Raw genomic sequence first — 72,089 nt, 5'->3', positions numbered from 1 at the left:
ATTAAGAGCAGTAGCAATCTTTGAGAACAATTAACTTGTTGAAGTGGGTTTAGGTTAGTTCACAGTACAGAATTCAGTAATTACACCTTTGGTAAAATCAATCCTTAACTGATACCGTTTCTTTTCAAATAACTACACTGAAGCGAATGGGATCCAAAACTGTGATGCAACTTCAATTCTCAATTTGCCTACCAAGAAACAAACATAAGGAAAATCTGAAAGGGATGAAATTGGATAATGAACTAGGCTGCTGAAGCAACGACAGGACAACGACTGTGAAATATGTTTTTTTTAAGTGTAACTGTACACATAGAAGGTAAACCCATGAAATATCCATTTTTTTTTGTTCTGACTGTATAATAATCTGATAGCCCATTTTTTTATGACAGTGAATGTGAATTTTGACAAAATAGACAGATATTATGGGACAATAGGGCTTATGATGTCACAGTATCATAGCTACCACACTGGTATATTCCTACCAAAATAGTAATGGTAAGAAGGAATAAAGTGGGCATATATCCAGGATGTCAGCCAATTACTTAGTTCTGTAATTTATCACAGTCAAGCCTAATTCTGTCTTCAGCTGTCACAATGAGATTCAACAATAGCCAGCAGCAAGATCTGTAACTGAATTATTTCCTCCTCATGCAGGGGGCTGAGGTCAATTGTAGCTGAGATCAAAAGCCATAACAGACCAAGAATTGAACCTGCATCTTTGATGGTCCATGGCAGTCATTAAAATAGTAAGCAAGTAAGGGGATCAAAGAGCAATTTTGCTGTTTAAACTCTTTCCTCTCCAATTTATAATGATATTGAAATATGTGCTTTGGTCTTGGAATATACATTGCCATATGTCACATTAAATGAATGGCTGTAAGTACAGTATGCTTATTAAAACCTTGCAGTATTGTCCCATAAGAATGAGATAAATGACTATCACAGTGAAATTGCTACATACAAATAAACTTGTTCAAAGATGTGTTGAGTTGTCCATTGCAAAAGCATTTGATTTTAATCAGTATATTAAATAGAAAATACATGGTTGAGCACATTTGACTACATGAAACTCTTGATGGTATCAATTAATCAAATATGTAATTGTGAACAAAAAAGTTTAATTTACATAAAATAAGTTTAATTTTAAAAAGTACTTATATGATTTTCAATATGATTTGTTAGTCTTTCAAAAAGAATCTACAGTGTATTATTTACATTGATGACTATTTTAAAGCTAAACATTTATTGTTCTTAGTTAGGCAAGTGATCATGGTCATAGACAACTGCCAGAAATGCTACTCCTAAAGTTCTGCATTTCTCTGTGTATGTACCTTACATGATGCCACTGTTTGATATTTGTATGATCATCCATGCAAATGGCACATGAATTGACTGTCTGAAGGAGAGACTGGAGAATGCATATATATGTGAAAGGCATGGACATCAAGTCCAAAATACAATGGAAAATCTATATCTCATCACCATGTGTTCGTCTGTTTTACTTCCTATGTATTTATCCATCCAGACATCTTTTGAATGTTCTAAATATACCAGCCTCCACTGCCTCTCCTGGAAGCTCATTCCATACATGTACAACCCTATGCTTGAAAAAGTTATTCTTTTGGTCCCTTTTAAATATTTCCCTCTCATGTTATACCTTCTAGTTTTAGAATTCCCTACTCTGGGGAAAAGACCTTGGCTATTCACCCTAACCATGCCTCTCATAATTTTATAAACTTCTATCAGATCACCCCTCAACCTCCGAGGCTCCAGGGAAAACAGCCCCAGCCTATTCAGCCTCTCTCTATAGTTCAAACCCTCCAAACCCTAGCATCATCCTTTTAAATCTTTTCTGAACCCTTTCAAGTTTCACAGCACCCTTCCTACAGGAGGGAGACCACAATAGAATGCACTGTTCTAAAAATGGCTGAACCAATGTGCTGTACAGCCAAAACATGACCTCACAACTTCTATACTCAATACTCTGACCAATAAAGGCAAGCATACTAAATGCCTTCTTCATTACCCTTTCAACCTGTGACTCCACTTTCATGGAACTATGAGCCTGCACCCCAAGAGCTGTTTATTTGGCCACGTTCCCCAGGACTTTACCATTAAGTGTATAGGTCCTGCTCTTATTTGCCTTTCCAAAATGTAGTACCTCCCATTTAGCTAAATTAAACTCCATCTGCCACTTCTTGGCCTATTCACCCATCTAATCAAGGTGCAATTGTATTCTGAGGTGATCTTCGTCACTGTCCACTACACATTCAATTTTGGTGTCACCTGCAAACTTACTAACTATACCACCTATGTTCACATCCAAATCATTTATATAAAATACAAAAAGCAGTGTAAGTTGTTGGAGGGGATTATCAGGGACCCAGCATTGATCTTTGCAGAGCACCGCTGGAGATAGGCCTCAAGTCTGAAAAGCAACTTTCCATGACCACCCCCTATCTCCTACCTTTGAGCTAATTTGTATCAAAATGCCTAGCTCTCCCTGTAGTCCATGTAAGCTAACCTTGCTAAACAGTCTATCATGTGAAACATTCTTCAACACCTTATTAAGGTCTCTATAGACAACATTCACCACTCTGTCTTCATCAATATTCTTTGTCATTTCTTCAAAAAACTCAATCAAGTTAATGAGGCAAGACTTCACATGAGCAAAGCCATATTGACTATCCCTTGTTGTTCTAAATATGTGTAAATCCTATCCCTCAGAATCCCCTCCAACAACTTACCTACCACTGATGTCAGGCTCGCTGGTCTATAGTCCCCCGGTTTTCCTTACCACCTTTCCTAAATAATGGTACCACATTGGCCAACCTCCAGTCTTCTGGCAAATGTGGGAAATTGTGAGATTGATTATCTTGTTCAGAGAAATAGAAAAGTAGAATATCATTTTTAAATAAGGTCACTGCAGAATGTCAGCAATAATTTAGTATGCAGGTTTAACAAGTACCTATGAATACAAATACATTATTAATCTTTATCACAAGTGGGATGGAATATAAAGGTAGCAAACTCCTGCTTCAAAAATGAGTTAGCACTCAGAGTACTGAGTACAGTTTTGGTCTCATTATCTAATGAGAGATACAGTGCTACAGTACATTATCAGTATTAAGAGAGGCATTATTGGTTATGATTTCTTGAAGTGTATTGTCTTCAAAACAAACAGATTTCCAATGTGCAATGTTTAGAGCTGGGCTGGCCATGGAGTAGTGGTAATTTCATTGAATTAGTAAAACTGGATGCCCAGGCCCAATGTTCTGCAGGTATTTGTTTTAATCCCACTAGGGCAGATGGTGAAATTTGAACTTAATAAAAATTATTCTCTCTATGACCATGATTTTGTTTTAAAAAATTCTGATTCAGGAATATTCTTTAGGAAGGAAATCTGCTGTCCCTATCTGCTCTGGCCTACATGTGACTACAAACACAACTTTTAACTGCCCTCTGGGCAGGAAATACTGGCCTAATCTTCAATTCCAACATCCCATGAATGAGTAGTAAAAAACAAATAAGTTACCATGATAGAATTGGTTGAGATGGAGTGAACACTATATATTCAAACAATTTGATTGTTTCTTCTTTTAACAGATATTTATTTGCAACAACATCCTTCAGTTTATCAAAGCACAAACATTAATTCAGCTATATAGAAGGATATAGATAAATCTTTAGAAATGTAGTATGCCAATTGAGTGTTATAATCATTACTACATGTTAAAAAGCTACATGAAGTTAGAATGACCTGGATCCTCCCCTTATCCTGCCTGTATTAAAATAATCTCAGAAAACTACTTCTCAACTTCCTACAAATCCTCCTGTATGTCTGCTAATTAACTACAAAGCTTCATTCTCATAAAGAAGTAAATTGTTCTGAAGTGCAAGTTGACAAATCTAACCACATATCTAATTTCTAATTTCTGCAATAATTGTTACTTACTATCATCACACCTTTGTTTCTAGATGTCACATAATATTTAATGATGCACTTTTCCATCAAATTTTCCTAATGTCCTATCATACACTTGAAACTACTAACACCATACATTATGCTTTCTTTATCTGTTAACTAATCTTTTGGTTCCAGCAATTTCTTTGTTTTGAGATCTGAGTTGTCTTCTTGCACCTTGTCTTGCACTTCTAGCATGTCAGTTAGAGTTTGCCTGGTTGATACATTCTTTTGCTTCAATGCCTATCTGTCACCTTCCTCCTGCTATCATAGCTGAATACTTTATGTTAGATTATGTGCCTTTGACAGGAGAAATTGAATTATCTTTTTAATCTTCATCAGAAAAATGTCTCCTCTTAACCTTCACGAGGAGATCCCCTCCGTCTAATAATTACAGCAAAGTCCCTTTGTTGTAGGAGCTACTGTCAATCACTAAAAGTGTCATGCTGAAGGACAACAAGGAAACAATTTGGTGTTAATCAAAGTAAGTGCACTCTATTGACTAGTACAAACATTTCCAGCTCAATCTGCAAAGAGCTGGAAGGAAAATCTCGGCTATTATTTCATGCACCGATAAAATATAATGTAAGGGTTTGGAGGCTTGCAACATGCCGTGATAGAGTAATCACTAGCATGGATCATAAACCTTCCTTATATTATTTTTCAGATTGTACTTAGCCAGTGCTAAGAAGTGAGTAACAATTTTTAGCATCTTGTCATCATTTATGCAATTGAATAGCATCCATCTCTTTCTCGCCTGCCTCATGTCAGATTCACTGCTCGCCAAAGTGCACTACAGATGCTTCAAAATCAAATGATGGTGGCCACAAAATCCTGCATGCCCCGAATGGGACACCCTGACTAATTGAGAGCTAAAGCAGACTTGTGTTGCAAACATGTAGATTAGATGGATCATGTTATCAATCAACCTGTCAAAATGATTTGGTTACAGTGTCTGGCAATTTTGTTCATATAAATCACAGTTAACACCCTTTCCTCAACCATCTTGAGCAAGCATGAGCTCAGATCCAGGAGAGAACCCTGCATTAGTGTCATTCAAAGAAAAAATGCCCACCCTCCAATTGTTGTGTTTTGATTTGATTTTGTTGGTGCAGATTTTGAAAATGCTAGGTAGCATTGTTTTCCAGACATAGAGCCCAAATGAAAAACTTTTGTGAGGTTTCTGCTCATAGTTGTAATGGCTGATCAGCCACAAGTATGCCAGCCAGTCTGTTTGCCACACAGATTTAAGAATATGGAAACAGGAGTAAGCCATTCAGTCTACTGAGACTGCACTGCCAATTAAGGTGATCATGGCTAATTATTCATTTCAGTGCTTCTTACCCTCACTATCTCCACAACCCTATATGTCAGCGGTAATCAGAAATCTATTAATCTCTATCTTAATCATTCACAAAGATTAAACTTCCATAGCCCTCTGGGTGGAGAGTTCCTAGATTTCACCACCTTGAGAGAACATTATATCTTTTCTAAGTCAGAAATGTAATCTCCTTAATTTTAAAATTGTTTCCTCCGTGTTGGGCTGAATGGCCTAATTATGTTCCTACATCTTATGGTCTTATGGCCTTGACGTCCAACCAAGAGAAATATCATACTTAATCTACCATGTCTATTTGTTATAGTATTTTGTAGGTTTGCAGATGAGGTGAAATCAAGGACTGTGGAGATTCAACCAACAATAAGAAATCGTTGGTCTGTGGATAACTTACCAATTACTATCAACAAAGGGTTTCTGCTTGCCAATAACTGTGTGATTGTCTCTTGGGTAGCTGAACAGTTTGGCACTTTGAACAAGATATTGAGAATCTATCAGCTCTCTACCGGCTCAGGAGCTGCATCTGTTCTTTGGAGAAAATAAAATTAAACCAGAAATAGCCCAGTCTTTTTTTCTTTCTGTAGTTGCTGTAAACAGTAACTTTGAATAATAAGTAGAAAACTGTTATAAGTATGAACTAGTTGTTCTGCACCTCCTGCAAACACATAAAAACATCTAGAGAAGGAAAATCAGTGTTTTGATCAGCACAAGAATAATTTAAGCAGAAGGGAGAGGTTACAATGCAGTTACAGATTAAATGAACAGTATTTACAGCCAATGGTTCACAATTACTTACCCATAGCTAGAGTAATTATGTGTAAAAAATTTATAATTCTTATGTATCAAAACTTGGTTCGTACTTTCTATCAACATCAAAAAGCACAAATTGAGAATTCTGAGCATTTTTAAGAAACAAACTTTTATGACAAATTTAAGAATAGCAGGACTTTATTTTCAGCCCACTATCCCAGTACGTGCAACAATTATTTGTAACAAATATCAAGATAAACAAATAAAAACACATGACACCTCCAAGATAACATGGATGAAATTTAGAATAGACTTCTTCTCCCTTACAGAAATTAAAGATCTAGTCACCATCAAATACTGATGTAAATACTGTGAATTAGTCTAACAATGTTCAATAATGGGAATCCAGAATGCCCAGATACACACCTCTGTCACTTTGATATTCTAGTCATTCTATTGTTTGATAATGGCCGTCAATTCCTGATTGAAGAATTTAGGCTCTTCATAGCTATTCACCACATCCATCTCCACATTATGTGCAATCAAATAGTAAGGCTGAGGAGACAGTGAAAATCACCAAAGAGATTTGAACAAAAGTATCACATAGACTTGTACATCGCACTTCATGAGTGGAGAAGCACACTTACTGAAGTAATGGAAAGTTATCCAGTATAAAGATAAATGTCATACTGCATCCAAACAACTCTCATAATAATAAAAAGTTACTGAAGCCAGAAGTAGTAACAAGCTTGAATAACAAAATCAAACGAAAATGCAGAAAGCCAAATTTCAATTTGCTAAACTTGCCAAAACATTGTCAGAGCTGAACATTGGAATCCCAGTCAGTGTGCAAACATTTAATGGTAACAACAAAAAAACAACTAGGGGCCTCTGTAAAGCAGTTGTCATATTGAATATAAATGGTGAGCATAAATGATCAGATAAACATTTCTGCAACCACAGGTACATACATACAACTAAAGGGGCTGTTCTTTCACTACTAGCAGTGGACAAGGAAGTGATGATTCCACTATTTGCACACAGAAGTTTACCATTCCTCAAGAAAGAAATGAACCAGCATAAACAATGCCATGGCAAGTGTATCGACTGCAGAGAAAGAGAGAGAAAGTGGGCTAGGAAGATGCTCTATTTACTGGTCCCTATTTCTTCTGTGTCCACTTATTAGCCAGTTTGGCTGAGTTGAGGTGGTCCTTAAGAGGCCATTAACTGCCCAGTGAGTGAGATGGACTCTCAATGTCTCCCCTCCCACTGGTAAAGATGCAACAGGCACAAGGATGGATGGATATGTGTTGTATACTGCACTCTTGGCATGATACCCAATTTTGCCATCACTGTCCCTCAAAAGAAACTACCCCTACATTCCACATGACAATTTGTCCACAGTGGGCCATATGATTCAATTTTCTATAAAAGTTCACTATAAAAGTTATCAATCAAGCAAATTATCTTTCTGAATTTGTGTTCCATGATTTCATCTGAGACACTTTTACTGCCATGAATTCCTTTCATGGGAGATGACTGCTTTGCTGAAGCAAGGAAGAGATGCAGGCACAACATGTGTTCAGCTATTCTAACTCTAAAAGTAAAGCATACTTTCAAATATAGATAGATGTAGGATACAGTTACAGAGCAGCCACAAATTAAATGGCTACTCATACAGAGGTGAAAATGTGTTGCCGGAAAAGCGCAGCAGGTCTGGCAGCATCCAAGGAGCAGGAGAATCGACGTTTCAGGCATAAGCCCTTCTTCAGGAAGGGCTCATGCCCGAAATATCGATTCTCCTGCTCCTTGGATGCTGCCTGACCTGCTGCGCTTTTCCAGCAACACATTTTCAGCTCTGATCTCCAGCATCTGCAGTCCTCACTTCTTCCTACCCATACAGAGGTGCTAATGTAAAGGAGCCACTGGCATTAGAAAATACACTGAATGCATTGTTTTTTTTATGGAACCTGGATTTCTGGATCAAGCAAATTTATTAGCCATATACTGAATCTAGAGATATTTGGCTCCCATCGAGTCATATATACTTAATCCTCAATTCATGTAAGCTAATTTTTATTCTCAAAATTCTAATAAATCTCTGTTAAAGTATGTGAACTTTTTGCTTCAAATTGAAGCTTAGTTGGAATTCTTCACTCATACTCTGTAACCGTTGAAATCAACATTCACATCCTCAATTATATTACTTTAGGATTGTTTCTGATTTAACTTAGATGGGTAATTCATCATCGAGAAAAAAAGAATTGAAAGTTTTCTTTTGATCATGTGCAGTTTCATCATTTGATATCAGATTCAAATATACAATTACACTGTGTTCACCAGGTTTCGTTGTTGCCTGAATAATCTCAGTAAAATATTGATCAATTAACTGAAATGGGTTGTACATCCACTTTCTTTATTTTAGTATTTCTTATCATCTAAATTTTCTTCTGTGGCGATAATTCTGTCCTCCAGATGATTTAGATGATAAGAAATACTAAAATAAAGAAAGTGGATGTACAACCCATTTCAGTTCATTGATCAATGTTTGATGGCGGACTTCACATTGAGTAATAAGATCTTCAATGATTTTTGAGAATTCCATCTGCCACACTGCATTCTGAGCTCTGGTCATTCACCTGCTGATCTCTAAGTATCTCTGATGTGTCCTTTGCAGGACCTCATTTCAAGGGGGTCGCTGAAATAGCTAGTCTTTCATCATGCACTAGTAAGTCCTCTATAATTACAGAGTGCTATCAGTGCTCAATGTACGTGTTCTCCATCAACTCATTGGACTTTTGATTTGGCCACTCTTCAACATGATACTGGCAAATGGCAACACATTCTCAACAGATCTTTTGTTCATGTTCAATTTGTTTGTGCCTATTTTGGCTTCAGACCATTAGTTCTTCTCAGACAAATGGATTTTTTCAAAAAGTCATTCACAGGGTGAAGGCTTGGCTGGGTAGGCCAGAATTTATTGCCCTTCCAATTGCCTGAGGGCACTTAAGAGTGACCCATATTGCTGTGAGACTGGAGTCACATGTAGGCCAGACCAAATAAGAATGGCAGTTTTCCTTTCTAGAGAACATTTGTGAATCAGATTTTTATTTTTGATGATTAACAATGGATTCATGATCATCATGAGAGTCTTAATTTCGATATCTCGATTATCCGAAGGACACAGGTGGGGAGTATTCCATTCGGTTAATCGAATTCCAGATAATCGAATGCCGGATAACATAGTTTAGCCAAGCATTGGACCTTGCGATCTTGTCAGATAATCCGATATTTGGATTATCAAAAGCCGGATAATCGATGTCCCTCTGTATATGTCTTATAGAATATAAGACTATTTCTCTTATATTGTCATAGTTAATTTCAATAAATTATTATTTCTTACCTTTACATCCTGCCATGCATCTAAGAAGCCCAATTATTCTTCTACTGTTTGATGCTGTATGGTTGTTTAAAATTGTTTGTTCCTGGACCAGTTCTTCTCTGAATGTCTTGTCTTTGAACAGTTTAGGCATAACTTAATCTCTCTTGAGCTGTTCCCTCTCCAGATAAACTTCTTTGCTACTTCAAGACATGCATGCAAACTCAATGGTGAACTTTCTTGATTGTGGATTATGTATACACTCTCTACCATCTTACATTCTTAGTGTTGCAGCATTGTCTGTAGCATAACTTTAATCTTGAGAGTTGTCTTACCTCGATCAAGTTGTTTCATTTCTGCAGGATGTAACTTCTGTTCCTTCAGCCATGGTAAATGATCTGTTAAGACAATAACACTTTCCCCTGTATCAAGCATATAATTAACCAAACTTTGACATAGCATTAACATAAGACCATAAGATCTCAAGACCATAAATAAACAAGAGCTGTCAAAAACAATTTGGTTATATTAACAATTTCCCTTGGCAATATTTTCAGTATATTTTCTAATACCAGTGGCTCTGCCACAACTACATCTCTGTATGTGTAATCATTTGATGTGTTGCTGTTCTGTAAAGGTATTTTACTTCTATCCATCTGTGACAATAACTTATACTTTTAATAGTTGAAGAATTCTGTGAGCCTTCCTTGTATTCCTGCACTGGCATGAACTTTTGTATCCGCTGCCTGGCTTACTCTTGCTATGTTATTCTCATAAATCTCTTCAGGGTTATTGGACTGTATAAACTGAATATCTCCCCTGTGATAAGATTATCTTTCTCTGCTCAAGGTTTCTCTGAGATTCCTGCTTTTTGCTTCTGACATAATCTGAAAAGTTTTGTCCAAGTGAAGTCTTATTTGGACTTTAATAACACTGACAAGGACTCATCAAAAATTTCACCAACAATTCTGTCTCTTAAAATTCTGATTTCAAAATACCACTGTTTGTTTTTCTCTAATCAATTAAAATCATTCATGACCTTAGTTGCTTGCTCCCCTTGAAGCTGAACTTTTCTTTTATGTCTTGTTCTTTCGAGAATTTTATTTGTTTCTCAGATTAAAGTGAATGTTGAAACTTGTGAAAATGTATCACTTTAACTCCTGGCTGCAGAGAGAATCCAACTCTTACATGTTATTCATAGTTAAAAATCACACAACACCAGGTTATAGTCCAACAGGTTTAATTGGAAGCACACTAGCTTTCGGAACGACGGTCCTTCATCAGGTGATAGTGGAGGGCTCGATCGTAACACAGAATTTATAGCAAAAATTTGCAGTGTGATGTAATTGAAATTATACATTGAAAAACTGATTGTCTGTTAAGCCTTTCATCTGTTAGAATACAGTGATAGTTTCACTTCTTTCATGTGTAAATCACAAAACCCTTTTTTTTAAAAGTTGCATTCTCGGGTTAGCTGTTAACAATGGTGATAGCTTGACAATATGTTGAAGGTGTTGGCCCCCTGTGTTCTCTGTCTATGCCATGATGTTTAGATTGATTCTATTCTAAAAAGTGAGATAACAGTTTTACATAAATTCATGCAGTTTTTGAGCTCAGAGTTCTACATGAATTTATGCAGTTTTTGAGCAAAGTGCAACGTAACTCTGCAAGTACAAATTCACCACACAAAATATATGTGTGCATGTGGGTCTTTGTCTGTCTGTGTGTGTGTGTCTGTCTGGGGTGGGGGTTGTGAGTGTGAGAAAGTGTGTGTGTGTGTGTGTGTGGTGAGTGCAGAGTGTCTGAAGTCTGTGAGGCGGTGCATGTGAGAGTGTGGGAATGTGTGTGTCTATAAGGGTGTGTGTGGGTGCCTGTGTGCGCTTCTGTGTGTGCCTGTGTCCGTGTGTATGTGAGAGTGTGTAGGTGTAGGAATATCTGTGTGTGTATGTATAGTGCAATGGTGGTCACCTGTAATGTGACATGAACCCAAGGTCCCGGTTGAGGCCCTACCTATGGGTACTGAACTTAGCTATCAGCCTCTGCTCGGCCACTTTCCTCTGCTGCCTGTCCCGAAGTCCACCTTGGAGGATGGTCACCCGAGGGTCTGAGGCTGAATGTCCTGGACCACAATAACCTGGTGTTGTGTGATTTTTAACTTTGTACACCCCAGTCCAACACTGGCATCTCCAAATTATGAATGTTATTCATAAGTAGATCAGTGGAAAATAGTGACTGAAATGACCTTAAAAGTTACTCTTTATTTCTCTTCACATACTGACTATTCCCAATCAGATTTAGGCTCAAAACTTAAAACAGCTGCTGTTATAAACTGTCAACTGGCTCCATATTAAGTACTAGATTATCCAGGGCCCATAGCATAGTGCTGTCCAGCGTCTTTTAGCTGAGGTAATTAACTTTTCAGTGTCTTGTCCATTAACTTTACCTGCTCTGGTTCTTCCAAGTTTGGTGAGATAAGAAAGAGCTATCCATGCCTCCAGGGAAGCTATTACCAGTTAATAGTCATTTGCCCTGTGGAACTGTTCATTAAATTTCAAATGCTTTCACTTGTCAGGGTATGTCTATTTGTAATCCTTCTCGAGACAAGCACTGTCTGATACCTTTAGCTTTCTAATCACTGTTGAATCCACACGAGAACCCAGGTGCCTTTGGGAGCCATGTTTGAAAGCTCCTTTGTGTCCATTTTTAAGAGGAGATTACAATCTGTCACAAAATCTATAATATTATAATTACATATTCACAACACAGGACAAAACATGCTTGGGCAAAAGCGTATGGAAAAAAGTGTAAGTCAAGCAAGCTAATGATTGGGGTTAAACTAAAGTTTGTAAAAGAAGTGTCTCTACATTTACAAATGTGCCAATAGCATAGAAGTTTTCTGACTTACATTTTATGCAACACTAGAAACTATAGAAAGTAACTTGATTGAACTGCACACAGTGTTAATGAGGGTGGATGGATTTTTTTTAGTTTAAGCATAGCCATGGTGAAGTAGTCAACATTTTTGTTACACACTCTAAGGCAGAATTTTCTTCAGTAATCAAACACTTATGTTGCTGCTAGTTATACCACACCTGACATTTGGAAGACTTGGACATTAATTTTCAAAAGGATTCAATGACCTTAATATAAACATCTCAAAATTTCTTAATTCCAACATCATGGAAACCATACAATGCAAAGAATAAAGAGCCTATTTAAAAGCAATACTACTTTGCAGTCAGAAAACTATTCTTATGCCAGTTCAAACATCTTGATTTTCATAGCACCAAAAGATATATGAGCAGAATTAGGTCATTTATCGTATTGAGTCTGTTCTGCCAGTTGATTATCACTGATTCTTTTCTCAAACCAACTCTCCTGTTTTTTCCCCCCTTGACACCCTTACTAATCAAGAACCTATGTCTGTCTGAAATACATTCAGTGACATGGCCTCCACAGCCTTCTGCACCAATGAGTTCTGAAATACACCACCTTCTGGCTGAAGATTTCTCATCTCGAATCTCAAAAGTCATCCCAACCCCTCTGGGGCTGTGCCCTTGGGTCATAGTCTCTCCAGCGAGTGGAAACATCTTCTCCAGGTCTACTCTATCCAAGTCTCTCAGTATTTATGCATTTCAATCAGATTTACCCCTCTTTAGGGTGTAGGTTTGCTCGCTGAACTGTAGGTTTGATATCCAGACGTTTCATTACCTGGCTAGGTAACATCATCAGTGGTGACCTCCAAGTGAAGCGAAGCTGTTGTCTCCTGCTTTCTATTTATATGTTTGTTCTGGATGGGGTTCCTGGGGTTTGTGGTGATGTCATTTCCTGTTTGTTTTCTAAGGGGTTGATAGATGGTATCTAGATCTATGTGTTTGTTTATGGCGTTGTGGTTGGAGTGCTAGGCCTCTAGGAATTCTCTGGCATGTCTTTGCTTAGCCTGTCCCAGGATAGATGTGTTGTCCCAGGCAAAATGGTGTTTTTTTTTCATCTGTGTGTAGGGCTACGAGGGAGAGAGGGTCGTGTCTTTTTATGGCTAGCTGGTGTTCGTGTATCCTGGTGGCTAACTTTCTTCCTGTTTGTCCTACATAGTGTTTGTGGCAGTCCTTGCATGGAATTTTGTAGATGGCGTTGGTTTTTTTCCATGGGTTGTCCTGGGTCTTTTAAGTTTGTTAGTTTTTGTTTGAGAGTGTTGGTGGGTTTGTGTGCTACTAGGATTCCGAGGGGTCTTAGTAGTCTGGCTGTCATTTCTGAAACTTCTTTGATGTATGGTAAGGTGGTTAGGGTTTCTGGCTGTGTTTGGTCTGCTTGTCATGGTTTGTTCTTGAGGAATGTGCGGACTGCACTTTTTGAGTATCCGTTCTTCTTGAATACGTTGTATAGGTGGTTCTCCTCTGTTTTTCCGAAGTTAGTCTGTGCTGCAGTGTGTGATGGCTCGTTGGGATAGTGTTCTGATACAGCTTCGTTTGTGTGTGTTGGGATGGTTGCTGGTGTAGTTAAGTATTTGGTCAGTGTTTGTCGGTTTTCTGTATACACAGGTTTGTAGTTCTCTGTTGTCCTTTCGTTCGACTGTGACATCCAGGAATGCGAGTTTGTTGTCAGTTTCTTCCTCCTTGGTGAACATTATGCCTGTGAGGGTGTTGTTGATGATGTTAAATGTCTCTTCTATCTTGTTCTTGTGATGACAAAGGTATCATCTACGTAGCAGACCCAGATTTCTGGTTTGATGGATGGTAGGCTGTTTGTTCTAATCTTTACTTTTGTGCTGACTCATGCACTTCTAAGTTTTCAACAATCTCATTCTTAATAATCTTACCAATGACCAAGATCAGGCTAACCATCTTAAAGTTTCCTGTCTTCTGCTTCTTTCTCTTTTTAATCAGGATATTAACCATTTTCTAGTCCTCTGGGACTCAGGATTCCTGGAACAGTACCATAAAGGCCTCCACAATCTCCTCAACTATTTCCTTCAGATATCTGGGGTGTAGTGAATCTGATCCAGGTGATTTATCCACCTTCAGACCTTTCAGATTCTACAGTACTTTCTCCTTAATGATGGTCACTACACTTATCTCTGCCCCCTGACTCTGCTGAGATTCTGGTATGCTGATGCTGTCTCCAGCATGAAGATTGATGGAAAGTACCTATTCAGTTCATCAGATTTTTTTTTGTTCCAATTACTACTCTCCAGCCTTATTTTCCAGCCATCAAGTGTATACTATTGCCTCTCTCATACTTTATTTTGACTTGGTGACTTAAATTTTCATATTAGATCTTCTCCCTCCTTATTGCTTTTTGAGTTATTCTCTGTTGGTTTTTAAAGGTTCCAAATCCTCTGGCTTCTCTCTAACCTTCATCACATTGTATGCTTTCTCTTTTGCTTCCATGATGTCCCCGACTTTTCTTGTCAGCCACAGTTGCCTCGTCCTCCGCTTAGTATGCTTTTTTCTTTCTTTAGATGAATTTCTGCTGTGCCTCCAAAATTATCCCAGAAACTCCTGCCATTGCTGCTTCACTGTCTTTTCTACTGGGCCTTCCCCATCCAGTCAACTCTGGCCAGCTCCCCCCTCATGTCTTTGTAGATTTTAGTTTGAGTGTGATCTGATATCAGGAGTGTGAGAATGATGGTCATTAGGTCATTTTAAATTGCCAAAGAGGGAAGCTTCTTCCATGTGCATCCATCTTATAGGTCTGTATTAAATTATTTCAGCTTGTTATTAGTTGCTTTATAGCTCCTTGAGGAGAAACTGCAACAATTGCAATGTTGAGGCATCAACTGTGTGATGTATTCTTAATGCTGATCAGTCATTACAACATTAAAGCATTGGTTTAAATTTCATTTGGCAGCTTCACACGAAGCAGAAATTTCATTGACCCATGTTCTTCCAGGTCTTAATTATATAAGCAAGCCAGGTCAGGAACAGTAATATCACTCTCATTAATTTACCACTGGGAGGGAGGAAAATTGAGTGCTGCTGTTTTTTTAGGCTCTTCAGCTAATTAAAGGCAGACTTGTCTTTCGGTGAGCAGGAGTCACAGGTGAAAAAGCAGCTGATTGGATCATTAATTTCATTAATGCTTTTGGGACCTTCCTTTGTGTATATCGGATGTTATACTTGCATATTACAACATTTTGTTGGTTGTAACTTGTTACTGGATCTCCTGAGTTTAGAATACTTTATATATTTATTTTCTCCTTCCTCCTAGTCACTCTTGTTCATTAATTCCCATGTTCCTTGTACGATACATTGCACTGGAATAATACTGGAATAAACAAGTTTGTGCCAAAAAGGATGCGGTTGCTGTATGAGTGCTTATTGTGGAGCTGCCAAGATTCTCTTTAGTTCACTAACCTTCAATGAGAGGCACCTTAAGGAAGGTTACAAAATGAATACTTTTAGAAGGCTGACCTTTCACGTTTGACTGAGAAGTGACTGAGGAATTACAGAAGACCTTGCAGTTATAGTGAATGTCCAAAACTTGTAACAACTGCCGACACTAAGCAATTTAAGGTGTCATCACGTGTTCTTAGCATTTCCATTTTAATAACCATGCTTCGATTGCTGAGGATTTGAACAAGTTATTACTCGAGGGTACTTTACACCATGCTTAAAGCTAACTTCGGTCGTAAAGTGGAATCTTCCCTTTCATATATCTGGGCTGTGAGAGTCTACACATACACTTAGAAGGTGTTGGCTTCTTATGTTACATTAGGGGTCTCTTAGTTCCTTCAGTGATACCCTTTACTCACGTCTACACCATCCAGATTACTGAATAAGGTTGTCTAATATGATGTCTAAATTTTTCTCTTCACATGCTCCTTTCTAGCCTGATATTAGCTTCCTTCCTGATCTACTGATGTCAAATTAGCACTGTTAATTACATCAGCATCAGTTCATAAACTGCTTTACTCAGAAGGGTGTTTGAGAACTTTATATTTGGCACTCTTCCCCATAAAACATATTTGCTTCTGACAATGGGGCAATCTTCACCTTAGCAAAGAGAGTGTGTTGCAAGTGAGGCAACAATCAAAACATTCAATTTTGGCAGTGGTATAAAGGGTTAATATGATGTATGTAGATAGTTGTCTCCATTATCAGCAGTATAAGATAAGCATAACTTAAGACTGTACAGACAGATAGTTTTATGTCAAGTTTTGTGCAGAACATTGCCCTGTACATAGTTAGAAGAACATTTTACAAAATGTGAAGTTCCAAACAACCGTCTGTCTAGCAGTCTCTACTGATCCTGACTAGGAATTGAATCTGTCCTCATCCACTTAATTATACCAGATCATGATGGTACAGACGATTCATCAATGTATTTTTGTAAGATTTTCCTTTTCGTTGTTACCACCATCAGTTACAGTTCACAGGATAATGAACAGTAGAATAATGGAACATGACATTTTGTACCTAGATAGTAAAGTTTTTTGTCAACATTCCATCACATTAGCTAAACTCTGAGGGTGAGGAAGAATCTTGATCAATGTTCCTAAATAATTAACATGTTTTGAACTTCATGTTGTCATGTAATTAGGTGTTGAAGGTGGCATTGATGATTTCTGGTGTATTCTGACAATATCATTGCTAATAATGCTAAACGGGATGCTGAAGGTATAATTTCTTCTTCCTGTCTTTTCATACTGCAAGCACCACTACGCTTTCATCTGAAACTGTCTCTGCTTCTACTACTACTGATGCATTTCTGTTGTCACGTCCTTCATTGCAAGATCTTCTTGGCCTGTTGATCTACTAACCATTTCAGTTGAATGGCATTTCCTCCACATGAGCACAGAAATGTTCTTTGCTGTCTCTGAGCTGTCAATAAATTGTAAATCCAGACCTACAATTCAGCAGTTTCTTGTCCCAAAGATACATGATGCTAATAACAGATAGGTGATTTAAAGCTGTCAGACCACAACTTGATCACAGTCAGCAGTGGACAGGAACAGTAGCATGACAACTTTACAGCCTGTTGTCTATCAAAGAGTTCTACCTTCAACATCCATGGTTAAAGACACCATGTGCCAATCATAAACTGATTAAGAACACAACCAGCATAAATCTCATGCTATTCCCCTCCATTCCCAAGATGATCATAGCACATATTCTTTGAATCTCCACTCCTGGCTTCAAAGTTCTAACATACTAGGAAAATTTCGCTGCTCGTTGGATGCTGCCTGAACTGTTGTGCTCTTCCAGCACCACTAATCCAGTATTTGGTTTTCAGCATCTGCAGTCATTGTTTTTACCATACTGGGAAAATTGTATAGTACAACCCCTAGAATCTGCCATGTAAATGCCACGAAGTTCAGTTTATTGAATGAAAGAAAACGTATTACAGAACATCCATTTTTTTAAAGCACAATGCATTATTAATAACAAACAAGTGCCCTTGGGAATTTTGAGGTCAGTTTCAATTTTACGCCACAAGAATTAATGTAAAATCTGCTCTCCTATTTTCAGCCTGGCCTCCAGAGCAATTGGGTTCACATGAATTACTAAATGAATTGTTGCTCAGACGAAGAGGGTGTAGTTATTTACTCATAAAAAAACTTACCAAACATATTCTAAGACAAATACATTTAGAACATAATTCAAATAGGTTATTGGAAAAATAATGGGATTTCTGTGCAACTTGAAGAAATACCTACTGTTTCCAATGTGACCAAATGCCACACCCTTTAAAACAACAAAGTGAAGCAGGACTTCCATGCAAACCTTAGTCCCGTAATTTGATAGCATTAATTTGTTCCCAAAATGAGGTTAGAATAAAAATCTTCAGCATGACCTATCTACCTGCTTGGGCGATATGAGATATAAGCATGTCAGCTCATGGCACTGTACACACTTCTGTTCCCAATGAATTTGTTCTCAATGCCGCCATCCTCCTTAAGTACAAGAGTCTACAGAGCCTAGTTGGTTTAGCAGAGAAAAAAAACGCTTCCGTACAACTAGAATAGTTTCTGGTTATTAACAAGGTATATCTTATACCAGCAACTAGTGCCATGCTATATGAGATGGCAGATATTGTCATAGAGACAATGAAGAGTATGTATCTATCAGCATTTAGTCCTTCAAGATCCAAAACTGTTCTGCCTACAAATCCCCATGATATCATCACTGTAGGGTGGTACTTATAACATCATTCAGTATTAACCCTTTTAGACCCATCTACAACAGCATGTATTAGTTACCAATCTGTCAACTTTGCTCAGTTGGGAGTTCTTTCTGAATCAGAGAGTTACTGGTTAAACTCCTACTCTGCATTTGAAGGTATTTTGTGGTTCAACTGAGATTAAAAGTCCCAAAGAAAGTTTGTATTAACCCATCCATTGCCCATGATTTGGAAAGGGAGATCAGATGGTGACAAATACATGATCTTCTGAGAGAGAAAAAAAAGCTCCTTCTCTCTATTTTAAAAGTTTCCTCTTGTTTTATTCTCCCTCATATTATTTCAGGATCCATACTTTCAAGATGCCACAGGATCTTATATGTCTCAATAAGATTATTCTAGACTCCAGTGAAATGTTCAATTTTTCCTCATAAGGTAACCTTTTAACCGAACAATGATTTGTGTGAACCTTCTCTGAAATGCATTTCACTTTGTTAAAAAAAAGGCCAAAACAACCTTCCAGGTGTGGTATCACCGATACTCTATGCAACTGTAATTTAATGCTGACAGCAGTCTTGATTGCTTTTGGATGGGCATTCCGTACTCTATCTTGATGAGAAGCCCCACCTTAGAGAGTTGCTGACTAATTGGATGGCTGTCAGCTCAATAGTTGCACCAACTTGTTCAACCAGCTTCTGCATTGACTTGTTCTACAAAGTTCATTTCCAGGCATGAATGTACATCCTGGATTGTATCTTGGTACGTTCTTTGGACTGTAGTAAATCTTGACCTGAAATATTGATTAAAAGCTGCTAGCAAGTTGTCAAAATATCTTTTTCCTCATCAATATTTTCTACATAACACATAATCTGAGGTTCTTCTCATATAGCACAGAATTATTCTAGCATGTTTCCAATTTAATTTAGTGTTTAATCCTGATGCCATTTTAAATCCTAGGAAATGTGTTTTGTGTTTTCCAATTCATTAGTCTATTAATTGGATGCGATAGCTTGAAGTTTTCTGATGTAAAGATTGGTACAGGTCAATTTCGTTGCATTGGTTGATTGCTTAGAGGCACTTGAATTTGTTGACTATTTTCTTGACTTTGATGCTCATTGTTAAAATTTTGATCTCCTTCTCCTACACTCATTTCTTAGATTATTAAAATTCTTTTTGAATCTTTGTTGTTGCAAGCAACACCACTGTAGCACCAGAACTGAAAGCTGTTAAGGTTGTTAAGCTTGTTCTCAATGCTATTTTCAATGCAAGGTTCAGTTTTTCCTGACTGACATGAATCACAGAATCATGGAATCCCTACAGTGTGGAAGCAGGCCATTCAGCCCATACCGACCATCCAAAGAACATCCTACCCAATCCCATCCTGAATCTGTCCCTGTAACCATGCATTTCCCATGGCCAATCCATCTAACCAACATATCCCTGGACACTATGGGCAATTTAGCATGGCCAATCCACCATGAAAGAAGATATTTCATTTCCGAGATGGCTAAAGGACTTTTAAAACATCCATAGGTAGAAATTTTCTTTAAATTATGCCACCTGGTAAGATGCAATCATGTTTGACTATATCAAAGATGGCTACCATAATATCGTTCAAGTTCACTTCATCTGCAAAATGCATCGCGTGTGATCTGGTTTGCACTCTTTATCTCTTTAACTCTAATTCATGTTTTTTTTTAACAATTAGCATCAATAAATCTTCCTACAATCACAGCTTGATGCATTACTTTAATTGTAGCCTAGCCAGGGCTTTATAAAAGGTTCAGCGTAAACTGTCCACTTTTGAACTCAATTCCTCCATTTCTGAAGCTGAAGATCTCATACACTTTGTTAACCACTCATGCAATATGTTCTGTCAGCTTCATAGATCAGTGCAAATGCACCCTAGGGTCCAGCACTGCACACTCTTTAGAAATGTCATTAAATCTAAAATGCTTCACTTCATACCTTCTTCCAAGTACATCACCTCACACTTCTCGGCTTAAATGTCATCTGTCATGTATTTACTCATCACATTAGGCTATCTATACCCTGTTGCAGGGGATTAATGGAATAACTTGAACGAGGTCTTCCTTTACTTTAAATCTGAGTCTGTATGGTGTCTTTCTTACCTTTACATAAAGCATAGCAGTTGGCTGAACTTATATAACTATCAAGTTATGCAGAGGTGCTTGACTTCCAGAAGGAGTGGCAGTTTAAATTAGTCTAAGAACATGTGCAATATTATATAGGTGACTCATAAATGTATTTGAAATTTCACTCAATATAGCTTTACATGATAATTAAAGCATTTATCTTTTCTTTAATTTTCAGTTCCATTAAATATCACACTCCCGAATTATGGAATTATAATATGTGAACTCAGTAAGCATTCAAATATTTAATCAAACTGACTATAAAATGTAGAGATATTCACAGTCAGTAATGTAACCAAATCCTTGTTTCACTTCTTAGATTAACATTTAAATGAAGCTATTAAAACTCCTTTTAGAATTATATTTGTTTGACTGGATTTGTGCCATGTTTTAAAAATAATCTTGATATACAGAAACAATTTATTTTCATAATTTGCTGATAAATAATTGCTGGCAATAAGGAACAGAATACAAATTAACCAAAGACTTCAATGTAACTTTGTAGAAAATTAGGTTAGGGATTATAAAAGCAATTGTAGCATTCAAATATATGTAGGATTGTTTGACATACTTATATTTTGACTTTAATTTTGTCTCATAAAATTGTGTTTAATAGAATGCACAGTGTATTAACACCTATGGTTATTGAATTTTTTTGCATAGCAAATCATTCCCACAATTAGATAGTTTGATGCCCACTTTATTCCTTTGATTTGCATCACTCCAAATGTATTTGTAGATTTTTTGGTGAAGATATATATTTTGAAGTCATAGTTAGGAAGTGTTAAAACTAAATCGAGTATTATATGGATCGTTTTTTTTCAGACATAATGTGCACTTGATAACCTATTGAAGACAATTGGCCCAAAGTTGATTGGTTTGAAGAATCGACTATTTTTCTGGATTAATGTAGGTTTACAACATCTACAAAACTGCAGGCTGCTAACAAAGATTTAAAATGTTTTGTTGTATTTCAGTGAGGTTTGATTAAGCTTTCAGTATTCTTTTTATCCATTTATGGCTGCCGCTGAATTGTAACAATGACATGAGAAGTGCTAGCTTTCAAAATGATGCACAACTAAACAATCTTGCAAAGGTAGAATTAATTAGCCATTTTGGTTCACTGTTCCCAAGCAATGTTCCTATCCAAACATAGAAGATGTAACACTTGCTTTCATCTTTGCCTTCACATCACCCAGGACCTCACACTCAGATGAAAGCTAAACAACCTGAAACATTTACTTTGCTTATCTCTTCATAGATAATTCTAGACCTTATGAGTCTTTTTTTCCATAATTTTCTGCTTTCATAATCATAATTTACTTACATGTCTTTCAACATTTGTTGTTCGTGATGCAGATGATTTCCATGAGGAATGATGTGAAGGTGGACTATAACCTGGTGTTGTGTAATTTTTAACTTCTTCCACTCGGAAGACCATATTTGATGATCATTTGTGGAACATGTTCAGTCAGATAGCAAGCAAGATTTTGGGGGCACTTGTACTCTCAGTTAACCAGCACCCTGTCACTATGATTTTGGTACTTTATGTGATTCTGGTATTTTTCAATACTGTGTATTTTGACATAGTACTGCTCCCACCATGCAGTATGCTTCAGTGGATAGTTTGCTGTCACCAATTCTCCTGTCTCAATGCTGTATCCACAACCAGTCTTACTATCAGTGGTGGAGGATAGACCACCTGTGGGACTAAAAAGAAGAGGTAATTATTTTAGATTTTAGATAGTTTATTGCATGATAACTATTGGTACAGTTTATATTGCTAGTTAGTTATAATTACTGAGGCTATAGGGAGCTATAGGGAATATATCTGCTCCCTTTCGGCACATATACAGAAATTAATTATCTCCACCCAGAGACATAATCAAATTGGGTGGCATTTAATGTAGCAAGAGCATTAACCCATAGAGTCATTGACTCATATCGCATGAAAACAGACCCTTCTGTCCAAATAATCCATACTTAACAATGTTCCGAAATCAAACTATTTCCACCTGCCTGCATTTGGCCCATACATCTCCAAAACATTCCTTTTCATGTATTGGTTAAATAATGTTTAAATTGTATCTGCATTCATCACTTCCTCTGACAGTTTATTCCATATACAAAGTACTCTTTGAGTAAAAAAGTTACACCTCATGTCCTTTTTAAACCATTTTCCCTCTCTCACAGAATACAGGGAGAAATAGCCATTTGGATACAGAGCTGGCTCAAAGGTTGAAGACAGAGGGTGGTTGTGGAAGGTTGTTTTTCAGATTGGAGGCCTGTGACCAGTGGAGTGCCACAAGGATCGGTGTCGTGTCCTCTACTTTTTGTCATTTAGATAAATGATTTGGATGTGAGCATAGGAGGTACAGTTAGTAAGTTTGCAGATGACACCAAAATTGGAGGTGTAGTGGACAGCAAAGAGGGTTACCTCAGATTACAACGGGATCTTGACTAGATGGGCCAATGGGCTAAGAAGTGGCAGTTGGAATTTAATTCACATAAATGAGAGGTGCTGCATTTTGGGAAAGCAAATCTTAGCAGGACTTATACACTTAATGGTAAGGTCCTAGGGAGTGTTGCTGAACAAAGAGACCTTGGAGTGCAGGTTCATTGCTCCTTGAAATCGGAGTCGCAAGTAGATAGGATAGTGAAGAAGGCATTTGGTATGCTTTCTTTTATTGGTCAGAATATTGAGTACAGGAGTTGGGAGATCATGTTGCAGATGTACAGGACATTGGTTAAGCCACTATTGGAATTTTGCGTGCAATTTTGGTCTCCTTCCTATCAGAAAGATGTTGTGAAACTTGAAAGGATTCAGAAACAATTTACAAGGATGTTGCCAGGGTTGGAGGATTTGAGCTATAGGGAGAGGTTGAACAGGCTGGGGCTGTTATCCTTGGAGTGTCGGAGGCTGAGGGGTGGCCTTATAGAGATTTACAAAATTATGAGGGGCATGGGTAGGGTAAATAGGCAAAGTCTTTTCCCTGGGGTTGGGGAGTCCAGAACTAGAGGTCATAGGTTTAGGGTGAAAGGGGTAAGATATAAAAGAGACCTAAGGGGCAACTTTTTCACATAGAAGGTGGTATGTGAATGGAATGAGCTGCCAGAGGAAGTGGTGGAGGCTAGTAGAATTGCAACATTTAAGAGGCATTTAGATGGGTATATGAATAGGAAGGATTTGGAGGGATATGGGACAGGTGCTGGCAGGTGGGACTAGATTGGATTGGGATATCTGGTCGGCATGAACAGGTTGGACCAAAGGGTCTGTTTCCATGCTGTACATCTCTATGACTCTATGACTCTATCTTAAAATGCCTTCCAGTTTTGAACTCCTTCAGAAGGATCCCTTTTGATAACTATTCTTCACCTCTTCCTCTTTTGAAAACCATTAAGGGACAGCACTTTATGTAATAAACACTACATTTGACAAACAGGCAGAAAACTAGCCACCAGGATACATGAACATCAACTAGTCACAAAACAACATGACGCTCTCTCACTAGTATCCTTACATATGGATGAGGCAGGACACCTCTTCAACTGGGACAACACATCCATCCTCAGACAAGCCAAACAGAGACATGCACGAGAATTCCTAGGCGCATGGCATTCCAACCAGAATCTATCAACAAACACATTGAGTTAAACAATATCTACCGCCCCCGACAAAAAGAATAGGAAATGACATCACCACAAGAAATGACATCACCAACCCAAATGTATGATTAGAACGCAGGAATCATCAGCAGTGCTTCACCCGGAGGCCCACTGAAGATGTTACCTAGTAGGGTGACGAAACGTCTGGAAATGAACCTTCCAGCTCAGTGAACAAACCTACAGCCAGTACTTTGTCTTCTGATTAGGGATCTAACATTCTTTTAGATTCAACACCGTATCCAGAAATTTTTAGGTATAAATCACTGCGATTTGTTAGTTAATCATTTGACATTATCAGCTCTGTCTGCCCAGCTTTTTCTCCTTTTTATTATCCAATGTTTTACCTCACATCATCATCCCTTTGCCATTTAATCACTCCTGTATTCCAACCTGTCTCAAACCTTTCCTATTATTCTTTCTTCCATTTTTTTTGCCTCTTACTATTTCCACCTGAAACAATAACACTGTCCCTATTGTTACAGATTCTGCCAGACCTAAACAGTAGCTTTAGTATTCTCGGTTTGTTTTCAGGATTCCAGCATTTCTGGTATTTTTGCTTTTGGGTAACAGTCAAATTTGCTTTGAGGAATATAACAAATGCTCGATATCACAGTGGGTCAGACAACATCCCTGAAGAGAGAGTAAGCTAATGTTTCAAGTCTCGATGACTCTTCACCAGAACTGAAATGTGGACAGAACAGCATTTAAGCTATAGTTTGGGATGGTGGTGGTGTGGGGATAATGGGTGTATGGGGTGCTGTGGAGAAAAGATGTTGATAATTCATATTAAGTTATCAGAACGTGAGAATGGCAGAACAATGGTGTGTCTCCAGCCAGACTTGAAAAGACAGTAACTGGGATGGGGGTGAGGGGAGAACATGGTAACAAGATAAAAAAGAAGGGAAGAAATGGTTCACAGTTCAGAGATGTTGAACTCAATATTAAATTCAGAAGGCTGTAAAATTGCCTAGACTGAAGATGAGATGTTGTTCCTCCAGTTACACTGTGATTAATTGGAACACTGCAGCATACCAAGGACAGATATTTGGGTATGCAAGCAGGAAACTGTATTAAAATGATCGGCTACAGAACTGTCGTGGTAATGCTTGCACACAAACTGGAGGTGTTTCGCAATGCGGTCACCCAGTCTGTGTTTGGTTTCTCCAATGTAGAGGCTAGTCAGTTTACATAAAGGCTAGCCTTCTGGAATTAATATTGAGTTCACACCTTTCAACTGTGAACCAATTCTCCCTTTCTTTTAACTTGCTACCATATCCTCCCCTCCCCTCATCCCAGTAACGGTCCTTTCAAGTCTGGCAGGAGAGGCGTCATTGTTCTACCATTCTCACATTCCACTCACTTAATTTGAACTAGCAACATTTTTTCTCCATGAACACCCTACACCCATTATCTCCACACCTCCCCCCGCAAACTATTGCATAAATGCTGTACCCTCCACACTTTACTTCAGCTCTGATGAGGAGCCATTTAGACTTGAAACATTAGCTTGCTTTCTCTCCATAGATGCTGCCTGACCCGCTGTGATCTCCACCATTTGTTATTTTCAGTACAGTTTCCAGCATCTGCGGTGATTTGTTCCTACATTGCTTGAGGAAGTTTAATGAAAACTTCACATGGAATGATTGATAAGTCAGATTAAATGATTGATGGCCCGGGGCTTCCTATATGATATTCATATTGAAAGTATGCCAACTTAAGGTTGTTTTTCATGCTTTTCTTGCCAATCATAAGTTCTGTCTGGAAATCTGTTCCTTCCTAGGAGATAAAAACAAGTTGGAAATGCAATGCCACACCATAGGGTAATAGCAAGATTAGTGTTGCCATCTACTGTTCTTTTACCTTTTCCATCCCCTTCCATTATTATGCAGAATATTAGTCAACCATGAGGAGATCTCTCTTGTGGTTTCGCTGTGAGACTGAAAATTTTAAAGTTAACATTTCACAGGAAGAGAAATTTGCATTTCTTTGCTGTTTTTCATTGCCTAAATGTATAGTACAAACAATGAATTACTTCTGAACTATAGTTACCATTGTGGTGTAGAAAGCACTTCATTCAATTTATACACAGCAAGGCCTCACATACAGAACCACTAGATAAACTTGGCCAAATTATATGAATTAAGGTTTAAATATTTGCGGAAATTCACCTTATTTTTACATATTCTCTTTTGGGATGTGGGTGATGCGGGGTTTGTTCACATCTCTAATTGCCCTTGAACTCAGCAGCTCACCAGGGTGATGACAAAGAACTACAAAGATTCAACCATTTCAGTGGGCTTGGCAGTACGTGTAGGCCAGACCAGGTAGATTGTCATATTTTCTTTTCTGAAGGTTATGAGTGAACCAAATGGGTTTCTACAATACATGATGGTCATCAATGGTTTTCAATTACAAATGTTCATTTGAATTTAATTTCCACTAGTTCTATGGTGGGATTGTAAGATACATCTGTAGGGCATTTGTCTGGGCTGCTAAATTGCTACTCTAATGTTCAGAACATCACTTCGACACCTCTCCAGTGTCCACACTCTGATCCTTCCTTTCCTTGGAAGACTTAACATTAACCTTGGTAATGCATTGGAGTGTCAGAGTTTTGTGGTTAGGGTTCAAAAGTCAGACTTTGCAATGACAGAGCTCTACTTCAGATGTGATAGTGCCGTGATTGAATCATAGCAACCTGTAATTTGATCATGCTGAGTGCAGGTCACAGTGAAAAGAATTGTCAAACTCCAAGAATTTCAGTGACATCAACATCATATGACTATAAAGAGGTTGCCTAAATTTAGTGGTATAGAGGCATGCCTTGCTCATGACCAACCAACTAGCAGGCCCATGGGGTAAGGTGGGCTTTTTCAAATGGCAGAAATATGCTAATGGTCAACAGAGAGTGCCCTCAGTTGTATCCTGATAACTGTATTTAGTGAAAGTTCTTGTTGAAACCAAACTTCAGCTGTTTTCAAGAAGGAATTAGGCCTAAAGGGAACAAAAGTTTATGGGGAGCAACCAGTAACAGGGGAATCAGTTAGATGATCAGCCATTATCACATTGAATGATGGACCAAGCATTAAGGGCCAAGTAGCCTACTCCTGTTCCTATTTTCAATGTTTTTAATAGGTGGACACTTTTTGATAAGTTGGACAGAGCCAAGGACTTTGTGCATATTAAGGACGTAGCATTCTTCTGAGAGGCTTTTCATTGCGATGAAAGTCTGAGCTGATGAATTTGTTGAGAATGAGGGAGAATTATTTTGAGATAAGACAAAGATAAAGATGCTGTATTTTCACAACAGGAACTGTATGATTAGGCAGATCAGCTTCCAGCATGCAATAGAGATGCCCATCAACCAACAAAGCCATGGTAGTCAGAGTACATGAGCATATGACGCATGCTTTAGACAATAGATGTAGTATAGTCTATGGACAAAGCAGTATCAACAATTCTTACAAACCTTCCCTCTACGCTCTTTGCAGTGATGTTTTATTTCCAGCAGTACGCATGCAGTGCAAGAATGGTATTTATACATTCTATGCATCAGCTAATTAAAAAAAGACTAATTATGTGCATTCCTGTTTCCTTTATCTGTTATCTAAACTTCCCCTTATACTTCCAGCTACTGCGTCCACCCTGACAATGTTGCCCTATGCATCACCTCACAATTCTTCGGGTTGAATTCCCTTTCCTTTTATATCCACTAATCTGTTATTTAATATATTCTCACAGTCTATAGCTTTCTTTCTCATTATAAAGCACTTGACACATTTTATGTGGCATCTAAAAATTCCCTTATCATGTACCCTACATTTTAGTCCAACCAGTGACGTACACCTCAAAAAGTATAGATTTTACTGTTAACCTCACTGGAAGTAATCATAGCCATATTTGAATCCAACTTGTCATATTCCCTTTGAAGTGATTATAACTTTGTCAGCCAAGTGGACCTTTGAGAATCTAAGTTCCCTGATTGGGACTGTTAATCTGGTCCAATCAGGGAGCCCTGGCTGACAGAAGTGTCAGACATCCTGTTCATTTTGACAGCTAGCTCAAGGACTCTTCCCATGACCTAGTGGCAAGATACCAACCTCTGTGGAGTTATTTAACCCTTATATCATACGGGCACTCACATGATATTAGTACAAGATAAAGAGAAGATTTTATGGATAAATGACTGAAAATGTATCTCAAATTTTGGAACTAACACAGTGCAGAGTAAAACAGCTGTTTAATTTGGTAGTTGATGCTGCCCAGTCAAAGGTGCTTTAAATTGTAACATTAATATTAACTCATGGCATGATTTTAAGCAAAAAAACTTGTAATTCTAATGTTTGTTATTTCAGTGAAGTCAAAAGTCACTTTGTCATGTATATATTGTAATTTTTAAACAATGTGCAATTTCAATGCAAAATAAAATGTAACTCAGCTAATATTGTGTCATTGCAACTCACATTGTTGCTGTGGTAATTATATTAGTTAGCATGTAAATCTTGATCACATGGATATGAAACAAACATTTCAAACACATTGTTTTATTTGAAAGAACTTCTATAGAGGAGTGTTGAAATGGAAAATTACAGGTGCGCTGCCTCTGATTTTTGATGGTTTAGCTGCTGTGAGGCCTTCTTAGAAACAAGAGGCACCCAGAAAGTAATATCTGTAATTTAATAACATGATTTTTAATAATTGTATCCTATATGGTCTTTCATTTCTGTCAGAGTTAAAGGATGTTTAACCCTTCAAATCTGTTCTTGCACTTAATGTGATAGGAATGTAGGAAAATAGGAACATAAGAACAGGATTAGGTCATTTAGTCCCTCAAACCTGCTCTGCTATTCAGTCATGGCTGATCTGTGACCTAACTTGATAGACCTAACTTGATATGCCTGCCTTGAGCCCATATTCTTTGATACCTTTGCTTAATAAAAAAAATTGTCGATCTCAGATTTAAATGTAACATTAAATTAGCATTGACCGCCATTTGAGGAAATGAGTTCTGAACCTCCCGCACTCTCTGTGTTTGGATGTGCATTCTAACATCTCTCCTGAATGGGCTGGCCCTGATTCTTTGACTATGGCCCTGGTTCTAGAAACTTCAACCAGTAGAAATAGTTTATCTTTATCTAGCCTGCCTTTCCATGTTAGAATCCTGAACACCTTAATTAGGTCATCCCTTCACCTCCTAAATTCTAGAGAATAAAGGCCTAATTTCCCTAAATTCTCCCCATAATTTAAACCCTGAAGTCTAGATATCATCTTTGTAAACCTACACGAAAGTACCTCCAGGGGCCAAAATATCTTTCCTCAGGTTTGGTGCCCAGATTTGCTCAGAGTACTCTGAGTGGGGTCTAAGTGCAGTATTAAGTCTTCATACTTACATGCCAACCTTTTAGATATGAAAGCCAGTATTCTATTAGCCTTCTTGATCATTTTCTGTACACGTTAGTAGCATTTTACAGAACTCCATACCTGAATCCCCATATCTGAACATCAACTGTGTTTAACTTTGTAACTTTTAAATAGGTATCCTGGTCTATCCTTTTGTGGTTTGAAATTGATAACTTCACACTTGCCTCTATTAAAATCTATCTTCTAAAGCTTTAACCATTCTCCTAAGTTATCAATATCCTGTTACGATTTTATGCTGTCATCAACACTGTCTACAATGTGCCATCAACAAATTTGGATAGTTAATCTTTTGTGCCATTATTAATGTCGCTAATGAATATTCTGAATAACTGAAGTATCAACACAGATCCCTGTAGGACACCACGAGTCACATCCTGCCAATATGAGTATTTACTCATTATTCCAACTCAACCAACTTTCTATCCATGTCAGTAATTTGCTCTCAATTCTATGGGCTTCCATCTTATTCCACTGTCTGTTGCATGAACTTCATCAATAGCCTTCTTGGAAATACATCGACTTACTCTCGTCCACCAACTTTGACTGTTCTTCAAAAAACAACCAAGGTTTGCTGACTCTGACTAACTAAAAGCTTTCAAGGTGATCAGTTACCATATTCTAGATTATAGATGCCAACAATCTCAGAGGTCAGGCTAACTGTTGTAATTCCCTGATTTCCCTCACTTTTCTGAAAGATGGCGTAACATGAACAAATTTCCAACACAGAGACAGGGCTCCTGAATCCATGGAATTTTGAAAGGTTATGGTTAGGGCATTGGCAATGTGTTCTCCCATCTCCTTTAAAGTATGTGGATGGAAACCATCAATTCCTGGGGATTTGTCACTCTTCAGTTCCATTACTTTCCTGATTATTGAAGATTTAATTAAACTAAATTTATTTAGGTACTGCATCCTTTGTTAATTTCTTTGGAACTTCTGACATGGCTGTTTTGTGACTTAACTCCATACTCTTTCAGGTTACGTGACATCACTGTGTAGGTCATATTTATTGTCCATTCCTCATTGCTTTTGAGAAGGTGGTGATGAGCTGCCTTCTTGAGCCACTGCAGTCTATTCAAGAAGTGGAAATCCTCAAATTGTAAAAGATACTTGGTTATGTTAGAGCGCATAAGGACAACATGGGTCACGTATACTGTATTTTGGACTGTGAAGAAGCCTGCAACATTTGTGGATTATGAAGCTGTCATCTTTAATTTTGCCCTTTTCATCTCTGGAGGACTCCCTCTATTATTCCTCAGGATGGATGTCCCTCTCTTTTATGAACAGCATGTCAGCCAATAATAAATTTTGTGGAATTAATCAACATTATACTGAAAAATCTGGGCTAATGTGTTGTTGCTCGGAGTGCTGTTTCTGTATGCCAGTGGCTTGCTCAGTGCTTATCAAGTAGGAACATACAATTTCAATACATATTGGTTTTGCTAACATTGTAGGCTGGTACAAGAGTGCTGTCAATCAGAGAAATTAACAATGGAACCTCCAGAAACCAGCCTTTGCTCACTGGTTGTCAATAAATAATAAATAGATCATGGGTCACCATGAATTACCTTAAACAAAGGGGTTGTAAGTGACATATGTGCTGATGTTTAAGTCTATTGTTCTTTAAAGTTCCATTAAAAAGCTATTGTTTACATGGATTTATTGACTTGCTTAATATCCAATCCAGCGGTGACTGGTTACTTTGGCAATGTCACCATTAATTCTTTGGAAGCTGTTGTGTTATGTCTCATGATCAGTATGTTAAATGCTTTTAAGAGACAGCCCTATGATATCATGTGACCTAAAGGGATAAAGGTCTTATACTCCATCTTACTTTGGATTACTGGAGCATGATTCTCTACAGGAAGTATTCTTCTCTGTTGTAAGCTTAATATCAGCCCAGACACTTATTGGCCCATCAATTGTAATGCTTGTACATAATAATTGTATTAAATATATGTTGAAAATCAATACCAGAATATCCATGACAAGTCTGATTCGTACCACAAGGTAATGTAAACATTAGCTGAAACTCCCTGCTAAAGGCAAACTCACAGCAGAAGTTTTTGAGAAATTATTCCAACTACTACAATCATGTTGACCCTGCAGTGTGGCTGCTGGCAATCTCTCATCAGCGTTGTGGATTATCTCTGTCTTGAACCTGTGGCAGTAAAAATACTGACCAGCCATGATGGATGAAAGAACTTCCAACATCCCATGTGTTGATAAAATGAAAGTATTCTACTATTTTGCTGAATCTTTACTCCACATGACCCCATCTATTCTTCCTCTAAATTTAAGATACGTCAGAGGGAAACGTATTTCACTGCAGTGATTGATGCTACACCTGAATTCACAGGTGTAAAAACATTTCAGGTAAGCTCAGCAGAAACTAAGTACACTTATAATGAAAATATAGTTCTCTACACGGCAGTTCCAGCAACAAAAGCCTGAATTTCAGCATTTTAGACACTGCATTGATTGCCTCAACTCTCAATTTGAAGGCAATACCTGACCTGTGACTGGTGGAGGGGGATGAAAAACAAATCGCAAGTCTGTAATGACAGCTTTAAGGTGAAGGCTGTACTGAATTTAAATAATAATATTTCCTTGAGGCACAATATTAGAATCTTGGATACTGCAAGCACAGAGGAAGGCCATTCAAATCATCATGCCTGAAATAGTCCTTTGACAGAGCTATTCAATTCCTCCCACTCCTCTGCTTCCATCAGAGCCCTGCAATTTGTTTTTTTATGATTTTTAGGTTTCCATTCAATTTCCTTTGTATATTTCATTTTGCTTCCCATCAATAGACAGAAAATACTTGTTTCTTTTTCCTGTCAATTGCCCACACAACAACAGACACACCTCTAACACAATGTCAAGGGAAATTCTGCCCCTCCTGTTTCCTGCCCCTTGTAAATTCATCATATCTAAAGAGCAGATACTTTGACAGACACAGAACAAGGACATGAACTTGCTGCCTATCAGTAGCATTATATTTTACCAATACAATATCTGTAATGGGTCAGGATTTTTTTTTTTAACTGGCTACCTCTCTTAACTCTTATTGCTACCTAACTATACACCAAATGAATACACTGTATTGAATTTATAGTCAAAGGTCTAAGTTAACTAGAGTCGTAGAGTCATAGAGATGTACAGCATGGACACAGACCTTTCGGTCCAACTTGTCCATACTGACCAGATATCTTAAACTAATCTAGTCGCAATTGCTAGCACTTGGCCCATATTCCTCTAAATCTTTCCTATTCACATACCCATCCAAACACCTCTTAAAGGTTGTTATTGTACCAGCCTCAACCAGTTCCTCTGGCAGCTCATTCCATACATGCACCTTTTCCTTAGGTTCCTTTAAAATCTTTTCCCTTTCATCCTAAACCTATGCCCTCTCTGTTTGATCTTATGTACCCCAGGGAAAATACCTTATCTCTTTGCCCTATCCATTCCCCTCATGATTTTATAAGCTCTATAAGGTAGTTAGAGATTGGCTTCTGACCCAAAATCCATTTTATCTCAAGCTAAAATTCAGCGAGCATCCCATTTAAAGATGTTAAGGGAGTTCCTAAGCCCACATTCCTCACCTCCCATACATTCCTGCCTGTCCTAATACTGGTGACTGTCAGATGTGCCTTTGATTCACAAATCATGCTACCTACTCCCAGCTAAAATGGGGCTGACAAAAATGTTTTGTTTATTGTGCAGTAATTACAGAAAGGATAGTAAATTGGGAAAGCAAAACCTTTTTTGCGACTTGTTGACAGGAAATGTATGTATTTGATGTTAAACAAACAACAGTGTTAATGGAAAGGTAACAAGTACGGAGAAGCTAAATTCTGTTTGCTGGCAAGGGAGGCTGTTTGGATGAATTCAGTTTACTTTTCACATGAGGCTTCTCTCATTCATCCAACTATTGCTTCTTTTAGCTTTTGGCAGCAACTGTGAAGCCACTGCAGTATCAACAATCCATTTCTGGAGCATTTTGTGACATTAGAAGCCTCTTGGTGGGCAGGACCCTGCCCCCGCCTCTATCTAGAACCACCCTTCCACTCCTCTCCAATCCCCACACCTCTTTTACCCTTTCAGCATGCAACTGTTGATTTTTTCTCTGAATAATTCAAAGTTGAAATGACAATGACAGCAGGGCTACTGATAAAGGCAATCGCCTTTATCATCAAGGTACTGATTAACATGGTTCTTGCATCCATTAGCTCTTGTGTACTAAACATCTCACATTGCTAAACGTCATTGTTCACTGTCATTTGGGTTTTTCTCCTCTGCTATCCAGTTTTCACCTTTTGCAGACCAAGGACATTTTCCAAGAGAGGAAATAATAAATAAAACAGCATATTATTTGTTCTTTTCACTGATCCATGTACAAATGTTTACCACTCATTATTTAAGTGTTAAGAGTTTAATAATCCTGCTTGTCACTTTCTTTCAATCATCAAACTGAAAAGTATTTGTATTTACAGTGTGTTTTCTACTAAGCACAAGACATGTAAAATATCTCTGGATTAGTGGTGCTGGAAGAGCACAGCAGTTCAGGCAGCATCCAAGGAGCTTCGAAATCAACGTTTTGGGCAAAAGCCCTGATGAAGGGCTTTTGCCCGAAACGTCAATTTTGAAGCTCCTTGGATGCTGCCTGAACTGCTGTGCTCTTCCAGCACCACTAATCCAGAATCTGGTTTCCAGCATCTGCAGTCATTGTTTTTACCTCATGTAAAATATCTGTCAAGGCAATAATTCACTTTCTTTACAGCCTGAAGAGATGATCTCACAGTGACGATCAGATGTATTTTAATTCAAAATTACATCCAGCTAGCCAAAGCAGCTCATTGATAATTAATGATCTGGAATGCCTTAAGTGTTTTACAGCCACTTTACTGAGGCTTTACCGAGCAACGTCATTACAATGATCAGATATTAACTCATTCGTATTCAAGTGTAATTAAAAGAAAGCTAGAGAATAACAGAGATAATTTCAAATGCAAGCTAATCAACTCCCCTGATTATATGTCAGAAGTTTAAAATTATGATAGCCTCTGCATTTATGAGAAAAATCTAATTTATGTTAAAGGAAAGATAGTCCAAATAAAACAGTCAAGCCTATTTATATTTAATTTTAAGACTAAAAATGTTACTTTTGCCAGTGTACAATCTCCTATTCTAGGTCAAAGTCCAAATACATTGCTGATTTCAGGTAACAAAGTTTCCACATAGGTGGACATCATGATAAGTTTTATTTGGAACCGACTGAAGCAGGAAATTCATGAGATATCCTTTCCCTGTGATGCAGCCTAGACTGAAGTTTCTCCTGTTCTGCCTTGGAGAGCTCTAAATGAGACAGGTTTTATTGGGTTCCAGTGGGATTAGATCCTCAAAATAAAATTGTTCATTGTTGGTGCAGCTTGTGAACAGAATTTCAAATCTCAGTTAGGAAAGCTGACAACATGGTGTGGGAAATTAGGGAAATATGTCACACTTGAATTCAGTAACATGTGCTATTCTGAGGCTGATAGGAAAGCACACTGGTGCAAGAATACCTCTGGCTGTTATCAAGAGTTATATTTGAGAACATTTCAGACTGTTTGCCATTTAAATTGACACAATCGTGTTGTAAAAATATTTGATTTAACCAAAAGCAAAGCAAGAAAACCTTCACTGATATATTTACAATAGTGCTACAAAGAGGGGCCCAAGGGAATCTAATCCCATTATTAATATAGGATTAAAGTTCTTAAATATTGTACGCTGGATGCTGATATATAAAATAATACTGTAATAAATTTCCAACCACAGACATGTCTTATCTTGGTGAACATAAACGTCATTAAAATACAGATTAGAAATAAATAAACAAATTAAGCAAGTGTTCTAGCATTGCAATTAAAACAAGCACAATATTTGAGTCTCCTGTGGATTGTCCCTCAATTCAAATTTTCTGTTTCAATTAGTTTTCACCTCTAAGCGGTCAACTAATCTAGGAAAAGGAGGAAGAAAGCGTGTGAAAGAATTATATGATTTTAATCACCTTTATTTATCATTTGTAGCATTAAAAAAATCCCAAATATTTCACAGAAATACTGTAAGAAAATTGTATCTTGAGCAACATCGATTGATATTGGATGGTCAAAAGATTAATCAAAAGAAGTACTGTCTTAAAGAGGGGAAAAGAGGTGCAAGTGTTTAGGGAGAGAATTCCAATGCCAGGACCTAGGCAGCAGAAGGCAGGGACACCCGTGGTGTAGCAATTAATATTGAGGATGATCAAGAGGCGAGAATTAGATGAGTACAAATTTCTTAGAGGGATGCGGGATTAGAAGACATTGCAATCAGAGAAGCAAATATCTAAATTTGTTTATATTATAAGGTTATAAGATAGTTCATGGAGTTGCTTGTAAATAATGATGAATAGGGTTGCAGTATTTATGATGCTCCAGTTTTACTAATTGCCTTTTGAGGGCACAAACTAATTTGGTATATTTCAGACACTGTAGGAATTGAAAACCACTAGAGGGCATCATGTGATTATAAGAGTTTGCTTTTGGCATCTTTACTGAAATGTAAAGATACTGGTCTGTATTTTCTGCTTCTTCCATGAAGCAAATTTTTGAATGGAAACTTGGTAATATTAACAAATAGTGATATCATCTTTGATTTGGGGTGTAGATTCTGTGTATGTCTTTTCTATCTCTAACTTTTGAGGTGTTGTCAGTCAGTCTGTGACATTTGTCTCCAAGCAGGAAAGTCACCCAGTCACCTGGAAATAATGTTGGAAATGAAAGTTCTGTAATGGGAATTATGGATGAGCAGGTGATAGATCCCCAAAACTGGCTTCTACTCAGATTTTGCAAGAGCTTAGATAAGTATGTATCAGCAAGCTTTAAACCCTGTCTGCAAATTATAACTGGATTCAGACATCTGCCTGGTTTTGAACTTGATTTTTATTTTAAACATGTAGATGATCTTAAAATTTCTAACATGAAAATTTGACTGAAACCTCAGTTATTAAAATAAATGACATTTTCCCTGCACTTATTAATAATTCTAAACACATGCTAGTAATTGATAAGGTTTTCAATGAATGCTCATCAACTAAAATGAACACATTGTCACTCAAGTCATGTTCTTCTGAATAGTCTCCGGTTTGGAAATAATAGAGAGAAATGATCATGGTCCTTGCCGTTTCTATTTTATTACTTCAACATTAGAGTCATGCATAATTACGAATTGTAAATGTACAGAAGATACAAAACAAATCTTTTATACTTTTGCTTCATGTCAGGTTTTCTGATTCTGTATGTAGAGAATCTAATCCTGATTTTCATCATCTTATGCACTTTTCTGTACATAAGTGTATAAATCAGTGTTGGCTTAATCGATTTCTAAGTCTAAGCAGTTCAGTCATTGAATCCATTAATTACATTACTGGAGCACAGTTCTTCTGAGGAAATGATTAGAAAGGTGGATGTAAAGACATCTTAGACAGCTATGTGGTTTTATCTGTACAGTTATTTTGAATTGAGAACTCCCCCTATTTTTCATTCAGTTATGAGAAAGTTTTAAGTGATCTAACCAGAAGCCATTAACATTACACACATTGAAAACACTTGACCTAGCATTCAATTGACTGCAAGCATGAATTTTAAGCAAAAAAAAATCACAGCAGACTATAGCCTGTATAATAATGTTTATGAACTAATATTAAGAGGTGAATGTTTAATTTATTTTTATTTGGTTAAATGCCAAACAACATTTAGTATTGTTGCACTGAGCTCTTCATAGGTAATTGATGGGCTTACATCTTAACAAAGGATACTTAAATTACGATTTTTGAGTGCATAAGAATTTTTACTAGCTGCAAGTGTCATGCATCTAGGTCACACAATCTTGCCAAAGCATAGGCTAGAATTGTTGAGAGTGAATAATCACAGGAGAGTTCCAGGCACAGCTATCATTGTCATAAACAAAAACCTACATTAGGTCATCTACAATCTGGAAACTGGAGCAAAACAGAAACATCAGAAGTATAAGAGATAACCAAAAAATCTGTTAATAATGCCAAATAAGATCACTGCACATCTATTTCACATGAAGTGCAATATTGATTTCACTTCCTTCTCAGTCTGAGATGGTATCTGAAAAAAGATGGAATACTTTTCCTTTCATTTACAATCATAGTACATTTTAATTGTGAAATTTATAAAAACAATAATCAAATGTGTTCCCTTGACACAAAATACAATTCAGACATCTTCAATTAACACATCCTGGTTTCAAACTCTGATTTAGTTTGTAACATCACTTACCTGATCAGATGATTGTGGATTAATTGTTAATGATTACATTGTTATTTATGGAGTTTATTTTGTGCAAATTGGCTGCTGTATTTCTTACATTATAACAGCGACTACAATTATGAAATTACTTTCAGGACTATAAAGCGCTTTGAATATCCTGCAGTTGTGAAGAATGTAAACGAAGTAAAAGTATTTCACTTTCTTAATTTGGTTAGTCTCATAAAAACAAATGCACCAACACAATGTTGTTTAATTTACCAGAGTAAAAAAAGAGCTGCCTTTTTGTTTGCATGAGAATCCACAGTTGATTTGATACAGGGAAATGTATTATAAGAAGTTTTAAAGTTGTCCAAATGCCAATGATACTCATTAGGAGCTTGAATACAAATATTGATACACACTGTTAATTGTCTCAATTTTAGTTCACTGCCAGAAATCTTTTGCGATTTCACAGTGAATATGTCAAACAAATATAAACAATTTCTGATAATTTCCTGTTATTCTTCTAAAAGAGCTCATTTTTTCTTAATAGTGCCCTTGACCTGAACTGACATTTCTTTCTGGTTTTGTTTCCTTCTTCCCTTATCCCTCTGTGAAATCACCTTGTCCATGAGACCCAACCCCTTTTCCTTAATCTTATTCCCATGAAAATGCTGACGTTTTCGATCCAGCTCCTCTGGTCAGTTGATATTTTGAATAGTTATTTCTCTTTAGATATTGCTCCTCCCCTTCTAAAAGACTGTCATCAACCTTCTCAGAAAAGCAGCTCTTAATCCCACGATCTTTTCAAATTACAGTTCAACTTAAACCTTGCTTTCTGCTCAGATCTGAAGTCAAGATTGTGTTTCCTCCTCCCAAATTCTGTCCCATCTACCGGTGTTTCATGCTTGAATTTCTGCCTTGGTTTTTAACCCCTCCTGCTGTATCAATGTGGCGTTGATTAAGAGTCACATGCAACATTTTATTTGACAATGATGGACCTAAAATATTATTCTTGTTCTTTATGACACATTTACAATCTTTGATATAATTGATCACTCCAATCTATTTCAGAGCCTCTCCACTGTTGCTCCACTGAGATGAATGACACAAGCATGGTACCATGCTTTGACTTATCTTCCTAGTCTCACAATGTTGCCTCTGTATCTCCCAATGATTTATCCTGGCCCTATCCTATTTCTCATCTGCTTGCTGCCCTCAGAGACTCCATCTACAAGCATAGCATTGGTTTTCACTTCTACGTTGATAATACCCATTCCTATTTGACCACCATTCCATCAACTCAGAGTCACAGAGTCATACAGCATGGAAAAAGACCCTTAAGTCCAACCAATGCTTGCTGAACATAATCCCAAACTAACGAGTACCACTGCCTACTCCTAGCCCACATCCCCCCAGACATTCCCTATTCATGTACTTTTCCAAATGTCTTTTGAATGTTGTAATTCTACCCACATCTCCCACTTCCTCAGGAAGTTAAGTCCACGTGTGAACCATTCACTGTGTAAAACATTTGCCCCTCATGTCTGTTCTAAATCTCTCTCCTCTCACTTTAAAAATGTGTCCTCTAGTCTTGAAATATCCCATCCTATGGAAAAGGCAATCATCATTAACTCCATTTATACCCACATGATTTTATAAACTTTGATAAGGCCGCCTCTCAATGTCCTATGCTGCAGTTAAAAATGTTCTGGCCTATCTAGCCTTTCTTTGTAACTCAAACTTTCCATATCCAGCAACATTCTGGTAAAATTATTCTGAACCCTCTACAGCATTCAGATCTACATAGAGTCAGAAAGATGTACAGCATGGAAACAGACCCTTCAATTCAACTTGTCTTCCTGATCAGATATCCTAATCTAATCTAGTCCCACTTGCCAGCACTTGACCCATATCACTCTAGACCCTTCCTATTCATAAACCCATCCAGATGCCTTTTAAATGTTGCAATTGTACCAGCCTCCACCACTTCCTTTGGCAGCTCATTTCCATCCTTGCACTACCCTCTGCATGAAAACGTTACTCCTTAGGTCGCTTTTATATCTTTTCCCTCTCACCTTAAACCTATGCCCTCTAGTTCTGGACTCCCCCGCCCCAGGGAAAAGACTTTGTCTATTTATCCTATCCATATCTCTCATGATTTTATGAACATCTATAAGGTCATCTCTCAGCTTCTGACGGTCCAAGGAAAACAGCCCCAGCCTATTCAACCTCTCCCTATAGCTCAAATTCTCTAACCCTGGTAACATCCTTATAAATCTTTTCTGAACTCTTTCAAGATGCAAACTTCAAAGAATTATGTACCTGTACCCCTCAGTCCCTCTGTTCTACAATACTATCCAATGCCTTACCATTAATTATATAAGCCCTACCTTTGTTTACTGTATCAAAACGCAATATCTTGCATTTATCCACATTGAACTCTATCTGCCATGTTTCAGCTCATTTCAATTTGATCAAGCTCCTTTTGTAATCTTCGAAAACTTTCTTCACTGTCTATTATGCCAGCAATTTTGGTGTCATCTACAAACTTTACTAAACATGCCTTCTGTACTCTCATCCAAATCGTTTATATAAATGATAAACAAAAGACGACCCAGAACCAATCCCTGTTCTGGTGACAATCAGAAAAGCAACTGTCAACTACCACTCTCTGTCTCATCCCCTTAAGCCAATTATATAGCCAACTGGCAAGATCACCCTGAATCACATGCAACCTAATTTTGCAGAATCTTGATGAAAGCTTTACTCAAGTCTAAGTAAACAACGGTACTGCTCTGCCCACATCAATCTCTTTGGTAACCTTCTCAAAACACACAATCAAGGTGGTGAGATACAATTTTCCTCACACAAAGCCATGCTGACTATCCCGAATCAATTGTTCCTTCTCTAAATGTCCATAAATCTTATCTTTTATAATCCCCTCCAAAAATTTACTCACAACTGATATCAGACATATAGGTCTATAGATCCCCCATTTCTTCTTGCAAGCTTTCTTAAACAAAGGTACAACATTAGCCAACTTAAACTGCTTGTCATCATTCAATACTCAAAGAACAGAAGTTTATTTAAGTTGACCATTGGGAAAATCAAATCTCATGGTCTTAAGTTCTTGCTATGAGATTTGTTCCCTAGCAGTCAACTTCATCCCTTTCCAAAAGTTTAATGCTGAATTGGATTTTTACAACTTAATGTTAGATTTCAACCAGAGATGGACTTCTCCCCACATATCCATGCCATCACTAACTTTTCCTATTTCCTCTTCTGTAACATTACACAAATCTACTGCTGCCACATCTGGTGAAGACCACATCTCCATGCTTTTTATACCTGTAGACATGACTATCCTGCTTGTACATCAGCTTGTTTTCCAAGTTTTAGCCTTCTTAAATCAAGGTCTTTCAAATTACCAATGTCAAGTTCTGTTTACACATCTCTTCTGTGTTGACTGATCTACACTAGCTCCCAAATATGTAAACCTCAATGATAAGATGTTCAGATATCTTTCCATGGCCTCACTAAATCTCTAATCTGGTTCAGCCACATAATCATCCAGGACATAAGCACTTGTGCGCTTCTGGACTCTTGAGGAATGTCAATTGTTCCAGTACACTTTCAGCTTCCTAAGCTTTGCACTCAAGAGTTCTTTCCCCAAATCTTTTTTATTCTCCATCCCTCTTATCTCCTTTAAAGTTCTTCTTAAATCTACCTCTTTGATCACGATTTTTATCCTTATGGCTTACAATCAACTTATGTTGTTAAATTTTACTTGTGACATAAAATAAGATTGTATTATTTCATGCTTCTGTCAAATGGCTTAATACGCTAAAGGTATCACAAAAATAAAAGTTGTTTTTATTATTGTAATTCAGGAAGATGTTCTGAAACAGATACTTATGAACATTCATTCTATCAGTAAAGCTGATTTTTTAGCACTTAGTTCTGCAAAAAGCAAATAAAAACCCTTCACTTTTCCTCATAGTAAGGCAATCATGCTGCAATTTTCATTGCAGTTATTGTGGACAGTATGTATTCTCACTGTGAAGCAAGTCCAGGTTGTTCTCTTGATTGGGTAAGTTTGGTACCCAAGTTAGTTTGATATTCCAATTGCTGATTTGTTTTGCAATAATAACTGCATTATCAAGACAGGGTAGAGGCAGTTGATCTTTCAAACATTACACATCAGGCATGTTTGGGATGTTTCTTATTGGCAGTTGAAGAATTGACTTTCTGTTGTAATGTAACTGAACCAGAATCACAATTGCCTGACACTGTGAATAAGTCAGTGTTATGTTCTCAGTAAGAATACAATAACGCTATGTTTTTTCTAGTAGTTAGGCTTCTCTTAGTGACTTAGTGATTTATAGTGACTTGATATATATGTAAAGGGGATTCTACAGAATCTCTTGGATTCTTCAGAAGTTGGGTCAGTTTCAAATCAAACTGTTTTGATCCCAATTTCTCTGATGGTCTTTGTTATGATAAAAATGCTGCGATGAGGAGAGTTTTCAGAAATTTCCTTTGAATGATAATTGTTTCGCCCAAAGGATAAGACCTCAATTCTTCGATATATATTGCAACATATTTTTAGAGGTAATTTTCTGTGCATACCTTAGTTAAGATTGATTGTGACTCTGCACAATTAAATTTTTCAAGACGTATTTCCACCTCTGTACTGACCTTACCAGATTCATTAAAGAACAAGCGTTTCATGAAATGTTTTCCTGGATTTCCATCAGCACTTACTGACCTCAGCTGATGAGCTTCTTTCATTAAGAAACTTACTTCAGCATTACAGCCTTGTTCAGGCTGTTCTTCATTGGTACCTATTCCTTGGGAAGTTTCAAGGTGCAATGGTATGTGGTGGAAATTTTCACCTGCTTTGTTTAGTGCCACAATGAGCTTGCAATGCTCTTGATAGTCCTTATCTGAAGTTTGCTACATTTGTTTATTCGCAATATCAGACCCATAACTGCTTGTTTGCACATTCTACCTTTGGACAACATGCACAATAACAACTTTGGAATTTGAGTGTAAAATATTTGAATCACAGAAGTGCTACAATACAGAAGGAGGCCATATGGTCCATTGTTCTTGCACCAGCTCATTTAATGAACATCAGTATCTGTGTTAATCTCTTGCTTTTTTTCACCTACCCTTTTCTCCAGATAATTATTCAATGTTCTCCTGAATGCCTCAATTGAACCTACCTTCAGCCTTACTTTTTTTGCAGTATCACTTAAAATCTATGCCCTCTTGATTATATTCCTTTTACGAGCAGAAACATTTTCTCTGATCAAATCTATCCAGCCTGCTCATGATTTTGCAAATCTCAGATCTCTCAGCCTTTTTTCTCTCCAAGTCCCAACTTTTTCAATCTTTCCTTTTAACGGAAGATCCCCATTCCTGCAACCAACTTATCAGCCACTTTTGTTGTCTCTCCAATGCATTCACATCCTTCCTATTATGTGGACCTAGAAGCATACACAATATTCAAAATGAGGTCTCATAAGTGTGTTATACAAGTCCAACATTCTTGACTCTTGTAGTCTATACCCCTATTAATAAAGCTGAAGATATTGCTTGTTGCTCTCTCTATCTGTACTGCCACTTTCAATGATTGGTGCACAAATCTTATTCTCCTGAGCCCTTTCAGAACTGAACCTACTTTTTTAATATTGTTTTTCTGCTTCCTTCCTACCAAAATAGACCATCTTACACTTTTTACATTCATACAATTTGAATTAATAAAAGAAAAGTCATCCAAGACCCAGAGGGCCACAAAACTGCTCTCTCAGCACGGTGGCACAGTGGTTAGCACTGCTGCCTCACAGCGCCAGAGACCCGGGTTCAATTCCTGCCTCAGGCGACTGACTGTGTTGAGTTTGCACGTTCTCCCCGTGTCTGCGTGGGTTTCCTCCAGGTGCTCCGGTTTCCTCCCACAGTCCAAAGATGTGCAGGGCAGGTGAATTGGCCATGCTAAATTGCCCGTAGTGTTAGGTAAGGGGTAATGTTGGGGTATGGGTGGGATGCGCTTCGGTGGGTCGGTGTGGACTTTTTGGGCCGAAGGGCCTGTTTCTACACTGTAATGTAATGTAATCTAATCTAAACCTCGTTAGATAGTAGTTTAACCTAAGGATCACCACGCCTCAGACAAGAGACGAGGTTGAGAAGGTGGGACCTTAATGGTGACCTCAGCAAGTACAGGAATTGAACCCTTGCTGGTGGTACAATTCTACAACCCAAACCAACCAACTGAGATAACCGCATAACCTTGCATTAAAAATACACCAAGTTAAAGTGTAAAATTTGTATTGTGTACATTCCAGAAAAGCAGTGTATCTTTAAGACACTTAGGTGTCAACATAACATGTGACATTCTCGTGTAAATGTCATCCTTCCCTAACAATTCTGCAGTTACAGTGCAATCAAGGGTGAATTATACAGTCATTGCAGTCACCCATATTACAAACATAAAATGCAGCTGAAACGTCAGTAGGCATCAAACCCAGACAATGTGTGTGTAAAATAACATAACAGTATAAGTAGTCAATCTATTAATAAACTTTCATCTGTCTCAACAAGGACCCAGTGTTTATGGTACATCTTACATGCACTAATATATAGGCAAGCACTGAGACCAAGAAACTACATCAAGATAGCCCTAAGTGAACACTAAAAGCTAATGGTGACAGCTAGTTGGTAATAAAGGCTGAAAAGGTGGTAGCAGCAGTGGCAGTTCTGAAGAGTTCTTGTTTCTAACTGTCACTCATCATCTACCAGATGTCAAACGTTTATAATTAACAACCAAGGCCAAAGTGCTCAAACCTATAGTATAGTACTCTCAATTAAGAGTAAAATTTCTGAGTACACCCTTTTTGGAAAAAAAAAGTGAGATGTCATGATATGTCCAATTTAATTTTTAAAAAGGCAGTTTTGTTAGTGGTCCAGGACATCTCCAATCTGGCAAAGTAATTCTAGACTGAAATATGGGCAAAAATGTTGGAAAAAGAATCCATGCATTATTGAGACCTTATTTGTTTCTCGAAGTCAATTGATTGAACTAGTTTTTTTGAAGCTGCACAAAAAATAGTCACAAAGGCACATGCGACATCAATCTGACATCTCATACATGCAAATACCACATACAAGTGCTACTTGGTGATTTTTAATAACAGCAATTTTTAACACAGCAACAATAGAAAAGACAAAATAAAGAGGTTAAGAATACAAAAAGTACTGTAAATCAAATACATAGTTAACTTGCATTTCTAAAGCACATAGAACCATACAAAATGGTGGACAATAAAGATCTGAACATGGATTGCCAATCTATCAACATTCCGTGAGAATTTCAGTTATTTAAAGAAAATATACATCTGTGCTTCGTGGATCATGAAATGGCTGATAAATTAAATCAAGCTTCTTCAACATAAACAAAATGCTAGAGAACCTAATGCAGTATTGATGGTGAGAGAAACTTAGTTAACATTTTGAGTCTGGTCGATCATTGGGAAAATGTTACAGTTTATTATAAAGGATATCACAGCAGAACATTTAGAAATACATAATACGATCAAGTAGAGTCAGCAGGACTTCATGAATGGTGTGACGATGTTACTCCTTTAATAAGGTTATGCTGTCCTTGGCTTTTATTTTCAGAGAGGTTGTAAAGCAGCAATTCCAAAATGTCTGGATTGGATATGCTTTAGGACTAATTTGATATTGCCTCTGAAAAAAGCTTTCAAATTTAAAAATAACTGGTACTATGAAAAAGGAGTGGCCAGTTCTCCCAGTTCAGTTTTTCTTTGGTTTAGTTTGGTTTATTAGCAGTCTGGCTGTTCACTGAAAGCAGCCAGTCAGTTTTGAAGCCATAGGTCCAAGAATTGGCTACATTGAGGAAGGTGTTCCATGCTGAGTCCCTCTGCCATCTCTCTCTCTCTCTCCCTCTCTCCTGTAAGACCCTGTGTTTGATTTTAACTTTTTTGCCAAGTGAAATTTTTAGGGATTGTTGCAAGTATTTGGAGCAATATCACTAAATTGGGATAACCTGTTGAGTTTTCAGATAGGTAAGTTATTCGGTATTCTGTTCTCTTTCGTTTGTGTTTCATTCGGTAATCTTGCAAATAAATTCTGTTTTATTAAAAACTTAAGTGGTTATGCCAGCTGCATTACACCTGCTTAAAACAACTAGCAAAACTAGGATCTGGGCTAGTTTCTTGGAATGTTTTGAGGGAGTCTGGCTTGGTCCATAACAAAGGGAAATCATGCCTGAAAAAAAGACTGGAATTTTTTGAGCAAGTAACACGCAGAATAGATAAGGATGGAGCAGTGGATTTTTTGAAAAAAAGATTAACTCATGGGAAATGGACATTGCTTGTGGGGCCAGCATTTATTGCCCATCCCTAGCTGCTCTTGAGAAGGTGGTGGAGAACTGCCTTCTTGAGCTGCAGGTGGACCTACACATTTGTTAGGGATGGCATTCCATGACTTTGGCTCAGCGACATAATACAGTATATTTAAATTTTCAGAACACATTTGCTAACGTCTTACTAAAGATAGGAGTCCACAGTGTTGGAGGTAGTATATTAGGATTGCTTAACTAATATAGACAAGAACTGGGATAGGGGATGCATTTTGAAGATGGCAAACTTTATGTGGTGATATGTCACAAGGATTAGTGCTGTGGCCACAATTATTTACAATAGCTATGAATGACTTGGATGAGGGAAATGAGTGTGCTGTAGCTAAGTTCAAATATGATACATGAACAAGTGAGTAAGCAAGTGGGGAGGATGACACAAAGAGATTGCAGAGGAATACAGATAGGTTAAGTGTGTGGGCAAAACCTTGGCAGATCAAATATAATGTGGGGACAATGTGAGGTTTTCCATCTGGAGGAAAAATAGAAGAATTAAGTATTATTTAAATGGTGAAATACTGCAGAAAGCTACAGTCAAGAGAATTTGGGAGTCCTCATCCATGAATTAGAAAAAAAAAGTTAGCCTCCAACTTTGGCAGATAGTAGGGAAAGCAAATGGAATGTTAGCCTTAACCTTATTAGGGGAATCAAAGGTTATGGGGAAAACGTAGGAAAGTAGATATGAGGCACGTTGGATCATCCAAGATCCGATTGAATGGTGGAGCAAGCTCACGGGGCTAAATTACCTATTCCTGTTTGTATATCTTATGGTCTATTTCAAAGGGAATGGAATAGAAAAGCAGGGAGGTTTTGTTAAAACTATACAGGGCATATGTTGGACCACAGTTGGAATACTGTGAACAGTTTTAGGCCCCATATCTAAGGAAATATATACCAAAAATAGAGACAGTCCTGAGAAGGTTCATTAAGCTAGGTATGGAGAAATTTTTAATGATGAGAGGTTGAGTAGATTGGGCCTACACTTTTTGGAATATTAAAGGATGAGAGGTGATCTGATTGAAACATACAAGATTCTGAGGGGACTTGAGATTAGATGCAGAAAGGTTATGTCCCTTCATGGGAGAGTCTCAGATCAGCAGGCATAATCTCAAAGTAAGTGCTCATATTTAATACACAAATGAGGAGGTATTTCTTTTCACAGAGGGTTGAGAATCTGTGGAACTTTTTGTTTTAACAAAGAAGGTGTGTCAAGGTTGGAACATTAGATATACTCAAGGTGAGATAATCAGACTTTTAATCAGTCAGAGAATCAAGGAATCTCAGGAAAGACATGAAACTGGAGTTGAGAATTACCAGTTCAGCTATCTCCATCAATTGTGGAGCAGACTTGATGGTACGTAACAACATCATGAACAAAGTCAAGTTTCACACTGAGTGATGCAGCTCCAATACTTGTAAAAAACAGCAATATACTTGGATATTTAGATTATAGGCAACTGAACATTTCACTAAAGAGATGACAACATAGGATACCAACCCTAGAAGAGTTTAATCTCAAATTCTCTGACACAACCATTTTTCCAAACTTGAAGATATGAATAGATATTGTTTATACATCTTTGTCCAGAGTCACAGGAACTGACAACTTTTACAATGTCTTACAATAGGTATTGTTTCCTTAGGTCACCATTTGGATCATGCATCAATCAGAATATAGTCCAACAACATATGGATCATATCAATTAAAATCTATCAAGTTGCTTGTGCATCAGAAATGACATCTCAGTCCTTGGAATGACTAAACATGAGTGTGACACAAACTTTCATTAGCTCAAGAAAGCAGCAAGGAAATAAGGTCTTGTTTTCAACCACAAAAATTGGCAAGTCAACATGAACTAAATCAATTTGCCCTGGCTGATTTACTCATCAAATGCTATTAGGCCATATAATATAAAACCAAAACCATACAAAGGATATGTACACCAGAGGACAAATGAAGACTTATGATGGTGTCTCAGGTTCTTCAAGTTTTTATTCCCAAATATTCCAATATTTCCCATGAATCCATGGTATTTTTTCTTTGAGAATTTCTCTGCAAAAACACACAATACTCATATCAGGAATTTTAACAGGTAGATATATCCCATCCTACAACTGAATAAGAAATCTAGTGAATTTGGTTCTAAAATGTACATGTCGGCTCAGGAGAAATACTCCAACACCAAAAGAGAAATTCCTACTCTAGTTTTCAGAATACAACACATGCCTGTTTGGCAAGCATTTTATTGTTCATGCTGACTACAAACTAATGATACTGACCTGTCACAAGTCACAAATAAATGCACTGCTACAACTCCAACACTTGTTTGTGAAATTCAAGGTTGCAAATTTAAAATACACAACTAAATAGATTCATGGATGACTAATTCCAATGCTCTGAATTAACTTCCAAATCTTGTGAACAACAAATATATTCTTTTAGATCCACAAGCAGACATTAGCGAATCTGAGTTAGAAGATATATTTTGGTCACAGTTGAGCAGAGTACATTCAGTAAGTTTTCTCTGATGATGGCCAGTTAGACTATCTCAATAAGATTACCATTGGCAGCTGGCCTGATCATGTTGAACAGATCCTTGAGTAAGCACTTTCTTTCTGGTCATTCAAAGATATTTTAGGACCAATAGGAATGTAATTTTCAAATGCAAAGAAGTGATAATTCCACAAGATCTACAACAATGATTGTTAGAAAATATATGTCACATGCTGACAGAAAACAAACAAGAAATTAGCTCTTGAATCTATCCCTCTATCATGTATTAACATGCTAAAAGTTCAAAATTACATGGATGTGAAGGGGATAGGTTCTAAAACCAGATATTTTATGTTCCCACCACATTTGAAGATCCTGCATTCTTTGATAACTCATTTGTTTACTCATCATGCCTCAACTGTCTGCTCAAAATATAGTCATGCACTTCATGCCAGGTCTTTAACTTGACCAAAATCAAAAGAAATGCTGCTCAATGTGCCAAATATGCAACTACTGTTCAAGTGATGACAAGATCACTTCAACTATCCATAATTTTAAATAAATGAAGCAGAACTATGTGTGCAATTGCTTCACACAAGAGATCAAGAGATGTGACAGCCAAACCCTCTGCATTTGGCAGGCATGATGTTTGGCATATGAAAAATTTTGGTGAATCATTTCATTGCAAGAAATAATATCAAAAATCTGAAGCCTCTTGTACTGATCATTTGTGATCTTTGTTGTTTACTGTATACATTGTCAAAGGGGAGAATCTGTGCATAAGCAGCTGCAGGTCTGGTACTGTGGACATAACAAATGGAGAAGACTGCAGGTAAAGACCAACAAACCCAGGTGAAATTTTTCTGCACATGCTTAGCTCCTTAGAACGTACCAGGGAGCATTTTCTAATAAGGGATAATCTGAGAAACAAGGCTATGATGCAGTTTAATGCTGAAATATATTGTTTGATGAATGAAGATCAGCAGCTGAGGTTACCAGAAGCCAACAAAAATCCAAAAAGGCATTGCATGGAATTTCATTTTCGTAGGGGCTTGGCAGGATTCAGCAAACAATAATTTTGGCACAGGCAGCAATAAATTATTTGTAGGTAATTGAAATCTTATATTAAGGGGCTGAATTGAGCCTTTTGGCATGAATGGAAGCTTCTTGTTTTATTGATTGAACTAATCAAAGTGAAAAGCATTGGAATATTAGCAAAGATCTGAAGATGCCAACTAATTTTTTTTGCAAATTTGTAAGTGAGTCAAGCAGCACTCTGCTTTAGTGGGAAACAACTATTGGCAAAAATAATGGTCTGGAACTTGTAGGGCTCTTGATGGCAAAATGTCATCATTCACAATCATTGCCTCTCTGAATATAACCGTGACTTCAGGTTTTAATAGAAGTGCACATTAACAAGGCGTTGCTGAGATTTATAGTCTATTATTCACTGCTCCATTACAGTTTTTTCTTTGTAATATCCGTCAACCCTCCCACCCACCTCAACACCTCTGCCTCCACCTTTACTTCCTAGCCAGTTGCTCTGGTGAAAACATTTTCTTTACTATGCCCAGAAGCACTTTGCTTCTGAAAGCCTTCTCAGTGAGATACAACTGGGATTTTGATCATCATCTGAGTATTAAGGAAAATGAAATAACTTGTCTGATATTGTCTCATATGCAATGTTATCAGATGCCTCCATTATAATTATCAAGTAAAATTCACACCGCACAAATGCCAGTTAATGACCATCTTCAATAAGAGGCCTTGTAATCACTGCTCCTTTGCATTTAATGGCATTACTTTCAATGAATCCCCAACATTCAACATCCTGGTGGGGGTTATAGACAATAGACAATAGATGCAGGAGTAGGCCATTCTGCCCTTCGAGCCTGCACCGCCATTCAATATGATCATGGCTGATCATTCCTAATCAGTATCCTGTTCCAGCCTTATCTCCATACCCCTTGACTCCACTATCTTTAAGAGCTCTATCCAATTCTTTCTTAAAAGAATCCAGAGACTGGGCCTCCACTGCCCTCTGGGGCAGAGCATTCCACACAGCCACCACTCTCTGGGTGAAGTAGTTTCTCCTCATCACTGTCCTAAATGGTCTACCCCGTATTTTTAAGTTGTGTCCTCTGGTTCGGCACTCCCCCATCAACGGAAATATGTTCCCTCCTGCCAGAGTGTCCAGTCCTTTCATAAGCCTATACGTTTCAATCAGATCCCCTCTCAGTCTTCTAAACTCAAGGGTATACAAGCCCAGTCGCTTCAGTCTTTCCGTGTAAGGCAATCCTGCCATTCCAGGAATTGACCTCGTGAACCTACGCTGCACTCCCTCAATAGCCAGAATGTCTTTCCTCAAATTTGGAGACCAGAACTGTACACAGTACTCCAGGTGTGGTCTCACCAGGGCCCTGTACAGCTGCAGAAGCACCTCTTTGCTTCTATACTCAATCCCTCTTGTTATGAAGGCCAGCATGCTATTAGCCTTCTTCACGACCTGCTGTACCTGCATGCTTGCCTTCATTGACTGGTGGACAAGAACACCCAGATCTCTCTGAACAGCCCCTTTACCTAATTTGATACCATTGAGGTAGTAATCTGCCTTCCTGTTCTTGCCACCAAAGTGGATAACCAGACATTTATCCACATTAAACTGCATCTGCCATGCATCTGCCCACTCACCTAACTTGTCCAGGTCACCCTGTAATCCCCTAACATCCTCATCACATTTCACCCTACCACCTAGCTTTGTGTCATCAGCAAATTTGCTAATGTTATTGCTGATACCATCTTCTATATCATTTACATATATTGTAAAAAGCTGCGGTCCCAGCACGGATCCCTGCGGTACCCCACTGGTCACTGCCTGCCATTTTGAAATGGAGCCGTTAATCACTACCCTTTGTTTCCTATTAGCCAACCAATTCTCTATCCAATCTAGTACTTTGCCCCCAATCCCGTGCGCCCTAATTTTACTCACTAACCTCTTGTGTGGGACTTTATCAAAAGCTTTCTGAAAGTCCAGGTACAGTACATCCACTGGATCTCCCTCGTCCATCTTCCGAGTTACATCCTCAAAAAATTCAAGAAGATTAGTCAAGCATGATTTCCCCTTCATAAATCCATGCTGACTCTGTCCTATCCTGTTACTATTATCCAGATGTGCCGTAATTTCATCCTTTATAATAGACTCCAGCATCTTTCCCACCACTGACGTCAGACTAACTGGTCTATAATTTCCTGCTTTCTCCCGCCCACCCTTCTTAAAAAGTGGCACAACATTAGCCGCCCTCCAATCCTCAGGAACCAACCCCGATTCTATTGAACTCTGGAAAATAATCACCAGCGCATCCACGATTTCCCGAGCCACCTCCTTCAGTACCCTGGGATGCAGGCCATCAGGTCCCGGAGACTTATCAACCTTCAGACCTAACAGTCTCTCCAACACCAAATCCTGGCAAATAGAAATTCCCTTAAGTTCAGGTCCTTCAGCCACTGTTACCTCTGGGAGATTGCTTGTGTCTTCCCCAGTGAACACAGATCTGAAGTACCCATTTAATTCCTCTGCCATTTCTTCGTTCCCAGTAATATATTCCCCTGCTTCTGTCTTCAAGGGCCCAATTTTTGTCCTAACCATTTTTTTGCCTTGGACATACCTAAAAAAGCTTTTACTATCCTCCTTTATATTCTTGGCCAGTTTACCTTCGTACCTCATTTTTTCTCTGCGTATTTCCTTCTTACTAATCCTCTGTTGTTCTTTAAAAGCTTCCCAGTCCTCCGTTTTCCCGCTTATCTTCGCTAAGTTATACTTTTTCTCTTTTAACCTTATATGTTTCTTTACTTCCCTTGTCAGCCACGGCCGCCCATGTCTCCTCCTGGGATCTTTCTTCCTTTTAGGAATGAACTGATCCTGCATCTTCTGCATTATACACAGAAATATCTGCCATTGTTCCTCCACGGTCTTCCCTGTTAAGGTATTAAACCATTGAACTTTGGCCAGTTGCTCCCTCATAGCTCCATATTTCCCTTTATTCAACTGAAATATTGTCACTTCAGATTGTACCCACTCCCTCTCAAATTGCAGATTGAAGCTTATTGTATTATGGTCACTACTTCCCAATGGCTCCTTCACTTCGAGGTCACTGACCAATTCTGGTTCGTTACACAATACCAGATCCAGAATCGCCTTATCCCTGGTCGGCTCCAGCACCAGCTGCTCTAAAAATCCATCTCTGAGGCACTCCACAAAGTCTCTTTCTTGAGGCCCGATACCATCCTGATTCTCCCAGTCTACCTGCATGTTAAAATCCCCCATAACAACTGTAGTAACATCTTTGCGACAAGCCAATTTCAGCTCCTGATTCAACTTACCTCCAACATCCAGACTACTGTTTGGGGGCCTGTAGATGACTCCCATGAGGGTCTTTTTACCCTTAGTGTTTCGAAGCTCTATCCACACTGACTCTACATCCCCTGACTCTAGGTTAGCATGACTAAAAGACTAACTCACCATATAACTACTACAGCTCAGAGAGCAGGTCAGAATCTAGGAATATTGAAATGAGTAACCCACCTCCTGACTCCCAAAAGACTGTTCACCATGTATAAGGCACAAATCAGGAGTGTGATGGGATACTCCCCAATGCCTGGATGGGCGCTGCTTTAACAATACATAAGAAGTTTGATAGCATCCAGGATAAGGCAACCATCTTGATTGGAACTCCATCTACAAGCATCCACTCCACCCACGAACAAAACTCAGTAGCAGCAATATCGCAGTAAGTCACAGAAGAACCTTAGAGAGCATCTTTTAAAATACAAGACCACTAGCGTCTAGAAGAACAAGCCCCCTGGAAACCACTTGCTGTCCTGACTTGGAAATATATCTCTGTTCCTTCAGTCTCATTGGATCAAAATCCTGGAATTCCCTTCCTAATGTGGATCTATCTACAGCTCAATGCAGTGACTTAAAGAAGCAGCTCACTACCACCTTCTCAAGGTCAACTAGGGACAGACAATAAATGCTGCCCAGCTAGCGATGCTCACATGCCATAAGTGAACATATATATTAAAAAATGCTAGATTATGAAAACTAGATTTGAAATATATGGATTTTTAAAGCAAATAATGTTTCAAAAACATTGAATATTTTCCAACCTTCCAGTTGGTCACTATAACTTTTTTAAAAAAGTTATTTGATGATGTCTGCTTTTCATTGTTGGCTGTTTATGAGCTGCAGATGAGAAATAGATGGCGACCATGGATATATCTGTGAGGGACATCGGAACCAGTGGTACTGGAGCAGAAAGGGAAGTCATTTTAGAGGTCATTGAAGGTGTAGTCATTTTGGCAAGAATCAAATGATTCTGACAGTTGCAGGGTTCTGGTTTGTGATCAGTAATTTGCTGATTTTTAAGTGGTTCATATCACCCCCTGATCCCTGGTTCTAGACACTGGATTTATTGAGGAATGTGGAATGAAGAAGGCAGTAGACAGGTGTTTCAGGCAAAAAAATCTCTGTGTTTATTTAAATACAAAAAGGTAACTATAATACAAGAAATAAAGGCAATGCGATAAAACAATGAAATTAACACAATTATACAGAAGACAGTAGTTAAATATACTACAAAATTTCACAGAGATTAAACACCATTCGAATCTAAACAGCACTTTTAGTCACAGAAACTTTAATCAGGCTTCTTACCCTTGGCATCCCATGCACTGTCACCACCCACCTTCCTTCCTGCTAGCTAGGTTGGAAACTTTGGGGTCTCGGGAGTTTAAGCTCACCACTGACTATTCCCACTTGCCATAACTAGAACCTCAATGAAGAATTTGGACAATGTGGGTCTTCAGTCTAAGTTGAGTCCACTGATGCGATAGAGTACAAAATGGATTTTTTGGATGAACACTTGTTTTCCCTTACTTTCTGGTGGTTTTGGTGAGCCGGCTTTTGCCTCAGGATGTATCTGAGGTCTTGTGGTGTCGGTTAAGTTGGTAGTTTTCAGAGGTTATTGATTCTCAGGTCTGCTGGTTGTAGTCAGTTGATGTTGGTTCCCCTGGTATGGAACAGGCCTGTGTCTGTAGGTTTCAGAATTGCTTTTGGGATCTCCCTTCCAGAGACTGGTCTTGGAAATAGTTGCTGCATTTAGCTGTTGAAATTCTTCTTCTGACGATCGTTGTTTGGAACATCTCCTGGGGAATAGCTGCTGGTGGTCATTCTCAGGAAGATAGCTATTTGGGATCCCTCTTCTGAAGATGGCTGTGAGGATAGATCCTGGGCAATAGCTCTCTCAGGTGAGATCAGGGCCTGCAATTATACAAATTATTGGCCTTTTATCTTTCCAACAAATCTGCGTTTGCCATTGTGTTACTAGTGCTCCCTTTAAGGTCAATTGGCTTCCTGACAGTTAAGCGTATGTGTGAGTGTATTTTGATTGAAGTTGAATATTCTGTGAATGAATTTTGAATGAAATTAAATGTCCGATATCTGTAGAGGCCCCATTCAGTCTGAGTTGGATGCTGTTAGGCCTGGTTGATTGTTCTTTTAGAGAAGTTGTGTGAATCAGATTTTCGGGCTGAATAGCGGTTCCAGCGGTTCTGTGTATTTTTCCCAGAGCATAGTCCAGCTGCTTTTCAAAAGTCCAGGGTTTTATCCGGTATTTCAGAATATGGGGATTTTTGTTCCCTGATTGGAAGAGATTCAAATCTGGAGTACCAGGAAAAATAGGCTCAGATATATGAAATGACAACATTTCTACCACCTGCAAGGCATAAGTCAGCAGTGTAATGGGATGCACTTCACCTACCTGGCTGCATGTAACTCCGACTCTCAGGACAACTCCATACAACTCTGTCACGGTAGGCACTGCAAGATGTGTCAGAGTGTGGACATAAATACCACCATTACGCATGAGGACATCTCCCACCTTGTACATGGCAGGTACTCATGTGACTCAGCCAACGTTGTCTATCTTATACGTTGCAGGCAAGGATGCCCGGAGGCATGGTACATTGGGGAAACCGAGCAAAGGTTGCGACAACGGATGAATGGGCACCGCACAACAATCAACAGACAGAAGGGTTCCCTCCCAGTTGGGGAACACTTCAGTGGTCCAGGACATTCAGCCTCGGACCTTCGGGTGACCATCCTCCAAGGTGGACTTCAGGACAGGCAGCAGAGAAAAGTGACCGAGCAGAGGCTGATAGCTAAGTTCGGTACTCATAGGGAGGGCCTCAACTGGGACCTTGGGTTCATGTCACATTACAGGTGACCACCATTGCACTATACACACACACAGATACTCCTACACACACACACTCACACACACACAAAGGCACTCCTAGACACACACACACACACGTACACACATGCACACAGACGCGCACACAGACACCCACACAACCCTTACAGACACACACACTCCCACACTCACACATGCACCCCTCACAGACTTAAGACTCTCTGCACTCACTACACACACACAGCCACTTTCTGACACTCACAACTCTCAACACAGACAGACAGACACACACACACACACACACGCACACACAGACAAAGACCCACGTGCACATATATATTTTGGGGGGTGAATTTGTACTTGCAGGGGTACATTGTACTTTGCTCAAAAACTGCATGAATTTATGTAAAACTCCGTTATCTCACTTTTTAGATTAGAATCAATCTAAACATCATGGATGTTTAGAACACATCCATCTAAACACATGTTTAGATGTTTAGATGACAGAGAACATAGGGGGCCAACACCTTCAACATATTGTCTAGCTATCACCATTGTTAACAGCTAACCCGAGAATGCAACATTTTTAAAAAAAGGTTTTGTGATTTACACGTCAAAGGAGTGAAACTATCACTCTATTCTAACAGATGAAAGTCTTAACAGACAATCAATTTTTCAATGTATAATTTCAGTTACATCACACTGTAAATTTTTGGTATAAATTCTGTGTTAAGATTGAGCCCTCCACTATCACCTGATGAAGGAGCGTCGCTCCGAAAGCTAGTGTGCTTTCAATTAAACCTGTTGACTATAACCTGGTGTTGTGTGATTTTTAACTTTGTAACTCCGATGACACTGATATCCTGATGAAGGGCTTTTGCCCGAAACATTGATTATCCTGCTCCTTGGATGCTGCCTGACCTGCTCTCCTTTTCCAGCACAACTCTAATCTTGACACGGATATCATGTCAGATAAAGCAGTCTGCTTGTCTGGCATGAGATTCAAACATAAATGGTCATTCCCTCTACCACTGACATTACACTTTGGTAACATAGAACATAGGAGTAGGCCATTTGGCTCTTTGAGCCTGCTCTGCTAATCAATGTGATCGTAGCTGATCATTCTACTCTGTACCATGTTCCTGCTTTCTCCCCATACCCTTTGATCCCTCTAACCCTAAGAACTTTATCTAACTCCTTCTTGGATGTTTTGGCCTTCATGCCTTTTTGTAGTAAATAATTCTATGGGCTTACCACTCTCTGGATGAGCCCTAAGTCCAAAATGCCCTACCTTGTATCCTTAAACCATGACCTCTGATTCTGTAATTCCTAGTGACTAAAAACATGCTTCCTATGTTTACCTTGTGTAGTCCTGTTTGAATTTCCTAAGTTTATGCAATCCCAGTGAATATGATCCTAAATGATCTAGTTTCTTTTCATACGTCAGTTCTGCCAAGCTAGCAATCAGTCTGGTAACCCAGCGTTTGTTGCACTCCCTACACAGCCAAAACATCCTTCCTCAGACCAGGATACCAAAACTGCCCACAATTCTTTAGGTGTGGTCTCACGAAGGCTCTCTACAATTGCAACAAGACATCACTACTCCTGTAACTGAATGGTCTCACTATGAAGGCCATTGTTCTATTACCTTTGTCATCGCCTGGTGCATCTGCATCCTTATTTTCAAACACTGGTCTGCAAGGTCACCAAGTTTTCATTGTATCTTCCCCTCTCCAAATCTATTGTTTTTCTGATAATCTGCCTTCCAGGTATTGCCAGATAATAGTATGGTGTGAAAAACAGAAACGTAGATTATCATTTAAATGGTGATGTATTGGGAAATAAGGATGTACAAAGGATCTGGCTGTTTTTGTTCACCAATCAATGAACATAAGCAGGTGCAGCAAGCAATTAGGAAGGCAAATAGTATGTTGACTTTCATTGTAAGACAATTTGAATTCAGAGTAAGGATGTCTTGGTGCATTTATACAGGACCTTCATGAGATCACACCTGAAATATTGTATGTTGGTTTGATCTACTTGCAGTAGAGAGAGTACAGTGAAAGTCCACTAGGCTGATACAGGAGAGGCAGGACTATCAAATGAGATATCGGTTCAACTTGGCATGTATCCACAAGTCATGTAAAGCAAGAAGGAAGTTGATTGAAACATGTAAAATACGAATAGGATTGGGCAAATTAGATACAAGGAAGATTTTTGCCCAGTTTGCGGAGTCCAGACCCAGGGGTCACTGAGTGCTCGGGATAGACCGAATGATCATAGCCCAAAGAGTCTGACCTCAGTGGTTCGTTAAATGATCAGAATTGGGGATGTTCACATGCCCAGAAATTAACAAGCTCTGGTATTTTGAAATGTTGTGAGGATAGAAGTGTTTCCAGAAATAGGGAAGGCAATGCCATGGAGGGAATGTAAAACATGAATGACAATTTCAAAATTGATGCATTATATAACAATGTAGATCAGTGAATAGCAGGGTTAGTCACAAAAGCATTCATTGCAAACTAGTTCAAGCACAGAGGCTGGGTAGATTGCTGTCATCATTCTCTTTATTCATCTGAGTCAACAGGCCCAACTTTGTCTAAAGTAGTAGAGGAAAACCACTAGGTAGTCTATTTGAGGAGGCTCTTGTCTTAAAGAAACTGAAGTTTATTGAATATTTCCTCTCAAGTATAAGTTACATTAGTAAAATGGACATTAATACTAAGACTATTGGGAGACCTGGAACAGCAGGCCTATCACTTTTGAGATCCTAGGATATCTGCCTTTCACCAGTTAAGATCTGATTGGATGGAGCATTAAGATTATCAGAACCATAATCTCTTACAACAGGAATAGTAATTGAATAGCATGTGGTGCAAGTAAGGATCTGACCAGTTTCAGACCGCCTTGCTACATTTTATCTGTGAGCATAGTCTCAACTGTAGTATAGTGAAGAGGGAAAGTATGATTTAAATTATATTGTGGGATACTTCTATTTGAACAAACTGTTGCAAAGCTTTTGTTCCAGTCGTTCAAAATAAATCATCACCTCTGCTGAAGTAGTGAAAGAGACATTTCAGACAAATAAGCTAAATATTTCACACTGTAGTTTTTTTTTCCACACACTGAAAGTAGTGAAGCCCTTTTTATCAGCTGTCTCCTTTATTTACCACCAGAGATAGTAACAATATCAAGTCTCTGAAAAACATTGTATTTTTACTTACAGTTTTACTTATATCAGCAATTAGCGGTTAAATAATAAAACCTCTCTTAATTATGCTCTTGGATACCATTCTTCTTTGCATGCAATGACAGAAGAATGTTTGATTTTACAGATACAGATCAGAGAATTACAAATGCTTTACATTGACAAACACATTAAGCATTCAATCAACATACCAATAATGGCTGTCTGGAAATATATATCTTTTTTTCTCCATGACTGAAGAGCTATAAGTGAAGCTGAACTCTCTTCAGTAGAAGGCATCAGATCTGAAAATAAAACTTACGTTTTATAAAGTTGTAGAGCCATAGAGTTATATAGCATGGAAACAGACCTATCAGTCCAAATCATCCATGCGGACCAGATACCCTAAATTGATCCAGTCCCATTCACCAGAATTTGGCCCATATTCCTCTAAATCCTTCTTATTCATATAACCATCCAGATGCTTTTGTAATGCTGTATTGTATCCACCTCCACCAATTCCTCTGGCTGCTCATTCCATACAATCACCACCCTCTGCATGAAAATTTGCCCCTCAGGTCCCTTTTAAATCTTTCTCCTCTCACCTTAAACCTAATCCCTCTAAGTTTGAACTCCCCTAATCTGGGAAGAAAACCTTGGCTATTTATCCTGTCCAGCCCCGCATGATTTTATAAACATTCAAAGATCACCCCTCAGCCTCTGACACTCCAGGAATAATAGCCCCAGCCTATTTTTGCCTCTCCCTATAGCTAAAACTCTTTAATTCTGGTAACATCCCTGTAAATGTTTTCTGAGCCCTTTATAGTTTAACACCATCTTTCCTATAGCAGGGAGACCAGTATTCTGAAAGTAGCCACATCCATATCCTGTACGGCTGCGAGTATGACATGCCAACTCCTACACTCAATGTGCTGATCAATGAAAGCAAGCATGCCAAATGCTTTATTCACCTTACTGTCTACATACGACTTACAAGGATCCATGTACCTGCACTTCTATTTCCCTTTGCTCAGCAGGGTCATACTATTAACTGTATAAGTCCTGCCTTGATTTGCCTTGCCAAAATGCAACAACTCACATTTATTTAAATTAAACTCCAGCTGCCACTCCTTGGCCCATTGGCATTCTGATCTATATCTTTTTCTGTTGCAGTCATGAAAATGAAAAACGCAATTTAAAAACCTTGCTCAAATAATTCTTATCACCTCTAAAATGATTCTGTAAAACAATTGGATTACAATTGGAGAAAACATTTGTATGTTAGACTAAAAATAAAGTGGTTACTCTAAGCTGGCCTGCCCTGGCCATTCAGCCATGGGTTATATCACATAACCAAAGTTTGATTCCCCAACGACATTGTGTTAGCAGCTTGAAGACAGGGTGGGAGTCAGGGTATGGGGCAATTGCTATTAAAAAGAAGGTCCATGAGGATTTCTATATTTGACTATCCTCCAAAACGAGACTCCTCACCACTCACTAACAAGACTCTCATCTAGCTGTTAAAACCTTAGATAGAAAGTTAGGCTTGATCTTCTTGATGTTGTGAATTTTGCCTTTTTGCCATATTTTCTCAACTGGCTGCCCACTGCCTACCATGCTCAGGAGCTGTGAATAGGGCTGTTCTCATATGATATTTTCCAGCTCTTTAAAAATGTAGACAAATGGTGAGTCAATTAGGAAGGTATGTTGAGGTTGGAAACATTTGGATTCTCAATGTTGGCTAGAAAATTGAGCAAGTTTTTCTCGAAGTTTGAACAGCAAGATGAGAACTACTCCTGTAATTGGAAGGAAGCCTAATTGCATGTATTTACACCCGGTTAGTGTCTAATATTACGTTTTGATATGCCATTTTCTATTCTTCTGCATGGCAGAAATAAATTAGATTCACCAATTCCTGAAATGAAAATCAGATCAAGTACCTGATAGCTGTAGTTCATCAGGTTCAGGTTTTCAGCATCACTGCAGTCCAGGAAATGGACCATGGTCAGTCCTATGTGTCCAGCATGAATAGTCCAGTGATTAGTGATAATTAAGTCAGGTAACTCCGCAAATATCAGCCAGGGGTAAGTTCGCTCATTCATCAGGTCTGTACCTCCAACTTAATCACAGGTGTTCGGCTTTGGTCATTTTTGTGAGTTCTGTTGGGATACAGAGGGGACAACAATTGTGAAGAGATATTTAGGTTTCCTGCCTGAGCCTATGACCCACTGTATAAAGTGTGACTTGCATTGCCATCTATCTACATCTGAGTCCAAGTGTGCAGTGTAAATGAATACATGAATAGGGTGGAATAGGTATTTTTATTTTTTCTATCTTAACACATGGACTCTGTTTGAGAGTGGTTTGAGGCCTTTGAAAGAGAAGTTACATTATTTAGGCACTCATAAACTAAAAATCACTGTAGCCCCAGTGATAAAGAGTGGGACCACTCTCTCATTAGAACGGGACTACCGGTGGGGACTTGAGACTCATATGAGAAAGCAGGATCATCATGGTAACTACAGTCGAGGGGTAATTGAACTCACAGTGTTGGTTCACTGGCTATCAGAAACCAGCTGTCCAGCTAACTAACACCTGCTATTGAGTGCAGAGGTGTGATTATCACACCCTGCATGTGAAATTAATGCAATGATACACTACGATATCTTTAAGGATGGTGAAGCCATTTCTTCAGCTGGCAAGGCAATGTTACCTTTGGTGGCTTGGTGGCTTGGTGGCTCAGTGGTTAGCACTGCTGTCTCACAGCACCAGGGTCCCAAGTTCAATTCCAGCCTCGGGCAACTGTCTGTGTGGAGTTTACACATTATCCCCATGTCTGCGTGGGTTTCCTCCGGGTGCTCCAGTTTCCTCCCACACTCCAAAGATGTGTAGGTCAGGTGAATTAGCCATACTAAATTGCCCATAGAGTTAGCTGCATTAGTCAGAAGGAAATGGGTCTGGATGGGTTACTCTTCAGAGGGTTGGTGTGGACTTGCTGGGCCAAAGGGCCTGTTTCCACATTGTAGGGAATCTAATCTAATATCCACATCTGTCAAGTGGTTTTGTTGCCACAGTGTACTAAATCTGAACTGAAATCAATAACCAAAGCAATAACAAGAAAGAGAAGTTAATGGATATTTTAAAATCACTTGTACAATTCATGATGAGTTCAACTCAATTCAAGTTGCATTTAAACTTTGTTTGACATCAGCTGTTGTTCAGTAAATCTCAGTGATCATTTTAGAAAGGTATGGATTTGTTTTTTGGGAATAACGATTGAGGCAGTGTTTTGGCAGGTTTGCCCAGAGCAACATATTAACCATTTCTTCGTACCATCTCGTAGAAACCTTACATTTATTTTCTATTAAAAGAAGAAATGTTGTCAGCAAAATAATTTTACAATGCAATTATTAATAATACTGTCAAAACTATATTTATTCTTATATATATCTCCACAACTTATTTTAAATGATTTACATTATACCATGTGCATTGTCAAAAAACTGAGCACACGGTGAATGATATTAATGTAGAATTTTAAATCATGATGTGTTAAATGCTGAGTTTCAGGATTCAGCAATGTGCACTATAGCAATAGTGGTAAAAATGACTGATTAGGTTTTACTTTCATGGTTTGATTTTTCTACCTAAAGCCTTTCATGACCTAATATGTCTTGTGTTCTTAATCATAAACAGTAACTAAAATAGATGCTATAATCTCTCATTTATCTCTCCACCTTTCAGGCACTCTGCCTGTATTCCTGATGAAGGGCTTTTGCCCAAAACGTCGATTTTCCTACTCCTCGGATGCTGCTTGAACTGCTGTGCTTTTCCAGCACCACTCTACTCCAGAAGCTGTAATCACCTGAGGCAAATCCAGGAGGCCAGTGAGGAAAAGATAAAGCAGCCTGCACTAAAATTACCATTAAACTTTCATCATCAGCTTCAATTCACAGTTAAATGAGAATTTCACACACTGAGAGATGAAATACTCATGTACTGGTAACAAACTTGGAAAGACAATGGAGCCAGACTTGAGAACATATAAACAAACAATATCTCAGTAGCTGCTTAGTAGGAGAGAGAGAGGAGAAAAAGCACATTTGTAACAATAAGAACTGTAAGTCTCTCTCTCTCTCTCTCTGTCATTCACTCCTTGTTTTCTCCTCATCATCTCAAATATAGTGCTCAGTAGAAAAGTAAAATGTGAAAATAAGTATTCACCAAAAACTCAAAATACCGATTGTTCTGTTACAACATGCATTTTGTCAATGCAAATTCACTGTTATGTGATTGATGAATTTGGAACGCTATTTCTACAACACAAACATTTGAAACATGTGTTAAATGTAACGCGATTATAGCAATGACACTTCAAGCGCTGTGTCTAATGCACAATTTTTCTATAACGTGGGATTGTACAAGAATGCATCCATTGCATTATAGAAGAACTGACTGTATCTATAAACTTTGTAACTGCTGACCATGAGTCAACAATTAACAATGGTCTGACATTTAAATTCTAATTCCTTAATATTCTATGTATGCTACAAATTACAAAGTTCTTATTTTTCTGACACTTTTTTAAACCCTTAACCTGCATTTGTGTCTGTTTGATAGAAAACAAACGGTGTATATTCTTCCTAATTTTAATTTATGTGCTATTTTAATTGAAGTGTGATAACTTCCCATTAAAAAAAATGAAAGTATTTGTTGGAAATGACCAAGAGAAATTTAAAAAGCGGACCAGCCATTTCCTCCTCCTCATCTGGTCATACTGGTGTGCCTTTAGAAATTCCACAGCACTTTCTTTTTAAATTTCAGATTTTCAGAATGCACAATATTTTACTTTTATATGAATGGGAGATCAGTTTTTAGTGGTTGCACAGAGGCTATTAATCCAGAAACCCAAGTAAAGTTCTGGGTACTAGGATTCAAATCCTGCCATGGCAGATGGTGGATTTGAATTCAGTAAAATTACAATCTGGAAGGAAGAGTCCAAAGTTGACAATGAATCCATTGCTAATTATCAGAAAAATCCATCTGGTTCACTAATGTCTATTAGGGACAGAAACTGCTGTCTTTACCTGGTCTGGTCTGCCTATGACTCCAGACCCACAGCAATGTGTTAGACTCGAATTGACCTCTGGGAAATTATGGATAGGCAATAACTGCTAGCCTAGTCAGTGACTCCTATGTCCTGTGAATGAATAAAACAAAACTCAAAGTAACAAACCTCAGATAAGAGATTAAATTTAGGACCATGCTGGTGTGTTTACATCAGCCAATCACTATCAGCACACAGCTATTAGGGAAACAACTTTGAATACCAGAGAGAGCATCAGCATTTTTCTGTCAGTCACTTTTCCTGAAACATTGTGCATTGTGAATATTTTAACGGTGCTTAGTGGTAAAGGTTACATAATGCACCATTAAACAATTCCATGTCGCATAATGTTGCTAAGAATTTAATGCTAGTTGAAAAGCTGCAGAACTTTTCTTTTAATAATTTACCCCCTTTAGTCCTTTAAAAAAGTTTGTCAAAGTACCAAAGCATCTCTCTTCTACCCAAAGTAAAATTTTATTGTGATGAATATTGAATTATGTGTTATGAAGCACTTTTGACTACTTAATTACAAGTTTTCTTCTTAAATATCTAAATTAATTTACATCAGTGTCTTCCTAGAACTGTTCACAATGACATATAAAGTTCTTCACAGTATGTTGAACAACAGTTAGGACAAAATCAGGTCACAGTTTTATAAATTGAGGCAAGAACTGATAAAAGTACACTTTGGAAGAAATAATTCATTGAAATTCCTCTCTGACCCTTTGGTCAATCAAATTCTATTTATTAGGTCTCTGTGCTCTAATTTTTCTGCGTATTGTCAATCTTTTGCGAAATGTGATCTTCACTTCAGCCAGAAAACAAGTCCAATTATTATTTGCTTGAATTTTAAAATCGTTGTCCTTGAAATGATTTGGCACCCTATAAAACTTTGAATTACGAAAACTGATTCTGCTTAGCCTATCTAATTGGAAAATATCCCACTGGATCACAATCTAATCATTTGATAATCTTAAATGTTAGAACTCTCACCAGGTTTTCAGTACTTTTCTGTAAATTGGGAATTGATGACTTGTGGAATTTGCAAAGACGTTTGCGGTAAAAACGTCTGTAATTGATCATTCAAAAGTCTGGTTAGGAACTATTACAGTAATTACTATTACAGTAATTATTGAGAGTCTTTGAAGGTTTTAATTTTATCATGTTATAAATACAAAGGTTGATAGGCTGATATGGTTTGGATAACTTTTCTGTATCATAACAAAAAATTGTAATCGTACCATTCCTGATTCTAAGTTTATCTGAAAATATAAGCCTCAAATTTCTTAGCCTGTCATATTACACAGGTGTTTTGAATTGTTAATTATTCTATTGGAGAAAGAAACAAAGTTAACTCTGCTGAGCATCACCAGCACTTCCAGTTTTTATTTCAGATCTCTGCATCCATAGGACATTACATTACTCTGTGCATTTTCCAAAGTATTGAAATTTCTCATGTGAAAATGAGTGATATGAATATTGCAAAGTCTATAGACCATGACAAGATTCCAGCAAGAATGTTGAAGATTTATGCTCCAGAAACATGCCACACATCTAGCCAAGCTGTTCCAGTATACAACTGCAACACTGGAATCTACCTGGTAATGTGGGAAATTGCCCAGGTATGTTCTGTACACAAGAAGCAGGACAAAACCAACCTACCACATCAGTTTATACTCAAACATCAATAACATGATGAAAGGTAGAATCAACAGTATTATTAAGGACTTACTCAGTCATAACATGCTCACTGAAGTTAATTTGGGTTCCACCAGGGCCACTCAGTACCTGACCTCATTAGTTTTGGAGATGCCGGTGTTGGACTGGGGTGTACAAAATTAAAAATCACACAACACCAGGTTATAGTCCAACAGGTTTAATTGGAAGCACACTAGCATTCAGAGCAATGTTCCTTCATCAGGTGATGAAGGAGCATTGCTCTGAAAGCTAGTGTGCTTCCAATTAAACCTGTTGGACTATAACCTGGTGTTGTGTGATTTTTAACTTTGACCTCATTAGAAAGAGCTGAATTCCAGAGGTGAGATGAAAGTGACAGTCCTGATATTAAGGTTACATTCAATCAAGTGCTGCCTTGGCAAAACTGGATTCAATGGAAATGAGGAGGAATATCCAGGCTTGGACTGAAAAATGACAAACACAAACCAAGGCAATGACCATTTTCAATATGTGCCAACCTAACCATCGCCCTTGACATTTTACTTCACTCAAAGGGTCATAGAGTCTTAAAGTCAAAGAGATGCACAGCAGGGAAACTGACCCTTCAGTCCAACTCGTCCATACCGACCAGGGATCCTAGATAAATCTAGTCCCATATCCCTCTAAACCCTTCCTATTCATATATCCAACGAGATGCTTTTTAAATGTTGTAATTGTACCAGCCTCCTCTACTACCTCTGGCAAATCATTGCATACATGCTTCACCATCTGCGTGAAAAAGTTGCCCCTCAGGTCCCTTTTAAATCTTTTCCTTCTACCTTAAACCTATTCTCTCTAGTTTTGGACTTCCCCACCCCAGGTAAAAGACCTTGGTTATTTACCCTACCCATGCCATTTTGATTTTATAAACCACAATAAAGTCGTCCCTCAGCCTCTGACGCTGCAGGGAAAATAGCCCCGGCCTATTCAGCCTCTTCTGACAGCTCAAATCCTCCAACCTTGGCAATATTTTTGCAAATATTTTCTGTACCTGTTCAAGTTTGACATCATCCTTTCCAGAGGGGATGACCAGAGTTTCACACAATGCTCCAAAAATGGCCTGATCAATGTTCTGTACATGACCTCCCAACTCCTATTCTCAATGAACTGACCAATAAAGGCAAGCATACTAAACAACTTTTCCACTTTCAAGTAAAAATGAACCTGTACTTCAAGGTCTCTTTGTTCATCAACAACCCCTATGACCTTACCATTAAGTGAATAAGTCCTGCGCTGATTTGCCTTTCCACCTTGCATTTATCTAAATTAAACTCTATCTGCCACACCTCAGCCCATTTTACTCTGAGATAACCTTATTCACTATCCACTACAACTCCAATTTTGGTGTCATCTGCAAACTTACTAACCATATCTTCTATGTTCACATCCAAATCATTTGTGTAAATGACAAAAAGTAGTCGATCCAGCACCGATCCTTGTGGCTCATCGCTGGTCACCAGCCTCTAGTCTGAAAAGCCTCCACTACTACCCTCTGTCTTCTACCTTTGAGCCAGTTCTACATCCAAATGGCTAGTTCTCCCTGTAAATCATGAGATCTAACTGTGCTAACCAGTCTACCATGAGGTACCTTGTTGAATGCCTTACTGAAGTCCAAATAGATTATGTCCACCATTCTGCCCCCATCAATCCTCTTTGTTACTTCTTTAAAAAAACTCAATCAAGTCATTGAGACACGATTTCTCAAGGACAAAGTCATGTTGACTATCTCTAATTGGTCCTTGCTTTTCCAAATGCATGTAAATCTTGTCCCTCAGGATTCCCTCCAACAACTTGCCGACCACGAATGTCTGGCTCACCCGTCCTTAGTTCCCTGGCTTTTCCTTGTCACCTTCCTTAAACAATGGGACCACTTTAGCCAATTCCTGTCTTCCGGCATCTCATCTGTGGCTAGCAATTATACAAGTATCTCAGGAAGGGGCCCAGCAATCACTTTCCTTGCTTCCCACAGAGTTCTAGGGTACACCTGATCAGGTCCTGGAGATTAATCCATTTATTGCACCTTAAGCAGTGAATCTGTGGAATTCACTTACCAAATATGTGGTGGATGCTGGAACATGGAATAAATTTAAGGAGGAGATGGACATATATTTGATTCATAATGGATTGAAGAAATATGATGAGCATGCAGTAGAGTGGATTTGAGGCCAAGGTGAGATCAGGCAAGATTGTATTAAATGGTGGTTTACGCCTGAGAGGCTGAATTGCCTATTCTTTTCCTTGCTGAAAATGTGTTGCTGGAAAAGCGCAGCAGGTCAGGCAGCATCCAAGGAACAGGAGAATCGACGTTTCGGGCATCAGCCCTTCTTCAGGAATGAGGAAAGTGTGTCCAGCAGCCTAAGATAAAAGGTAGGGAGGAGGGACTTGGGGGAGGGGCGTTAGGAATGCGGTAGGCGGAGGGAGATCAAGGTGAGGGTGATAGGCCGGAGTGGGGTGGGGGCGGAGATGTCAGGACGAAGATTGCAGGTTAGGAAGGCGGTGCTGAGTTCAAGGGATTTGACTGAGACAAGGTGGGGGGAGGGGAAATGAGGAAACTGGAGAAAACTGAGTTCATCCCATGTGGTTGGAGGGTTCCCAGGGAGAAGAGGAGGCGCTCTTCCACCAACCGTCGTGTTGCCATGGTCTGGCGATGGAGGAGTCCAAGGACCCGCATGTCCTTGGTGGACTGGGAGGGGGAGTTGAAGTATTGGGCTACGGGGTGGTTGGGTTGGTTGGTCCGGGTGTCCCAGAGGTGTTCTCTGAAACGTTCCGCAAGTAGGCGGCCTGTCTCCCCAATATAGAGGAGGCCACATCGGGTGCAGCGGATGCAAGAGATGATGTGTGTGGAGGTGCAGATGAATTTGTGGCGGATATGGAAGTGTCCCTTAGGGCCTTGGAGGGAGGTAAGGGGGGAGGTGTGGGCGCAAGTTTTGCATTTCTTACGGTTGCAGGGGAAGGTGCCGGGAGTGGAGGTTGGGTTGGTGGGGGGTGTGGACCTGACGAGGGAGTCACGGAGGGAGTGGTCTTTTCGAAAAGCTGATAGGGGAGGGGAGGGAAATATGTCCCTGGTGGTGGGGTCCATTTGGAGGTGGCGGAAATGACGGCGGTTGATACGTTGGACATGGAGGTTGGTGGGGTGTAGGTGAGGACCAGTGGGGTTCTGTCCCAGTGGCGGTTGGAGGGGTGGGGCTCAAGGGCAGAGGAGCGGGAAGTGGAAGAGGTGTGGTGGAGTGCGTCGTTGACTACATCTGGGGGAAAATTGAGGTCCTTGAAGAAGGAGGCCATCTGGGTGGTACGGTTTTGGAACTGGTCCTCCTGGGAGCAGATGCGGCGTAGACGAAGGAATTGGGAATATGGGATGGCGATTTTACAGGGGGCAGGGTGGGAGGTGGTGTAGTCTAGGTAGCTGTGGGAGTCAGTTGGTTTGTAATAAATGTCCGTGTCGATTCGGTCACCCGAGATGGAAATGGAAAGGTCTAGGAAGGGGAGGAAGGAGTCTGAGACGGTCCTGGTGAATTTGAGGTCGGGGTGGAAAGTGTTGGTAAAGTGGATGAACTGTTCAACCTCCTCGTGGGAGCACGAGGCAGCGCCGATACAGTCATCGATGTAGCAGAGGAAAAGGTGGGGGTCTGGGGCCAGTGTAGCTATGGAAGATGGACTGTTCCACATATCCTATGAAGAGGCAGGCATAGCTGGGGCCCCTGCGGGTGCCCATGGCTACTCCTTTGGTTTGGAGGAAGTGGGAGGATTGGAAAGAGAACTTGTTCAGGGTGAGGACCAGTTCAGTCAGTCGAAGGAGGGTGTCGGTAGAAGGGTACTGGTTGGTACGGCGGGAAAGGAAGAAATGGAGGGCTTTAAGTCCTTCGTCCTTCGTATTCTTTTCCTTGTACTTACGTTCTTATGTTGAATGGCATTGTCATCACTAAATCTCCTACTATCAACATTCTGGGGGTTACCTTTGACCATAGACGCAACTGGTCTAGCCATATAAGTACATGGCTACAAGAACAGATCAGAGGCTATCAATGATCATTGATCAGAGCAGATCAAATGACCTGATTCCAGCATTTAGAGGGCATAAGTCAGAAGTGCGATGGATTAGTAGCCACTTGCCTGGTTGAGTGCAGCTCCACCAACACACAAGAGGTTTTATCCCAATGGGACAAAACACCCCACTTGATTGGCACCACATCCACAAATATTCAGTCACTCCACTACTGACATTCAGCATCAGCAGTGCGTACTATCTGTATGATGTACTGCGGAAATTCACCAAGGCCCCTTAGCTAATGCCTTTCAAATCCATGACCACTTTCATCAAGTAGGTAAAAGGCAGCAGATACATGGGAACACCACCACCTGTAAGATACCTTCCTAGCCACTTGCTACCTGACATTTATTGCCATTCTTTCAGTATTGTTGAGTTAAAATCCTTGACTTCCTTCCCTAACTGCATTTTAGATTGATCTACAGTACAAGGACTGCAACGGTTCAGAGAAGGCAATTTGCCACTACCTTCTCAAGGCGATTAGGAATGAGCAATAAAATGCTGATGCAGCCACATTTGTAAATAAAACAATAAGACTAAAACTGAATGCAGCGTTCCAACTGAGGCTTGACTAACGGTTATACAAGAATAAATCAGTTTCATTTGTCTTGTAGTTATCTTGAAAAGACACCCTGAAATATTCTTTGCTCTAACTACTATTTCACATCATTGCATTTGAACCCTCAGAGATCTAAACCCTAGCACATTTAGATCTCTTTCTTTTGACACCTGCTTGCTGATGAAGGGTGTATGTATGTTGAACATTAATGCTGTCTATAGGTAAAACACTTCTCTTCTTCAAATTAAACATAATTTCTTAGCCATGAGCAAAATTTACTAAGACATCAAGCCCTACCTGAAGCAGTTGAGTACCTTCTGCACCTCTGACACTTGCACAGATCTGGGCATAATTTGTATGTTTGATGAATATGCTCACAATATGCCCTCAATTAGTTCATTAACAAAATTGGTAAAGAAGAAACAATAACCATGGTACCAAATAGATCCAAATTCGGACATAATGATTTCCTGTCAAAAGCATTCCATTCAATTTAATATATTACACCGAATGCTTAGAGAATGATTTTGAAGGTCATTTAAAGATGTCCCTCATTTGATAACATATAAAAAGGTTTTTGGAAGTCAAATTAGACAACACATATTGAGTTTGCTTCTTCCAACATTTAGTGATGATTTCAAAAATATGGATCTAGATGATGCTTTGAGAATAGCAGTGAGGACAACAACATATCTTATTATTATGAAGTAAAACAGACAGCAACATCTTAAGTTTGTTTTATATATATTTTATATATATAATATATATATAGTTAAATGGTGAAATCCTAAGCTTGCAGTTCAGGTTACCCTGCACTTTCACATGCTGAAAGAATGATAGTACTCTACTAATAAATCTGGCATTGAAATCAATGTAAGAGTGTGAAGTTTAATTTCTTATCCATTTGATATACTTAAACAGAACTGAAAATATTTAGATAGCTATGGGTTTTGCTGTAAATTATTTCTGAATTACGTGATAATTTACATATTATTAAAACCATTGCAGCCAACAAAAATTAAATTTTGCAAGGAGTTTCACTCCTTCACCTCTAATTCTGATTCGGAGATGCCGGTGTTGGACTGGGTGTACAAAGTTAAAAATCACACAACACCAGGTTATAGTCCAACAGGTTTAATTGGAAGCACACTAGCTTTCGGAGCGACGGTCCTTCATCAGGTGATCCTTCATCT

Source organism: Chiloscyllium punctatum, chromosome 9 (genome assembly GCF_047496795.1).
Source record: "Chiloscyllium punctatum isolate Juve2018m chromosome 9, sChiPun1.3, whole genome shotgun sequence".
Lineage (NCBI taxonomy): Eukaryota > Metazoa > Chordata > Chondrichthyes > Orectolobiformes > Hemiscylliidae > Chiloscyllium > Chiloscyllium punctatum.
Note: the sequence above shows the minus strand (reverse complement) of the source record.